At 42.2% G+C, this 72,089-nt stretch overlaps 1 protein-coding gene across 2 annotated transcripts; it reads right to left on the reverse strand.

The window, feature by feature from the left end:
• Nucleotides 1-12,336: 12,336 nt before the first annotated feature.
• Nucleotides 12,337-55,802, reverse strand: LOC139368120 (phosphatidylserine synthase 2). 2 transcript variants are annotated; one of them, XM_071106700.1, is made up of 13 exons: nucleotides 55,736-55,802; nucleotides 53,130-53,475; nucleotides 30,745-30,846; nucleotides 29,391-29,473; nucleotides 23,178-23,245; nucleotides 21,926-22,060; nucleotides 21,384-21,434; nucleotides 21,099-21,212; nucleotides 20,458-20,576; nucleotides 20,128-20,242; nucleotides 19,773-19,918; nucleotides 19,490-19,675; nucleotides 12,337-16,075 (listed from the first exon to the last, which is right to left on the reverse strand). In XM_071106700.1, the coding sequence occupies exons 2-13, from the start codon at nucleotides 53,369-53,371 to the stop codon at nucleotides 15,922-15,924; spliced, it is 1,515 nt and encodes a 504-aa protein (XP_070962801.1). In that variant the 5' UTR covers nucleotides 53,372-53,475; nucleotides 55,736-55,802; the 3' UTR covers nucleotides 12,337-15,921. The 2 variants fall into 2 exon arrangements, with proteins under 2 accessions (XP_070962801.1, XP_070962811.1); XM_071106710.1 differs by lacking the exon at nucleotides 55,736-55,802 and adding an exon at nucleotides 55,288-55,430.
• Between the last annotated feature and the right edge of the window lie 16,287 nt (nucleotides 55,803-72,089).

A 72,089-nucleotide genomic window follows, 5' to 3' on the forward strand; every position in this document is an offset into this window, starting at 1 on the left:
GAGCTTGACATTAACCTGTTCATCCACTTGTCCTTCGGACAAGGAGGTGACTGAAAATGTTTTTGTTTGATACAAGAAACCACAAAATAAAATGCATCGTTATTCCCATACCATTATTAGAGAATCAGACAAATAATGTTACCCTCTGCCTATTGGCTACTTAGCTTATTCAAGCCTGACTCAAAATACAACACTGCCCCTTTAAGACAACAAAAAAAGCTCTTAACCTGACTCACTTTTCAAAAATGTCTAGAAATACACACGTTGTGCTCTTGTAGGAAGCAATCACTCCCCCATTGCTGACTACAAATGATCTATAACTGGGCTAATAACTCACTAACTAGCGAAGGATATGAACAAATGTACACACGTGGCTACATGCAGCTCTCGCTTTGATCTCAAAACAAGCGTATTTACTATCGACCGCTGATGCTGTAAACAGTCCAGTTCAAAGTGAATGACACAGATCCATATATGGCAATGGTTTATTTGCATATAGTCCTACTGAAGCTCTGATTGCGTATGGCGCACCTGTATGCGTAGAGCCCTCAAACTCAACTCAACTCTGGACCTCGAAGCCAGTTCCACTGCATTTTTTCATTGTCACCCTCTAATCGGGGACCAATTTAGACCTGGGACACCAGTCATATGCAATGATCAGGTAGAACAGAAAACCAGCAGGCTCCGGACTTCGTAGGGTAAGAGTTGTGCCTGTCAATGCAATAGAATCCTACTCCGATGCGTTCTGCTTACAACTATTCCCACAGTAAAGGGAAACGTTAACTAACAGGGAAAACACCAGAAAGAGAGTTCAATCTTGTGCTTCTCTGAACATTATGATATTTCTACTGTGCTGCAGGCAGCTTAGAGGGAACATTGGACACCCCGGCAACTTTGATAAAGAAAAACACTATCAGTTGTATGGAGATGGCAGTTTCATGGCATGAGGCTAGTAGCATAGTATCTCTCTATATTGAATGCAGGCGGTTGATGTCAACAACCCTCATTTCATTTTCAAAAAAGGATTGCAATAATGAGATGACTCCACCAATCCAAAGAAAGGATAAGTGGGAACTAGACAGCCCACTGTTCCGCTTTGTGGACAACGAATCACATTATTAGGGAGGAGAGACATGCAGCTTGTCAGTATATCCATAGTCTTTGGGTATAATAAGAACTATGATGGCTAACCTTTGTTTTCAACGTAATCTACTCAGGTTCGCATACGCCATTTCGTGGTTGCTGCCATCTTTCTTACTGGGATTACCGTGCCTGCGCTGGATAGCAGTATCGTGTGAACATACTCTGTCAGAGCCCCTGGCTAGCTGGGGTCTTGACCTCAGAGCATGAATATAAAATGTAAATATCTTTGGCTGAGAGTGATGAAGAAAAAAAACAATTTAATTGCTGTTTTGTGCACTATGGTGATGACTAAAGTGTCTTATTAGGAATTTTCAAATTTGACTTCTCTATGGGGTCATCAATAGGAATTGTCTTTCTCGGAAGTGATTCAGTTAAACTACAGTACCATGATGTGGAATTTGTGTGAGTGCTGTATTTGTTGAATGTCCTTCCCTATAAGCGTGCTGAAAGTCGGTTGTCAATTTGTTTACTGTAAAATATCATTGTATCTGGTCAAACACAATTTTTTCCAAAAGTTTACTAAGGGTTGGTAACAGGCTGATTGATCGGCTATTTGAGCCAATTAAGGGGGCTTTACTATTCTTAGGTAGAGGAATAACGTTTGCTTCCCTCCTTTTGCTTCCCTCCTATCTAGTAGGGTTAAATTGAAGATGTGGCAAATAGGAGTGGCAATATCGTCAGTTATTATCCATCCAAATTGTCAGACACTGTTGGCTTGTCATTGTTGATATACAACAACAAAAATTCAAAAATTCAAAAATTCCTCTTCCACACTCACTTGACATAATTCAAAATTACAATGCTTGTCTTTCATAATTTGGTCAGATATGCCAGCAACAAACGCTGACACTGTCATGCTAAAGTTTGCTAATCTTGCCAATGAAAAAGCATTAAAGCAGCTGTCAATATAAGTGGATTTTGTGATTGAAAATGAGCCATCTGATCGGAGTTTGCCTTTTTGCACAAAATTGTATTTAAGGTACTCCAAAGCTTTTTACTATCATTCTTTGTCATTTATCTTTGTTTCATAGTGTAGTTTCTTCTTTTTATTCAGTTTAATCACATGATTTCTCAATTTACAGTACTTTTGCCAATCGGTTGTATACAGCCAGACCTATTTGCCATCTTTTTTGCCTCATCCCTTTCAACCATTTCAATTCCTCATCGATACACGTCGATTTAACAGTTTTTACAGTAATTTTCCTAATGGGTGCATGCTTATTAGTAAACTGGGATAAGCAATTTCATAAGTGTGTCAAGTGCAGGGCCTGGTTGCTCGTCACTACACACCACAGACCAACAAATATTATTCAGATCAACATAGGAATCACTACAAAACTTATTGAATGACCTCTTATACACTATATTAGGCCCAGCCTTTGGAACTTTGGTTTTCCTAGATATGGCTATTATATTGTGATCACTACATCCGATGGATTTGGATACTGCTTCAAATGTTGATGATTTCATTCCTGCGCTGTTTGTAGGTTGGCTGATAATCTGAACCAGGTTGCAGGCACTGGGTACAGTTTGAAGCTTTCTTGGATGGGCAGGCTGATGAAAGCCAATCAATATTTAAATCAACCAGAAAGTATAACTCTATTGACATCACATACATTATCAAGCATTGCACACTTTATCCAGATACTGACTGTTAGCACGTGGTGGTCTATAGCAGCTTCCTACCAGAATGGGCTTCAGGTGAGGCAGATGAACCTGTATGCATATTACTTCAACAGTATTTAACATGAGATCCTCTCTAAGCTTTACAGGAATGTGGTTCTGAATATAAACATCCACACCTCCACCTTTGGAATGTCTGTCTTTTCGGTAGATGTTATAACCATGTATTGCTACCACTGTATCATCAAAGGTATTATCTAAGTGAGTTTCAGAGATTGTGAAAATATGAATGTCATCTGTTAGCAAATTATTGATTTCATGAACCTTGTTTCTTTTAAGCTACATATGTTAACGTGGTCTATTTTAACACTTTTCTGGGATGCTTGATTATTTTTCTTGCTTTACTGGGAAGCTTAGCAGAGGTAGACATACTCTGGTTATTTTTTATTAGTGCAGGGTGAGCTGCACACAGTGGTCTTCCTACTAGGGCACACCACCTCAATGCAAACAGATTTACTATGGTTCATAGGCATATGATTACTACATACAATAGCTGTAGGATCAGCAGAGGCATTACGGGCAGTAAGAGGGACATAAATTAGGTTATTTACATTGTGTCTTCCAACGCCTCTGGGAAAATGTACATTTGCGGAAGCATTTTGACAACTCAGTGACATAATGGTAGGGATTAAATGAGCTGGAATTGGGCCATTGATAAGTCATTGTTTCAACGCAGCCTTATACTGCTGCGAAAGGATCCAGGAACCCAAGTGATTTGGGTGGATCCCATCCTCCTTATAAACAAGCTTTGTTTCCTGAAGGTGTCAAAATTGTTAATAAATGTTTCACCCACAGAGCTGCAATAGTCTCATCGCCAGTTATGGAGGTGAAACGTTCAATGCCACGATTTAGGGAGGGCAGAGGGCCAGATATTATGGGGCGTTTGTTGGTGTTAAGTAGGGACTTTAAAATCCATCTTCAGCTGTTCTGAGCTGACCTTCATAATGTAATTTGACCCCACATTAACCACGACAGTATCAGCCCCCAGTAACAGACTCACAGCCTTGGGAAGCAACCAGGTCTTTGTCCTAGGTACAGATATATGCCTCACCATCGAACTCCCTATCACAATCGCAGGAATGATCCAGCCTCTGCCGTGTCGAAGCAGAGGACAGAGCCACAGAACTCACCTGAGTTGGAATTGTCCATAAAGCTCCGTGACAGGATTGTGTCGAGGCATCGATTTGGGGAAGAGTACCAAAAAATGTCTTCGGTATTGAAGGTCCCCAAGAACATAGTGGCCTCCATCAGTCTTAAATGGAAGCAAGTTGGAACCACCAAGACTCTTCCTAGAGCTGGCCACCCGGCCAAACTGAGAAGGGCCTTAGTCAGGGAGGTGACCAAGAACCCTCTGAAAGAGCTCCAGAGTTCCTCTGTGGTGATGGGAGAATCTTCCAGAAAGACAACCATCTCTGCAGCACTCCACCTGTAACGCAGACGCTGGGAGTCAGGAAGCAAGTACAGGGTGTGAATTTAACCATAAATAGAACATGGAACCATACAAAACGAGTAGCGTCGGGACATGAGAAACATAACTAATACTGCCCGGGGAAAGAACCAAAGGGAGTGACAGATGTAGAGGAGAGGTAATCACAGACGTGATTGAGTCCAGGTGAGTCTTACGAGGAGCAGGTGCGCGTAACAATGGTGGAAGGTGTGCGTAATAATAAGACAACTGTCAACAACAAGCGCCAGAGAGGGGGAGCAGGGGTAGACGTGACAACACCAATCAGGACTTTATGGTAGAGTGGCCAGACGGAAGCCACTTATCAGTAAAAGGAACATGACAGCCCGCTTGGAGTTTTCCAAAAGGCACTCAAAGCCTCTCAGACCATGAGAAACAAGCATCTCTGGTCTGATGAAACCAGGATTTAACTATTTGGCCTGAATGCCAAGAGTCACGTCTGGAGGAAACCTGGCACCATCCCTATAGTGAAGCATGGTGGTGGCAGCATCATGCTGTGGGGATGTTTTTCAGCAGCAGGGACAGGGAGACTAGTCAGTATTGAGGGAAAGATGAATGGAGCAAAGTACAGAGATGAAAACCTGCTCCAGAGCGCTCCAGACTGGGGTGAAGGTTTACCTTCCAACAGGACAACGATCCTAAGCACATGGCCAAGACAATGCAGGTGTAGCTTTGGGACAATGTCATTGAGTAGTCCAGCCAGAGCCCAGACTTGAAACTGATCGAACATCTCTGGAGATGCCTGAACATAGCTGTGCAGCAACGCTCACCATCCAACCTGACAGCTTGAGATGATCTGCTGAGAAAAATAGGAGAAACTCCACAAATACAGGTGTGCCAAGCTTGTAGCGTCATACCCAAGAAGACAAGTCTGTAATTGCTGCCAAAGGTGCTTCAATAAAGTACTGAGTAAAGGGTTTATGTAAATGTGATATCACATTTAAAAGATTTTAGAATAAGGCTGTAACATAACAACTTTTTGAAAAAGCACTGCATTCCCTAAGTATTCAGACCCAGGTTCTCTCATCTCCACAGAGGAACTCTGGAGCTCTGCCAGAGTGACCATCGGGTTCTTGGTCACCTCCCTGACAAAGACCATTCTCCCCCGATTGCTCAGCTTGGCCGGGCGGTCAGCTCTAGGAAGAGTCTTGGTGGTTCCAAACTTATTCCGTTTGAGAATGATGTAGGCCACTGAGATCTTGGGGACCTTCAATGCTGCAGTCATTTTTTGGTACCTTTCCCAGATCTGTGCCTCGACACAATCCTGTCTCAGAGCTCTAAGGACAATTCCTTTGATCTCATGGCTTGGTTTTTGCACCGTCAACTGTGGGACCTTATATAGACAGGTGTGTGCCTTTCCAAATCATGTCCAATCAATTGAATTTACCACAGGTGGACTCCAATCAAGTTGTAGAAACATCAAGGATGATCAATGGAAACAGGATGCACCTGAGATCAATTTCGAGTCTCATAGCGAAGGGTCTGAATACTTTGTTTTTTATTTTTAATAAAATTGCAGAATTTCTAAACCTATTTTTGCTTTGTCATTATGGGTATTGTGTGTAGATTGAGTTAAACAAATATATCATCCATTTTAGAATAGGCTGTAATGTAACAAAATGTGGAAAAGACAAAGGGCCTGAATACTTTCCGAATGCACTGTATGTCTGACTCTGGCATTATAACTGAGAAGAATGGGATAAGTGATCGTCATTCTCTCTCGGCAGGCTTTTTATTTGAGACAAACAGTGGTGTAGTTGACCTTGGTCAGTTAATCGACTGCTCTTCCCTCTGCCAGCCTCTAGCTGACTTGTCGGTTTAACCCCTTCAATTGCTGGTGAATCTTTGTTTTCATTTCAATCATTTACTATCTGTGATGTGCTAAATCCCTGCCCTGCATTAATGCAAATAAAGATCTACTGGAGCTGATATGCTTAATCCATTTTTACTGCATCTCTCTGCCCGATTGCCGAATTATCAACCCATAGGTTTCACCTGACGATTATATATCTGGCAGTATCCCCAAGGTTTGGAAGGCGGCCTATGTTCTCTCATTCACAAAGGTGGTGACTCTTGTGACCAACCTGACAGAGCTTGAGAGGATCTGAAGAGAATGGGAGAAACTCCCCAAATACAGGTGTGGCAAGCTTGTAGCATCATACCCAAGAAGACTCAAGGCTGTAGCAAAGTACTGAGTAAAGGGTCTGAATAGTTCTGTAAATGTGTATTTTTTTAAAATAAATTTGCAATTTGGAGATATTTTTATTTTTTGTTGCTTTGTCATTATGGGGTATTGTGTGTAGATGGGTGAGGAAAAACAACAATTGAATCCATTTTAGAATAAGGCTGTAAAACATAAATGTGTAAAAAGTCAAAGGGTCTGAACACTTTGAATCATATGTTCTAATATGCATTAGTGTTTTGAATTAATCATCACCTTTGAAAGGCTGTGCATTTCATTGTGTTAGGCTTTGAAACATCCACAACAATGTTTTACACTGTTTCAACCTGCTGCTGAACTTCTTTCTTCAAACTGATGTGAGTTTTAAAAGCACTATACTGTTTTTATGAAATGTGTCTGATGTGATTTTCAAATGCATTTGCATTGATGTCAAAGTGGTTAAAGGGACAATAGAGCCCAGAGTACCAGGCCATTAGGACCTGATGGTAGTTACAGTAGCAAGTTGGGTGCTACCAAAGTATGTCCAGAGTGCATAAAAGGAGATTACTGTGACTCAACGGTCACCTGTAATTTTGATCACGTGGAATTTTACTGTAGTCATGACTCATGACTGCCGGTAATATGGTCACTGCAACAGCCCTACAGCCAACCGGCCTCACAATTGCAGACCACTTGTAACCATGCCAGCCCAGGACCTCCACATCCAGCTCCTTCACTTGCGGGATCATCTGACACCAGCCACCCGGACAACTGATGAAACTGTGGGTTTGCACAACCAAAGAATTTCTTCAAACTGTCAGAAACCGTCTCAGGGAAGCTCATCTGCATATTTGTCGTACTCATCGGTCTGCAGTTCGGAGTCAAAACCGACTTCAGTGGGCAAATGCTCACCTTCGATGGCCACTGAAGAAGTGTGCTCTTTGGGTATGAATCCTGGTTTCAACTGTACCGGGTAGATGGCAGACAGTGTAGCGTGTGGGTGAGCGGTTTGACAACGTCAACATTGTGAAGAGTGCCCCATGGAGGTGGGGTTATGGTATGGGCAGGCATAAGCTACGGACAACGCACACAATGCTATTTGATCGATGGCAATTTGAACGCAGATACTGTAAGGAGATCCTGAGGCCCATTGTCGTGCCATTCACCTGCCGCCTAACCTCATGTTTCAGCATGATAATACACGGCCACATGTCACAGAATCTGTACACAATTCCTGGAAGCTGAAAATGGCCCAGTTCTTCCATGGCCTGCATACTCACCAGAAATGTCACCCATTGAGCAAGTTCGGGATACTCTGGACCGACGTGTACAACAGCGTGTTCCAGTGCCTGCCAATATCTAATATTTGCACAGCCCTTGAAGAGTGGGACATCATTCCACAGGCCATAATCAACAGCCTGATCAACTCTATGTGAAGGAGATGGGTCATGCTGCATGAGGCAAAGTGTGGTCACACCAGATACAGACTGGTTTTCTGATCCACGTCCCTACCGTTAAGGTATCTGTGACCAACAGATGCATATCTGTATTCCCAGTCGTGAAATCCATAGATTAGGGTCTAATTAATAATTTTTTTTTTTTTTTTTTTAATTGAGTGAACTGTAACTCAGTAAAATCTTTGAAATTGTTGTTTATATTTTTGTTCAGTGAAGATGTTCATTTTGGTTTATGAAAATCTACAGCCAGGATCTCACATTTCTTGGGAACAGAAAGATTTGGACCCCATGAAATTTGATTTTACATATGGCCCCTCCTTCCTTTAATCTGTCACATCTAAATACATGAATCACTTCAATGTCTTTCTCAGAGAAGGAACCATTCAACCATGTTTCCTAGAGAACCAGAATGTCAGGCATGAGCCCTAAACCTGTGTCAATTGTGTCTCAACTAAGCATCTCAGACCACCTCCAGGGGGTCCCTGTCAGCCCGTGACAGCACCACGGTAACAGAGTTGGACAGATGCCCTGCCAGATGCCTCCATTTTTTCTATCATACTTGTCACATTTAGTTTCATAAGCGTGAGCCCTCTATGAAGTGTAAAGTCAGAGAGGGTATTAAGATCATTCCCATAAGAGCGAACAGGCATAGGGTCATCTGCAGCTACTTGTCGAGTGAGATGAGACTTCGATAAAGTCCCTGGCCAACCACGTAACAGCAAAGCAGTCTGAACATTTGACAGACCTCCCTCAAGTTGCTGGATGCAGGGGAGAGAACTGGGAGAGCAGTGTTGGTGGAGTTGCTTTGTGAGATGGTGTAAACCGTGGAAGGTGTGAACCCATGTTCACAGTTATTCCATTGTTATATAAATGCCAGCTGAAAAGTACCAGCGACCCCGCTGTCAGAGCAGGTCCGCTGAGGCCACGGCCTTGTGTGTCACTGGAGCCGGGCCGTGTAGGTGGAAACACAAACGTCTGCGCCTTTTTGGTAAAACATCGGTGTAAATTCTCAGTGGAAATTTGCCATGTGAGCTGCACCATGCCTAATTGATGAGTCACAAATAAAGCCAGGACAACAAATGTTCACATTTTTCATTAGATTTTATTGAAAACTATATAAAATAACATGCTACAGCAGCATTTCATTTTTTTGTTTACTATCCTTTACATGTTCACATTTATTCAAACTGTAGAAAATGGCTTTAACAGCCCTCTGACCAACCGCACAGGCAGACTGAGACAGAAGGGATCTGCTGCCCTCTTGTGGCTAAGAGTGGGAGTTCACTTACCCGACACCACGCCATAGGCCTTTTTACATTTTTTACCTTTATTTTTATTTAACTAGGCAAGTCAAACAGATTCGAGTCTCAGAAACCCGACCCTAGGAAGCACAGTGACCAAATTTACATGGGCACAGTATTCCGGATAGTAGCTCATATCCCGCTTAAGGTCTTATTCTGGAATTAATAAACTGAATATTCCTCATTTAAGTTATAGGTTAAATGGAATTGTAACAGAAACAGACTTTACAGTAGGGCCTATAACCTCTCACATGCAGTGTCATATAATACTATCACTAGCAGTAAAATTATACAACAAATGTCTTGGGAACAAGAATGAAGAATATTAATATTATACTTTTTTTATTAATCTCGAGTCCAGTACGGAGAATCAGCTAAATGAATGACTGAATTATTTTGGTCGTACGAACTGTGCAGGTAGCCTACCTTTTGGAAGAGATTTCTTTGACAAATCAAATGAAAATATCACACAACACCCATGATTTGTAAGATTGAGCCTGCGCACTGCACGAAAAACAACAGGAGATTGGTGTGCATGTAAACGTGGTCAATGACTAAGTTCTGGTTTCAATGACAGACTCTTTTGGCATAGGGGAACCACATCACTGCTTATGCCACTACTTTATCCACTTGAATAAAATACAAAATAGATTTTGGCATGTCTGCCTCGTGATTTGTTGGGAGAGTCACCAGATCTCCCCCATATCAACGTAGGCAATGACATAGTTCCTCTATGCCAAAAGAGCGCATCATTGAAAGCAGACTCTAGTCTCTGTTGCTTGGGGGTTGGGTTTTGGAGAATAAGCAGGTTTGGGGATCAATCTCATTTCAGTGCCGTCAGCTTGAAAAGTAAACATAGAAAACAATGAGCAATTATCAAGCCAATACTTTAAATTTCAATCATCATCAGAGTTTCCTGAATTGAAATTGGCCCGAAATCCTGATCCTTCGCAACGGGCACGGTAGACTGAATTCCCAGGCCCACTTCTAAAATAATAATAATTTAAAAAAAAATATTAGTGTCATCTTCAAGACACTCCAACATATAACATAGTACAAGAAAACAGGTACAGACGTAGGGATACTTCAGCTAAACATTTTTTTTGTTGTACTTTGTACAGGCAGCCTGCACATTCAAAGGGGGCAAAATGTTCTGAAACCAATTTAAAAACACACACCCCCCCCCATTTGGAAAGTATTGAGAGCCCTGGACTTTTTCCACATTGTTACATTACAGCCTTCATCAATCTACACACACACACACACACACACACACACACACAATACCCCATAATGACAAAGTGAAAACAGGTTTTTAGAAAATTTTGCAAATGTATTACATATAAAAAAACAAAATACCTTATTTACATAAATATTCAGACCCTTTGCTACGGAGACACAAAATTGAGCTCAGCTGAATCCTGTTTCCATTGATCAAATTCAATTGATTGGACATGATTTGGGAAGGCACACACCTGTTTATATAAGGTCCCACAGTTGACAGCGCATGTCAGAGCAAAAACCAAGCCATGAGGTCGAAGGAATTGTCCGTAGAGCTCCGAGACAGGATTGTGTCGAGGCATAGATCTGGGGAAGGTACCAAAACATTTCTGCAGTATTGAAGGTCCCCAAGAACACAGTGGCATCCATCATTCTTAAATGGAAGAAGTTTGGAACCACCAAGAATCTTACAAGAGCTGGCCACCCGACCAAACTGAGCAATTGGGGGAGAAGGGCCTTGGTCAGGGAGGTGACCAAGAACGCGACAGTCACTCTGACAGAGCTCCAGAGTAGCTCTGGAGATGGAACCTTCCAGAAGGACAACCATCTCTGAAGCACTCCACCAATCAGGCATTTATGATAGAGCAGCCAGACGGAAGCCCCTCAGTAAAAGGCACGACAGCCCACTTGGAGTTTGCCAAAAGGCACCTAAAGATTCTCTGGTCTGATAACCAAAATGGCACTCTTTGGGCTGAATGCCGAGCATCAGGTCTGGAGGAAACCTGGCACCATCATTACGGTGAAGCATGGTGGTGACAGCATCATCCTGTAGGATGTTCTTCTGCGGCAAGAACTGGGAGTCTAATTAGGATCAAGGCAAAGATGAACAGAGCAAAGTACAGAGATCCTTGATGAAACCCTGCTCCAGAGCGCTTAGGGCCTCAGATTGGGGGTGAAGGTTCACCATCTAACAGGACAACGACCCTAAGCACACAGCCAAGACAACGCAGGAGTGGCTTCGGGACAAGTATCGAAATGTCCTTGAGTAGCTCAGCCAGAGCCTGGACTTGAACCTGATCAAACATCTCTGAAGAGACTTAAAAGCAGCTGTGCAGCGACACTTCCCATCCAACCTGACAGAGCTTGAGATGATCTGCAAAGAGGAAGAAACTCCCAAAATACTGGTGTGTCAAGCTTGTTGCGTCATACCAAAAAGACATGAGGCTGTAATTGCTGCCAAAGGTGCTTAAACAAAGTACTGAGTAAAGGGTCAATCTTGGTTCAATCAGACCAGATAATCTTGTTTCTCATGGTCTGACAGCGGGCTGTTATGTGCCTTTTACTAAGGAGTGGCTTCCGTCTGGCCACCCTACCTTAAAAGTCTGATTGGTGGAGTGCTGCAGAGATGGTTGTCCTTCTGGAAGGTTCTCCCATCTCCACAGAGGAACTCTAGAGCTCTAGGAAGAGTCTTTGTGGTTCCAAACATCCTCCATTGAAGAATGATGGAGGCCACTGTGTTCTTGGGGATCTACAATGCTCCAAACATTTTTTGATACTCTTCCACCAGATCTGTGCCTCGACACAATCCCGTCTCAGAGCTCTACGGACAATTCCTTCGACCTAATGGTAGGGTTTTTGATCTGACATGCACGGTCAACTATGGGACCTTATATTTCCAAATCATGTCCAATCAATTAAAAAATTTACCACAGGTGGACTCCAATGAAGTTGTAGAAATATCAAGGATGATCAATGGAAACAGAATGCACCTGAGCTCAATTTCGAGTCTCATAGAAAAGGGTCTGAATATTTAGGTAAACAAAGGCATCAGTTTCTATATTTATACAATTGCAAAAAATAAAATAAACTTTTCGCCTTGACATGAGGTATTGTGTGTAGATTGAATTTTTTATTTTTTTAAATCCATTTTAGAATAGGGCCGTAACATAAAATATGGAAAAGATCAAGGGGTCTGAATACTTTCCAAAGGCACTGTACACACACTACCGGTAAAAAGTTAAAACACACACTCATTCAAGGGTTTTTCTTAATGTACTATTTTCTACATTGTAGAATAATAATGAAGACATCAAAACAATATGGAATCATGTAGTAACCAAAACTGTCAAACAAATAAAATATTTTATATTTGAGATTCTTCAAAATAGCCACCCTTTGCCTTGACAGCTTTGCACACTCTTGGCATTTTCTCAACCAGCTTCATGAGGTAGTCACCAGGAACGCATTTCAATTAACAGGTGTGCCTTGTTAAAAGCTAATTTGTGGAATTTCTTTCCTTTTTAAAGCCTTTGAGCCAATCAGTTGTGTTGTGACAAGGTAGGGGTGGTATACAGAAGATAGCCCTATTTGGAAAAAGACCAAGTGCATATTATGGCAAGAACAGCTCAAATAAGCAAGATAAACAGTCCATCATTATTTTAAGACATGAAGGTCAGTCAATACGGAACATTTCAAGAACTTTAAAAGTTTCTTCAAGTGCAGTTGCAAAAACCATCAAGGTCTATGATGAAACTGGCTATCATGAGGACCACCACAGGAAAAGAAGAGCCAGAGTTACCTCTTCTGCAGAGGATAAGTTCATTAGTTACCAGCCTCAGAAATTGCAGTCCAAATAAATGCTTCAGAGTTCAAGTAACAGACACATCTCTACATCAACTGTTCAGAGGAGACCGTGTGAATCAGGCCTTCAAGGTCAAATTGCTGAAAAGAAACCACTACTAAAGGACACCAATACGAATTAGAGACTTGCTTGGACCAAGATACACAAACAATGGACATTAGACCGGTAGAAATGTGTCCTTTGGTCTGATGAGTCCAAATTTGAGATTTTTGGTTCCAACCGGCGTGTCTTTGTGAGACGCGGTGTGGGTGAATGGATGATCTCCACATGTGTATTTCCCACCGTAAAGCACGGAACTGGTGTTATGGTGCTTTGCTGGTGACACTGTCCGATTTATTTAACATTCAAGGGACACTTAACCAGCATGGCTACCACAGCATTCTGCAGAGATATCCCATCTGGTTTGCACTTAGTGGGAATATCATTTGTTCTTCAACAGGATAAATGACCCAACACACCTCCAGGCTGTGTAAGGACTATTTGACCAAGAAGAAGGGTGATGGAGTGCTGCATCAGATGACTTGGCCTCCACAATCACCCGACCTCAAGCAAATTGAGATGGTTTGGGATGAGTTGGACCGCTGAGTGAAGGAAAAGCAGCCAACAAGTACTCAGCACATGTGGGAACTCCTTCAAAACTGTTGGAAAAGTATTCCAGGTGAAGCTGGTTGAGAGAATGCCAAGAGTGTGCAAAGCCATCAAGGAAAAGGGTGGCTACATTGAAGAATAAAATCTAAAATATATTTTGATTTGTTAAAAAAACAAAAATGGGTTACATGATTCCATATGTGTTATTTCATAACTTGATGTCTTCACTATTCTACAATGTAGAAAATGGTAAAAATAAAGAAAAACCCTTGAGTGGGTGTGTGAACTTTTGACTGGTACTGTGCACAGACAGACAGAGAGACAGACATATATATATGTATGTATGTATGTATGTATGTGTGTGTGTGTGTGTATGTATATATAACGTATGTATGCATGCATGCATGTACACATACATATATACACACACAAATATATATACAGACATATATACATACACGCCATAATTTTCAGAAACATTTCTGGAAGGAGAGAGGAAAAGCATGACAATTAAAAAAAATGAAAATTTTGAGAAATATATATATACACTTCAATGGCAAACTCCTCTGATTCTACGTTGCACTACAGCCCAGTTTATAACCACCACATAACATGTTAAATAATTGGTGTTTAATGAGAAGCCGCCTTATTTTAAGGTTTAGAGCTGCTGGTTTACATTCACAATATATTATAAATGGCATTAAGCATGTTCTAGGTCACATCAGGCAGTTTGGAACTATTTAGCACAAGTCTTCTACTCTCCATCCAGTGACATACACACAAATACCTATTGCGACTCACAACTAGTTATTTTACATTGGATGGTGCTTGTAATTACACATGGAATCAAGGTGCCGAAGTTCATGTCCCAGCACGAGTCACCATTGAGCCCCGAGCAGTGCAAAGGCTGCCCATTTTAGTCTTATCTTTGTGATGTGCTTTTTTTCTCCCTTATTTATTGGGAGGGTGATCACCAACACAAGTGGATTAAGTCTGTAGCCAACATCCACAATGTGGACACCTCTCCACGCAAAAGAAGTCCCTTCATGTCATCTAGGCTTGATAGTCGCCCATGATGAACAGTGCGGTGAGGGCCAAAGGGTTATATAATACTGTAGCTACCACTTCAACTTGAAAGCCCACACTAATTGTTACCCGTCACCTGGCTTTTGGCTATTCTGAGACGTATTTCCCATGAATGACGCCAGTGTGATTAATTAAGACGTTAAAGAGCCTAATTAAATACAGGTGTGTCAGACATGGTTCACATTTCTCCAATGGCTGTGTGTGCCCTGCATTCTTTAAGCATATTTACAATTGTACAGATGTTCATTCTGTATTTAAAGCTCGTTTTGGCCAGCTTTGCATCCCTCCTTTGCATCCAATTTGGTTTGAATACCATCGTCTGTCATGTTACAGCCATCATTACCACATGTTACTAGGATATAACGATTGCAATCCACAGCATTGGGACTTAATTGCCCTAGCGCAGGTTGAGTGGCACAGCCCAAATGGTTTAGACCAGGGTTTCCCCAAACGCGACCCTGGGGCGCCGCCCTGGGTGCACGTTCTGTTTTTTACACAGCTGATTCAAATAACCAACTCCTCATCAAACGGTGATCATTTGAGTCAGCTGTGTAGTGCTAGAGGAAAAAACATGCACCCGGGGGAGTCCCAGGACCGAGTTTGGGAATCCCTGCTCTAGCAGAAAATGGCTTGAACAGGGATTTGTTCAAAGCTTTGGCTGTTATTTAGCTTGTAAGTAAGTATGTTTGCTGGCCCCTTGGGGGGTTCGGTTCCTCTCCCTCCCAACCCTTACTTCATCCTGATTACATTTTAAGTTAACATAATTCTGCCACTGTGAAAACAAAATCCATCTGTCCCAACCCTTTGTGATTTGTTGGACCCAATTAAATTTCAACATATAACAAAATAATAAAATCGCCCCCGTAAAGTTCCCAGCACGATTACACAATGAACGTACATGAGGTAAATCCCTGTAGTATGGGATAGCTAGCTGACACCACAACCCCAAATCCCGGTTCTGTGTTTTGTTCTGTGATTAGTGTTAACAGTGAAAAGCCAGCACAGGAATGACTATGACACTGTTCAGGTAGGCACAAGAACAACATCCCCCTTCCCCCAGACACACCTCTACATTTGTGATCCAGGCGCCCGGCGTGTGTATGGCGCTGCAGCGCTTTGCGGCTCTTTTTTTTGTGTCCCTTTCCCCACCCCCTACCAGCGGCAGGCTCCGCCTCTCAGGACTTCCTGTGTCGGAGAGACTCGGAGATGCCGTTGAGTTTGCTGCGTCCCGACGGGGTTGCGGTGCCACCGTTGCCATGGGGACGGCCGCAGTCCCCTGTGACCTCCTGCTTCCGTCGGCGAGCGTCTTTGTAGCGGAGAGTGATGTCACTGCGGGTAGAGCAGAGGAGGAGAGTCAAGGGGGACACAGTGGCGCACACACACACACGTATAAGGATGTTCACCAGCCTACATAGGCCTAAACGTTAGCACATTTCTTCACACACACACTTACAAATACCCTGATTCTAAAGCACCCCCAATGGTTATGAACACGCTCACCCCATCCTCCCTAAGGGACAGTGTAGAATAGTAAGACTGGGGGGGAGGAGACCACTTGTCAAGTCTCTGTTTAAAGACGGCATGTCCAGACTACATGCGGGGATATATATATATATATATATATATATATATTCCTCTGTACGCTTCAGAACCATGACTGAAGACAGTTGGTGGAAGGTGCAGGGTGAGGAGCTGCTGATCTGATTGGCTATCAGAGGATGGCGGGTGGGGTCAGCATGCTGACTGACAGGCTGAAGCTCCTGTAATACAGCCAGGACGGCCAACCCTCTTGTAGAGAGCTACTGGGTGTGCTCCGGCCCTGCTTTAACACACCGGATTCAGTTAATCAAGCTTACCCGGCTCCTGCGCTGCTGATTTGTAGAATTATGTGTTTTCAAGCAAAAATGTTGACCGCTGAGGGGACTAAAGGACTAGAGTTGGGTGCATGCAGTTTCTCAAGGAGGGTAGCCATCTCTCTCTCCAGAAGGAAGGTAGCCCTCTCTTTCTCTCTCCAGAAGGAGGGTAGCTCTCCAGAAGGGGGGTAGCTCTCCAGAAGGGGGGGTTGGCCACACTGGGTTTGCCAGGGAGAATCGTTAGAAAAGTCCTCAGAGATAACATGACACGTCAGCTTTAGAAAACCAGCCTTGAGTTAAGTCATTTTTCTACTTCTTGCAGGGTGACCTGGCATGTTACAGGAAATAATCATTGACACAGCATCACACTACCAGCTCATGCCATGTCATACTTTATAAACTGTGTTGGTGGCTGAGGAATGAGTCATAGTGCATTTGGAAAGTATTCAGACCCCTTCACTTTTTCCACATTTCATTAAGTTACAGCCTTATTCAAAAATTGTTAAATTGTTTTCCCCCCCTCATCAATCCACACACAATAACCCATAACGACAAAGCAAAAACAGGTTTAGAAATGGTTGCAAATGTATTAAAAATAAAAACTGAAATGACTAATTTACATAAGTATTCAGACCATTTACTCAGTACTTTGTTTAAGCACCTGTGGCAGTGATTACAGCCTCGAGTCTTCTAGGGTATGACACTACAAGCTTGGCACACCTGTATTTGGGGAGTTACTCCCATTCTTCTCTGTAGATCTTCTCAAGCTCTGCCAGGTTGGATGGGGAGCATTGCTGCAGTTATTTTCAGACCTCTCCTGAGATGTTCGATCGGGTTCAAGGCCCGACTCTAGCTGGGCCACTCAAGGACATTCAGAGACCTGTCACGAAGTCACTCCTGCATTGTCTTGGCTGTGTGCTTAGGGTCATTGTCCTGTTGGAAGGTAAACCTTTACCCCAGCCTGAGGTCCTGCGTGCTCTGGAGCAGGTTTTCATCAAGGATCTCTCTGTACTTTGCTCCATTCATCTTTCCCTTGATCCTGACTAGTCTCCCAGTCCCTGCTGCTGAAGAAAATCCCCACAGCATGATGCTGACACCACCATGCTTCACTGTAGGGATGGTGCCAGGTTTCTTCCAGATGTGACACTTGGTATTCAAGCCAAAGAGTTTAATCAGACCAGAGAATCTTGTTTCTCATGGTCTGAGAGTCCTTTGGTGCCTTTTGGCAAACTCCAAGTGGGCTGTCGTGTCTTTTACTGAGGAGTGGCTTCCGTCTGGCCACTCTAAAAATAAAGGCCTGATTGGTGGAGTGCTGCAGAGATGGTTGTCCTTCTGGAAGGTTCTCCCATATCCACAGAGGAACTCTGGAGCTCTGTCAGAGTGACCATCAGGTTCCTGGTCGCCTCCCTGACCAAGGCCCTTCTCCCCAATTGCGCAGTTTGGCGTGGCGGCCAGCTCTAGGAAGAGACTTGGTGGTTCCAATCTTCTTTCATTTAAGACTGATGGAGGCCACTTGTCTTGGGGACCTTAAATGCAGCATAAATGTTTTGGTACCCTTCCCCAGATCTGTGCCTAGACACAATCCTGTCTCGGCACTCTACAGACAATTCCTTTGACCTCATGGCTTGGTTTTTGCTCTGACATGCATTGTCAACTCTGGGACCTTATACAGACAGGTGTGTGCCTTTCCAAATCATGTCCAAATCAATTGAATTTACCACAGGTGGACTCCAATCATGTTGTAGAAAAATCTCAAGGATGATCAATGGAAAAAGGATGCACCGGAGCTCAATTTAGAGTGAATACTTACGTAAATTAGGTATGTTTCTATAGATTTTAATCAAATTTGCCAAAATTACTAAACCTGTTTTTGCTTTGTCATTATGGGCCATTGTGTGCAAATTGATGAGGATTTTCTCTTTAATCAATTTCAGAATAAGGCTGTAAACGTAACAAATTGTGGAAAAAGGGGTCTGAATACTTTCCGAATGCACTGTAGTCATAGCTTTCCAAATGTTCCAGAATGGCACTTTGAAGTGTGCAGTTGACAACTTCCACTTCATTTAGTGTTTTCACTGATCAAACCCTTTTCTTAATTGAGGAACAATCGGAGAGAGAAAAGACAAAAAAGGCCCGAGTGTGAGGTCAGAAAACAAAACAAAACAAACAGGAAGAGGATAGTAGTACGACACGGCAGAACCGAAAACAACACGCATCATGAGATGGATTGATTCTGTGGAGGAAAACATGGATCCATTTTGGATCCCGAGAAGGTGAGGTGGTGGGTGATGATGGCACCAACGGCAGACCACCGCTACGTAGGAGAAGAGGCACAGCCTCGCTCCTACACCTACCTCACTGGACATGAACATTGCCGCTAAGAACGAGAAGGGACAGCAGGAGGGGTGGAGAAAACAGACGAGAAGCTTTAACATGCGGGGCTAATATACCCAGTCACATCCAGCATGAGGGGAGGGGGGCAACATAAAAGAAAAATTGCACACTCAACCACGCAAAAAACATACAACCATTATACCATATGGGGACATGAACAGGAAAAAAAATATACAAAAAATAGATGAACATATTACATTACTAAAATAATAAAATGGGCAGCTAATGAACATAAGCTTCCATGAAGAATCAACATAAATGTATTCATAAACATGAATTTCATGCAAGGCATTTCTTATCAATTCATTAAATGAATTGGAATGTTAAGTGTTACCAAAGCACGTCTGCATGGCACAGGTAACAGAAAAGACCAGAACGACTCCAATTCATGACCCGAACACTGCTGAAGACCTCTTTTACGGTCTATATACATTCTTGTCATTATTGCTATGTTCTACAACAGAGGAGGAGACAGGCAGACTGGTTGGCAGCTTACCGGATGAAGAAGCGCCACAATGTCCAGCTGAGGATGAGGACGATGCCCAGGAACCAGCATTGGGTGACGAAGAAGGGGATGGGCAGCATGATGGTCCTGGGGTCGTATTTGACTACGATGAGGAACTCGGTCACGGTGATGGCTGCCACCAGCCACGCCTGCTGCCCCAGCTTCCTATAGAACTTCCTGAGGGAGGACGTAGGAGACAGAGACGGAGGATTTAATTGCTCGTCAGTTGTGAAGACACACTACACACAACACAAACAGTGTTACTAATACTCACGGGTCGTCCATGAAGTCGTAGATCTCCCTCATGGCCACTCCGCCCACGTTGACAAAGAAGACGAGGCGAAGCAACACCAGGTAGTGCTCCGGAGGCATCCACAGCACAAACTTCAGGTAGAAGGTGTTCAGCTCCGCCAGCAGGAACTAACAGAGAGAACAAGAGAGAAGGGAGAGAGAGATGGAGAGACGGGCAGGGAGATTACAGAGAGATTACAGGTCAGAGGAGGAAGACTTGAGTAGAGAGCGAGAGTGGGTGAGAGTGAAAGTGAGAGCGCAACCTAGACAGAGAGTGACAGTCGACAAAGAGTTAAGTGAGAAGAATGAGAGAGCAACAGTGAGAGAGAGAGTCTCACCATGAAGATGATTCCCAGGACAGCCAGCCACCTGCGTAGATTGGAGGCAGGCTTCCACTCAAACTTGACCCAGCTGTAGGGTGTGAACTGGAAGGCCATGCGCTTGATCTTCCCCCTGATTAACAGACACACACACAAATATCGTACACTATCCATCCCTAATAAGAAATGAGAACATTCTATTTAAAAAAAAAATAGTACTACAAACGCTGATGGGAGAATATTAGTTAAGTAAACAACGGCCATATCTATAACTCTTATGACATTGGGACTTCTTTGTGCACAAGCTTAAGGAAGCGTAACCAAGGTGACAGGAGGTGGGCAGCGTACTTGTATGTGGGGATGTTCCACAGTCCCTGCCACTGGTAGGGCTTCATAGACAGCCAGCCTAAGGTCTTCATCCCAGCGTAGATCCCCAGGCCATTACACACCAGCACATCCATTATCCACTGAAAGACAGACATGACATTTAGGATTCACAGAACAAGACATGGCAATTCCGCATTCTCTAAAGACAAAATCCTAACTCAAGCTTTCTGCAGATAACATTCAGTATCTACTGACTAACACATCATTCAGTATCTACTGACTAACACATCATTCAGTATCTACTTACAGGGAGAACGATCTAATAACGGGGCGGCAGGTAGCCTAGTGGTTAGTGTTGGGCCAGTAACCGAATGGTTGCTAGATTGAAGCCCCGAGCTGACAAGGTAAAAATCTGTCATTCTGCCCCTGAACAAGGCAATTAACCCACTGTTCCTAGGCCGTCATTGTAAATAAGAATTTGTTCTCAACTTGCCTACTTAAATAAAAGGTCAAAAACATTTATTTATTTTTTACATTCAACTGACAGACACTTGAAATTCAGTAAAGTCAGTTGCTTTGAATTGCCGCCTAGTATCAAACATCCATTATCCAAACTCAACAGTGGACAAACATATCCTTGTGTGTTATGAAGAGGTACATACATGGTCCCACCAGCACTCAGAGAAGTTGGGAAGCTGGTGCTCCAGACTGTACTCCAGGAACTCAAACATCACGCTGATGATCATACACATCCACCAGTCTCTGATCACAAGTGTCTGACAGAAGAAGGGAGGGAGATGGGAGACGTGAATGTTGTGGCTTTCTGTAAGCAGTTGCCCACCACTGTGTATGATGTCGTCATATTGCCAACTCTACCTTTAATCCAGTATTAATGCTAATCAAGCATGAAATATAGGCTTAAAATACAGTACACTACTCAGACCCACCTTAATATACCAGCCAAGAAAGTGAGCGGGGACAAAGCCATCCATCTTGTCCTGCAAAAATAGCATTTGTGTAATATTTTTTAACCTTTGTCAACAGTGATCTTTGGGACGGCCCTTTTACAACCATGTTAACAAAGAACTGAGAACCTTGTTTGACGCGGACAACAGTGGATTGAAATATCTGTGGAAATTAGTGATTAATGAGTGGAATTTATGGTTACAAAATTAAAAAGCCCACAGAAAGCCAACATTTGAGTGTACAGTCCACTAGGGCAGTCTGTTGGCTTAAGGGAACCCAGTAGGAGCCCTGAGTGAAGTATTACTCCGTCGAGCAAGACAGCGAGAAAGCGAGCGAGACAGAGAGAGACACACACACACACACACACACACACACACACAGAGAGAGAGCAAGTGAGAGTCACCTAGAAAGCAAGAGAGACATACACACACCGAGAAAGAGAAATGTCTTTAGTGTCACAGTCCCTGCAGGTGCCACCATTGCTGTTGTGCTACAGGTTAATATGTGCGCGCACGTGTCTTACCCAGATGTTATGCCAGGGGTCGGTGGTGTTCCCCGGGTCGTATATGAGGCAGTTGCCGCCATAGTCCCGCTCCGGCAGGGCTACCCCCAGTTTGGGGTCAATGTACTTCATAAACTGTCTCCCATCACGGACCGTCTAATGAATGAGGGTAAATTAAGTATACACAAATAGATAGTATTTAGCACTTGTCTATGTATACTGAACAAAAACAAACGCAACATGTAAAGTGTTGGTCCCATGTTTCATGAGCTGAAATAAAAAAGACCCCAGAAATGTTTCAGACACAAAAGGCTTCCCTCTCAAATGTTGTGCAAACATTTTTTTACATTCCTGTGTGTGAACATTTCTCCTTTGCCAAGATCATTCATCCACCTGACAGGTGTGGCACATCAAGAAGCTGATTAAACAGCATGATCATTACACAGGTGCACCTTGTGCTGGGGACATTAAAAGGCCACTTTAAAATGTGCAGTTGTGTCACACAGCACAATGCCACAGATGCCTCAAGTTGAGGGAGTTATCAATTGGCATGCAGACTGCAGGAATGTCCACCAGAGCTGTAGCCAGAGAATGGAATGTTAATTTCTACCATAAACCATCTCCAATGTCGTTTTAGAGAATTTGGCAGTACGTCCAACCGGCCTCACAACCGCAGACCACGTGTAACCACGCCAGCCCAGGCCCTCCACATCTGGTTTCTTTACCTGCGGGATCATCAGACTAGCCTCCCAGACGGCTGATGAAACTGAGGAGCATTTCTACCTGTAATCAAGCCCTTTTGTGGGGAAAAACTCATTCCGATTGGCTGGGCCTGACTCCCAGGCCCACCCATGGCTGCTCACCTGCTCTGTCGTGTGAAATCCATAGATTATGGCCTAATTTATTTATTTATTGACTGATTTCCTTATATGAACTTTAAACTCAGTAAAATTGTTGAAATTGCTGCAGTTGCGTTTAGATTTTTGTTCAGTATACTTTGAACATAACTTCTCAATGTTAACTAGTTTCTGGAAGATGTGTTCTATTCCTTTTAAGTCCCTTCAGATCCTTTCCGCATCTAATCATGTCATTGATCCTTTTCCCTTTTGATTACTAAAAAAATACCTAGTTGGCAGTGCTCTCAGAGAGAACTTGCCTCTGTATTTCAAAGCTGATTGGAGTGATTATTCATTCAAACAACAATTCTATTGCAACTATAATAGCACAAACAATTCAGTGCTCGGGTGTGTGTGTGTTGGTGCAATCGACCCACCTGGAACAGCACAAAGATAAGGAATAGCTCGTAGACAACGGAGACACATAGCCAGAAGCGCCAGTATGCTGGAGAGAAAGAGAGAGAGATAACAAAATATTATACATTTTAGCATAATCTACACTCCTGGGACATCCACAAGGTGCTTTCATTGTTCATTCTTTAGAGTCTAAGACATTGGAGGAGGAGGCGGGAGTGCTAAGCTGACATGGAATTGTTTTAGGATGGTCTATCGATCATTCAGCAATTTGATTTAGAATTTTAGGACCCCTCAGGTATCCAAACAATATATCGATTTTGGCCTTTACTACTAAATCCCACAGAAACACATTGAATACACATTCATAAATGGCAAAAAGGACAGTCCAAAAATGTATCATAAGAAATCAGGCTGACGCATCTGTCCTAAATCTAGCAGATATAAAAATAACTCACAAATCTACCTTCGTACTTCCATTCCTTTTTTTACCGGTACCGGTGACCTTCAGATGAGTCCCGTGACAGATATCTTCAGTTTAAACTGACATATTTTGATGGGATTTTTTATTTTTTTTTAAACTTAGATTGACTCACCAGTGTGCCAATCGACTCTACGGGGTTAACGGAAAACAGTAAATAACCACAAAACTGAGTCACTAATAAGGACAGCAAGGAAACATATTACTGCACAGCATCCATTTAGTTTGCTTTGTTTATTGACAGTGTAGTAGGGCTGGGATACATACCGTAGCTCCAGTTTCTCCAGTCTAAAACCCTGGAGTAACCTTCACACCATCCAGTCCTATACAAGACTTTAGTCTCCTACAATGGGCCATTTGTTTTGCAAAATAGAAACACCTGGCAACAAGATGACAATGCCTGCAAACCACAAGTAGTGTTGTAGCATGACAAGTGTTGCCGTGTTTGCATTTGACTATCCATCACCTGTAGTAAACAAATGAGTAGGTATGAGTAGGACTACTTAAATAGCTAACAAAATGGTTAAACGGACCATCTATCCATCACCTGTAGTAAACGAGTAGGTATGAGTAGGACTACTTAAATAGCTAACAAAATGGTTAGTGGCCCTAAGTGTTGAGATTGCCTGCAATGACAACAAGCTCAGTCCGATGATGCTGTGACACACCGCCCCAGACCATGACGGCCCCTCATCTCCAAATCGATCCCGCTCCAGAGTACAGGCCTCGGTGTAACACGCATTCCTTCAACTATAAATGTGAATCTGGCCATCACCCCTGGTGAGACAAAACCAAGACTAGTCACTGAAGAGCACTTTTTGCCAGTCCTGTCTGGTCCAGCGAAGGTGGATTTGTGCCCATAGGCGACGTTGTTGCCGGTAATGTAAGGCAGGTCCTCACCAGACAACAGGCCTACAAGCCCTTAGTCGAGCCTCTCTCAGCCTACTGCGGACAGTCTGAGCACTGATGGAGGGATTGTGCATTCCTGGTGTAACTTGGGCAGTTGTTGCCATCCTGTACCTGCCCTGCAGGTGTGATGTTTGGATGTACCAATCCTGTGCAGGTGTTGTTACACGTGGTCTGCCACTGTGAGAATGATCAGATGTCCGTCCTGTCTCTCTGTAGCGCTGTCTTAGACATAGCAATTTATTGCCCTGACCACATCTGCAGTCCTCATGCCTCCTTGCAACATGCCTAAGGCACATTCACACAGCTGAGCAGGCATCTTTCTTTTGGTGTTTTTCAGAGTCAGTAGAACGGCCTCTTTTAGTGTCCTAAGTTTTCATAATTGCCTACTCCCTGTAAGTGGTTAGTGTCTTAACGACCGTTCCACAGGTGCATGTTCATTAATTGTTTATGGTTCATTGAACAAGCATGGGAAAACGTGTTTAAACCCTTTATGATGAAGATCTGTGAAGTTATTTGGATTTTTACTAATCATCTTTGAAAGACCGGGTCCTGAAAAAGGGACGTTTCCTTTTTTGCTGAGTTTACAATGGCTCTTTGGTTTGTAGCCTGTAATGGTTTGTAGCCCTTGCCATGCTTTCCCACTGTCCTTGAAAAGGTTTTCATATTTGTCTTTGTATGCTGCCTTGCACTTGCTACCCGATTCAAAAACATTATTTTTAATTCCAGAGTTACCCACGGTTTATTATTGGGGAAGACGTTGAGACTTTCTTTTTGGGAATAACGAGATCCTCACAGAAACGGATGTACTCACAGTTCAGCTCATCTGACTCTACATACTATGTTATGATCTGATCTCCTAAGATTGGGATGTGCCTTAGAAAAATATGCACCTGTGAAATTACCACAACAGAGGTTCAGACAGGTTTAATTTCAGGTAGGACATGAAACATATTGCTGATATGGGTAAATTTTCAGATTGAATTGTGCAATTCAGAGTTTTACAGCTGAATGGGACAAGTTGTAAAAGACAAATTCCCAGTTTCCACTGTTCCTGACCAATGCACATGCCGCGATTAAATAAACAAAAAGTTGTTCAACTGGTGGTGCTTGAAACGACACACTAGGAAAAGGCCAAATCTGTCTCTGCAGTAAGGCTGCACGATTTGGACAAAACAACAAATTGCAATTTTTGGGGGGGCCAGATATTGCAATTGTGATCATGAATTGCAATTTTCCAACACTTGAGTGAAAAACATGTCGAATGAAATTACCAAGTTAAAACAACTGTCAGGGTAGAGAACATCACTTCTAATATGAGATCATATGAATTAATACATACTGTGCTAACAGAATACAAGACCAAATGAAACAAATCTTTTCCAACATTGTTATAGGCTACATACACCTACATATTAACAAAACACATGTTTTATATGATCATAGAAATATAGTGTGCTATAAGCATAGCACTTATTTATTAATTTATGATTAACATTATGGAGTTCTTATTTTAGCATTCATTTTTAAACAACCTAAATTCATTATTTATTCAGGAAGGTAGAATAGGAAGCTTATGATTGTGTAATTTGGTATAAGTAGGCTCAAATCATTATTATTATTGAAATTGTTAGTCAAAGTTCCAGATATGCATCGTTGGTCACAGATAAATAAATAATGTAGGGGCGTGGATCAGTCAGTATCTGGTGTGACCACCATTTGCCTCATGCAGCACGACATCTCCTTTGCATAGAGTTGATCAGGCTGTTGATTGTGGCCTGCGGAATGTTGTCCAACTCTTCTTCAATGGCTGTGCGAAGTTGCTGGACATTGGCGGGAACTGGAAAACGCTGCTGTACACGTCAATCCAGAGCATCCAAAACGTACTCAATGGGTGACATGTCTGGTGAGCAGGCCATGGAAGAAAGGACATTTTAATCTCCCAGGAATTGCGTACAGATCCTTGCGACATGGGACTGTGCATTATACTGAAACATGAGGTGATGGATGAATGGCACGACAATGGGCCTCAGCATGTCGTCACAGTATCTCTGTGCATTCAAATTGCAATCGATAAAATGCAATTGAATTCGTTGTCCAATTTATGCCTGCCCATATCATAACCCCACTGTCATCATGGGGCACTCTGGTCCCTACGTTGACATCAGCAAACCGCTTGCCAACATTACACACGCAGTCTGCCCGGTACAGTTGAAATCAGGATTCATCCGTAAAGAGTACACTTCTCCAGCGTACCAGTGGCCATTGAAAGTGAGCATTTGCCCACTGAAGTTGGTTACGACGCCAAACAGCAGTAAGGTCAAGACCCTGGTGGGGATGACGAGCATGCAGATTAACTTCCCAGAGACGGTTCCTGACAGTTTGTGCAGAAATTCTTTGGTGTGCAAACCCACAGTTTCATCAGCTGTCTGGGTGGCTAGTCTCAGACCATGCCGCAGGTGAAGAAGCCAGAAGTGGATGTCCTAGGCTGGCTTGGTTACACTTGATCTGCGGTTGAACATATTGCCAAATTCTCGAAAACGACATCAGAGGCCACTTATGGTAGAGAAATGAAAATTCAGTTCTCTGGCAACAGCTCTGATGGACATTCCTGCAGTCAGCATGCCAATTCCCTCAAAACATTAGACATCTGTGGCATTGTCTTGTGTGCACCTGCACATTTTAGAGTATCATTTTATCGTCCCCAGCACTCGGTGCACCTGTGTAATGATCATGCTGTTTAATCAGCTTCTTGATATGCCACCCCTGTCAGGTGGATGGATTATCTTGGCAAAGGAGAAATGCTCACTAACAGGAATAAATTTGTGCACAAAATTTGAGAGAAATACACTTTTGATCAGTATAGACACACTATATACACACACACACACACACAAAAGCATGTGAACACCCCTAAAAAGTGTGGATTTGGCCATTTCAGCCACACGCTGAAGCGTGTAAAAATCGTCTGTCCTCGGTTGCAGCACTCACTGCCGAGTTCCAAACGACCTCTGGAAGCAATGTCAGCACAATAACTGTTCGTTGGGAGCATCATGAAATGGTTTCCCATGACCGAGAAGCCGCACACAAGCCTAAAATCACCATGTGCAACGGCAAGCATTGGTTGGAGTGGAGTAAATCTCGCCTCCATTGGCCTCTGGAGCAGTGGAAATGTGTTCTCTGGAGTGACAAATCACGCTTCACCATCTGGCAGTCCGATGTACGAATCTGGATTTGGCGGATGTATTGTAATCCCTATGTAATCTGATGCAGTGTATGTAATCTGTATGTACTTCACACACAGTCAGGATAGTCTTCATGGCCCACTCCATTGTAATGTAATATGATGCAGTGTATGTAATCTGTATGTACTTCACACACAGTCAGGATAGTCTTCATGGCCCACTCCATTGTAATGTAATCTGATGCAGTGTATGTAATCTGTATGTACTTCACACACAGTCAGGATAGTCTTCATGGCCCACTCCATTGTAATGTAATCTGATGCAGTGTATGTAATCTGTATGTACTTCACACACAGTCAGGATAGTCTTCATGGCCCACTCCATTGTAATGTAATCTGATGCAGTGTATGTAATCTGTATGTACTTCACACACAGTCGGGATAGTCTTCATGGCCCACTCCATTGTAATGTAATCTGATGCAGTGTATGTAATCTGTATGTACTTCACACACAGTCAGGATAGTCTTCATGGCCCACTCCATTGTAATGTAATCTGATGCAGTGTATGTAATCTGTATGTACTTCACACACAGTCAGGATAGTCTTCATGGCCCACTCCATTGTAATGTAATCTGATGCAGTGTATGTAATCTGTATGTACTTCACACACAGTCAGGATAGTCTTCATGGCCCACTCCATTGTAATGTAATATGATGCAGTGTATGTAATCTGTATGTACTTCACACACAGTCAGGATAGTCTTCATGGCCCACTCCATTGTAATGTAATCTGATGCAGTGTATGTAATCTGTATGTACTTCACACACAGTCGGGATAGTCTTCATGGCCCACTCCATTGCTGTGCCTCCAAACATCTATATTGATCTAGAAGCAGACATGCATTCTTTCTCTCCCCACTGAAGACATTTTCAGAGGAAGAACAGACCTGCTCTTCGCACCAGTATCTCTACTTGCACATTCATCATCTGCACATCCATCACTCCACTGTTTAATTGCTAAATTGTAATTACGTCGACCACTACGGCCTATTCATTGCCTTACCTCCCTAAATCTTACTACATTTGCACACACTGTATATAGATTTTTGTACTGTATTATTGAATGTATGTTTGTTAATTCCATGTCTAACTCTGTTGTTTGTGTTGAATTGCTATGCTTTATCTTGGCAAACGTCGCAGTTGTAAATGACAACTTGTTCTCAACTGGCCTAACCTGGTTAAATAAAGGTGAAATATAAAAATAAGACCGGAGAGCAATACTCCATTACAGAGTTTGATTTACACCTGTGCTTGCCACGGCAGTTGACAACTTTTTATGTTTGACATGTCCACAGTGCTGCAGCACCACCACCTTTGAAAGCAGCGATTCACCGCAAGCCATATCTGGGAAGAATATTATAGGTTTTCAGTTTCACAAAAGCATTAAATCCCTTTTTTTTTTCTTTCAAAGTGTAAAAGTGACCATGTTGACTCACTAACGGTGTCTCTTTGGACAGGATGTAGTTTTGCTGAGAGCGTGTCCCATGTCAATGCACTTAGCCTACGTATCAAAAGGCTTGGCAGGCTCGTATTCACTGAAGTACAACAGCACGACGAAGCAGAAATGTGAAGAGTATTTGCACTGCGGCTGGAGGTTGTGTTACCTGGATGTGGTCTGGTGAATGGGCCATCTTTGGCTTGTGTCACTCCAAAGCAGAGGAACACTAGGATGCTGGCCACAATCCCTCTGGTAGAAAACACAAGCAGACTTCAGTAAATAGAGCAACTAATGATAAACTCACATACAGCTCAGTCCTCTTTACAGGATGACTAAAAATATACATTTAGAATATGATATACATGGACTGGAATTCATGGTTTGCATTCAAATTTCATTATTTGACCCATGTTTTGGATAAAGAGCATTAAATCATAATTTTACTTTCAACCCTCCTTAGAGGTTGTTCTGTAGGTCAAGGTGGGTGAAAGAGCAAGTTTTAGAGGTGGAACACCAGGCAAGTTAAGGGCAGGGCCCAGGCAAGCTGAGTACGTGTGGCATGCTAGCTGTACCCATCATGTCAGTGCACATGACTGAAGAGGCGAAAAGGTGAGGAAGCCTAGGTGCGTGAGACAACCACCCCCAGGGGATCAGTGCATTCAGGTGAAGGCATTCAGCCAGGCATGCAGTAGGGTAGTGGCATCGGTTGTGACCCGGGGGGAAGAAGCTGTAGTGGGCTCTAATCTTCCAGGCGAGCTGGGCCTCCCGTTAATGACCATCGGATTGTCAGTACAGATAACAGGAATAGCTGGTTGGGGTTAACGCCTTCCTAAGTAAACATCAACACTAATACTACACACCGAAACAAGCGTGCAAACACACTTCCTCCGTCTGAAGACTTCCCACAATGCTGCCAAATTCCTAGAAAAACTCACTGAAATGGCTTAAGACCATGCAAAGGCTCTTAAAGTTCTTACTTACATCATAGTCACAAAACGTACAAAACAAAAAGTGTGTGTTAATGACTAGTACCAAAGCAGGGGGGTGGGAATAGAAACAGTCATCTGCTCTCCAAAGCATCCATTAGTCAATACCTAGCTTTTTCCTACATTATATCTATGCCTTGCAATCTTCGATGTATTCTCCAACAGCCATTAATATTTAATTTGCTTGAGTGCTGGCCATTTCTTTCATAATAGTGCGATTGTTACTAGGCTTCACAGCATCTTTACGCTACAGAACTTAGTAAGAGTTGAGCACGTATTACCGTGCAATATCTATTTTGACATTTCAAAAAAGTGCTCAAGAACTGAACAGTCAAAGCTAAAAAATAAAGGAGGAACCTAGAAGACTGTGTGCTGACTGTGCTACAAGCCAGCTGGGCTGAAGGTGACTGGCTGTTCGAGGTGGAAGTGATTCCTTTCACACAAGCAGTCGTGACTAAGTGTGTGTCGCCGTGCTGCATGATTATAGAAGATTATAGAAGAGAGACATCGTGTGTGCGTAACCGAATGGCTGACCTTTTCGTGTTGTACGTCGTATCCTGGGGTGTCTCCTCCAACAGAGTGACATAGACCAACACACACGTGAGAATGAAAAGCACAGTGACTGTATGTGCTCTCCTGCAATGAGAGAGAGGGAGGGTGAGGAGAGAGAGCGGCAATCAATGACAGTGGCAAGAAGAATCAGCAACATTCATTGGCTGGACATGCAATGAGCAGTGTGTGTGTGTGTAAGAAAGAGTTGAGCTTCTTGGGCGAATTCAGTTCAATGACAACAGATCGTTCATCTCCGCCGTGCTGATACACCATTCCTCCATACAGCCTCCTAGTTTGAGTACACTTAAGAGAGTTCTCTTTTCTCCACAGTTAAGTGTGCTACATATGAACAGGCCACATTGCATGTTTCAAGTATGTACCTACCACACCCACACATTAACCAAAAAGACTGGTAGGGGCAGGGAAAAGAAAAAACAGAGGGAATGTTAGGGTTAGGTCGGAGGTTGTTCAATAGGGTAAATGGTGTGAAATAGCGATAGAAGGAGGGAGAACAGTGGAAGAATGGGAGAAGACATTGAACGGTACGATGCCTGTCTGCCAGCCTTCTTGAGAGAGACGGGGTGAGCATAGGGCTAAGCGATATCGAATTCATTCAATTCATTTGGACTTGTTTTAGCACGATATTCCAAACGCAATAAAAAATAAAATAAAAAGCGTTTATGCCCGCTTGTTCTCATGTGGTCTTTTTGGTCTCATCTCCTTCTGTGCTGGGTGCACCTTCCTATTTACACCAGAGATTTGTATACACAGTGCCTTCAGAAAGTATTCACACTCCTAGACTTTTTCTACATCTTGCATTACAACCTGAACTTAAAAATCGATTGAATTGAGATTTTGCGTCACTGATCTTATACACAATACCCCAGATTGTCAAAGTGGATTTAAAAAAAAATTTTTTTTTACCGTTTACAAATTAATTACAAATGAGAAGCTGAAATATCTTGAGTCAATAAGTATTCAATCCTTTTGTAATGGCAAGCCTAAATAAGTTCATGAGGTAAAACAAAGTCTAAATAAGTTGCATGGACTCACTCGGTGTGCATTAACAGTGTTAAACATGATTTTTGAATGACTACCTCAGCTCTACAACTCAAAAATACTGATAATTGTAAAGGTTCCTCAGTCAAGCAGCGGATTTCAAGCACAACTTAAGCCACAAAGACCAGGGAGGTTTTCCACAAAGGGCATCTATTGGTAGATGGGTAAAAAATGATAATTTAAAAGCAGGCATTGAATATCCCTTTGAGCATGGTGCAGTTAATTACACTTTGGATGGCGTATCAATACACCCAGTCACTACAAAGACAGGCACCCTTCCTAACTCAGTTGCCGGAGAAGGAGGAAACAGCTCAGGGATTTCCCCATGAGGCCAATGATGATTAAAATGGTTAAAATGTAATGGCTGTGTTAAGAGATAAAGTAGGATGGATTAACAACATTGTAGTTACACTGGAATGTTAATGTATGTTCCTAAATTCCCAAACCATCACGGTCACCTAATAATCCCCAGTTTACAATTGGCTCATTCATCCCCCTCCTCTCCCCTGGAACTATTCCCCACGTCGTTGCTGCAAATGAGAACGTGTTCTCAGTCAACTTACCTGGTAAAATAACGGATAAAAAAATGCTTAGTTTGTCACACATGGCATTGCTGTACCACATACTGCTAGAAGCATTAGCCAAAGACTGTTATACTACCTGTCAAGTCTGTCTTATAAATGTGCAATCATTGTGAGAAATAAGGTAGGCCACTTGATTTCAAATCTGAACAAAGTGGACAGGCTAGAATGCTATTCAAACAGTAGGAGACAGACAGAAGGGTGTGTATGACTATTCAACTGTTCTGCCTTGTTAGCTAGCAAATAGATCTAAGTTGGCTAAACTTGAAATATAAAGATCAGCTAGCTACTGATTAGCACGTGGGCTTATGATTGAGAGATTGTTTTTGAGAACTGTGTCAATTTTCTATAATGCCTGCTGCAAGAAGTGAGTCAATATTAGTGAATGTGGCAAGGTTTGAAAACAAATACAGACTACGAAGGGAAACCTAGCCGGGAGCTGCCCAGTGACACGAACCTACCAGACGAGCTAAATGCGTCAATCAACACTGAAGCATGCATGAATGCACCAGCTGTTCCGGCCGACCTTTAAACAGGTCGAAATTCAAAGCTGTGGGGCCAGACAGATTACCAGGGCGTGTACTCAAAGCATGTGCGGACCAACTGGCAAGTGTCTTCACTGACATTTTCAACCCCTCCCTGACCAAGTCTATAATACCTACATGTTGTTTCAAGCAGACCACCATAGTCCATGTGCCCAAGGAAGCGAAGGTAACCTGCCTAAATGAACACCGCCCGTAGCAGTCACGTCGGTAGCCATGAAGTGTTTTGAAAAGCTGGTCAAACAAGTGAGTTGGCCTTGGCAATATTTATAAAATGTCCTATCAATAGAGTATCCTTGATTTGGAAATGTAAAGTGATGGAGGGGGAGGGAAAGGGATAATGATAAAAACACATGGAGCACGGAGGGGAATAAAGAGTGCTGCCGCATGCCATAAAGGAGGTGTTGTATGCGGATCGCATTGGCCTGATATGACAAGATGGTGATGTTGAGTCATGGAGCGGGCATGTGGTTTTGTTGTTCTCCCGCTGTAATCCCTTTCGCAGGAGAGAGCTTTTTGTATGACTCCTGCCTAACAACAAACCACTGGGGAGAAAAGCTTGCTGGGACATCCTTCCATGCCGGCACCAAACAAAGATCAGCACACTCCAATTGACTAGCTTTAAGGCCTAGACTCTCTCACAGACCACTATTCACGTGGTAGTGTCATGTCTTTGGCTATCATTCATGTGATGATGATAATCGATTTGATAAAACAATGTTTCATTTTTACGATGATTAAATTACTCATGTAACAATTACCACATCAGCAATCTTGGGGCACCACTTAAGTTTCATGAGTTACCTTTTTTCAAATTAACTTAAAAAAGATTTATCGCCTACATTTCAGCCATCAAGGAATTGTTATCTTCTATAAGTCTCATTTTGAATTGTGCAAAATCTTTGGATATCTGCAAGAACCCTAGCATAAATGAATCAGCGATACACAAAATGGTTTAATTATTTATTTACAAGCTAACTAAATAATCACATAGAATTACATACACAGTAGAGTTATTGGTTACTAATCCAATGCAGTGAAAGGTCCCTAGTGAACTAAACCGATATGACAGCTTGTAAGACCAAATGAAGAGAGAGAGGGCCATGTAAGAAAGAGCATGAGAAAAGAAAAAAAGGACTTCACCATCACACATACAGCTGATAACTATGGTCATGGAAATGCTTTGCACATGATCAGTTACTTTCTAAAAAAAGATCTAGAAAATAACTGATGTATTCACCCCCTTCGCTATGAAGTCCCTCAATAAGACATGGTGCAACCAATTACCTTCAGAAGTCACAGAATTAGTTAAATAAAGTCCAACTGCGTGCAATCTAAGTGTCACATTGATCTCATATAGACCGCAGACGGGTACAGTTGAAGTCGGAAGTTTACATACACCTTAGCCAAATACATTTAAACTCAGTTTTGACAATTCCTGACATTTAATCAGAGGACATTTTTTACTATCTTAGGATCACTACTTTATTTTAAGTGAAATGTCAGAACAATAGTAGAGAGAATTATTTATTTCACCACATTCCCAGTGGGTCAGAAGTTCACATACAGTACACTCAATTAGTATTTGGTAGCATTGCCTTTAAATTGTTTAACTTGGGTCAAACGTCGTTTCAGGTAGCCTTCCACAATAAGTTGGGTGAATTTTGGCCCATTCCTCCTGAAAGAGCTGGTGTAACTGAGTCAGGTTTGTAGGCCTCCTTGCTTACACACTTTTTCAATTCTGCTCACAAATGTCCTATTGGATTGAGGTCAGGGCTTTGTGATGGCCACTCCAATACCTCAACTTTGTCCTTAAGCCATTTTGCCACAACTTTGGAAGAATGGTTGGGGTCATTGTCGATTTGGAAGACCCATTTGCGATGTTGCTTCAATATCTACTCATAATTTTACTTCCTCCTGATGCCATCTATTTTGTGAAGTGCACCACTCCTTCCTGCAGCAAAGCACCCCCACAACATGATGCTGCCACCCCCTTGCTTCACGGTTGGTATGGTGTTCTTCGGCTTGCAAGCCTCCCTCTTTTTCCTCCAAACATAACGATGGTCATTTATGGCCAAACAGTTCCATTTTTGTTTAATCCGACCAGAGGACATTTCTCCAAAAAGTAAGATCTTTGTCCATGTGCAGTTGCAAACCGTAGTCTGGCTTTTTAATTCCGGTTATGGAGCAGTGGCTTCTTCCTTGCTGAGCGGCCTTTCAGGTTATGTCGATATACAGTTGAAGTCAGAAGTTTACATACACTTAGGTTGGAGTCATTAAAACTTATTTTTCAACCACTCCACAAATGTTTTGTTAACAAACTATAGTTTTGGCAAGTCGGTTAAGACATCTACTTTGTGCATGACAAGTATTTTTTCTAACAATTGTTTACAGATAGATTATTTCACTGTATCACAATTCCAGTGGTTTACATGCACTAAGTTGACTGTGCCTTTAAACAGCGTGGAAAACTCCAGAAAATGATGGCATGGCTTTAGAAGCTTCTGATAGGCTAATTGACATCATTTGACTCAATTGGAGGTGTACCTGTGGATGTATTTCAAGGCCTACCTTGAAACTCAGTGCCTCTTTGCTTGACATCAAGGGAAAATCAAAAGAAAACAGACAAGACCTCAGGAAAAAATTTGTAGACCTCCACAAGTCTGGTTCATCATTGGGAGCAATTTCCAAACGCCTGAAGTACCATGTTCACCTGTACAAACAATAGTACTCAAGTATAAACACCATTGGACCATGCAGCCGTTATACCACTCAGGAAGGAGACGTGGTCTGTCTCCTAGAGATGAACGTACTTCTGTGCAACAAGTGCAAATAAATCCCAGAACAACAGCCAAGGACCTTGTGAAGAAGCTGGAGGAAACAGGTACAAAAGTATCTATATCCACAGTAACACTAGTCCTATATCGACATAACCTGAAAGGCCGCTCAGCAAAGAAGCAGCCAATGCTCCAAAACCAACATAAAAAAGCTAGACTACGGTTTGCAACTGCACATGGGGACAAAGATCGTACTTTTTGTCCTCTGGTCTGATGAAGCAAAAATAGAACTGTTTGGCCAGAATGACTAGAGGTCGACCGATTATGATTCTTCAACGCCGATACCGATTATTGGAGGCCCAAAAAAAGCAGATACCGATTAATCTGATATATATATATAAAATAATGACATTACAAAAATACTGAATGAACACGTATTTTAACTTAATATAATACATCAATAAAATCTATTTAGTCTCAAATAATGAAACATGTTAAATTTGGTTTAAATAATGCAAAAACAAAGTGTTGGAGAAGAAAGTAAAAGTGCAATATGTAAAAAAAAGCTAACGTTTAAGTTCCTTGCTCAGAACATGAAAGCTGGTGGTTCCTTTAAACATGAGTCTTAAATATTCCCAGAGAATAAGTTTTAGGATGTAGTTATAGGACTAGGTCTCTCTTTACCATTTGTATTTCATATACACCTTTGACTATTGGACGTTCTTAATAGGTACTTTAGTATTGCCAGCCTAATCTGAGGAGTTGATAGGCTTGAAGTCATAAACAGCGCTGTACTTCAAGCATTGCAAAGAGCTGCTGGCAAAAACGCAGGAAAGTGCTGTTTGAATGAATGCTTATGAGCCTGCTGCTGCCTACCACCGCTCAGACAGACTGCTCTATCAAATCATAGATTTAATTATAACACACAGAAATATGAGCCTTAGGTCATTAATATGGTCAAATCCAGAAACTATAATTTCGAAAACTAAACGTTTATTCTTTCAGGGAAATACGGAACCGTTCCGTATTTTATCTAACGGGTGGCATCCCTAAGTCTAAATATTGCTGTTACATTGCACAACTTTCAATGTTAAGTCATAATTATGTAAAATTCTGGCAAATTAGTTCTCTACGAGCCAGGTGGCCCAAACTGTTGCATATACCCTGACTGTGCGTGCAATGAATGCAAGAGAAGTGACAATTTGCCTAGTTAATATTGCCTGCTATCATGAATTTATTTTAAATAAATATGCAGGTTTAAAAAATATATACTTCTGAGTATTGATTTTAACAAAGGCATTCATGTTTATGGTTAGGTACATTCGTGCAACGATTGTGCTTTTTTCATGAATGTGCTTTTGTTAAATCATCCACCGTTTGGTGAAGTTGGCGGTCTTTGTTAGGAAGAAATGGTGTTCACAACAAGCCAGGCGGCACAAATTGCTGCATATACCCTGACTCTGTTGCACAGAACGCAAGAGAAGTGACAGTTTCCCTAGTTAAAATAAATTAATGTTAGCAGGCAATATTAACTAAATATGCAGGTTTAAAAATATATACTTGTGTATTGATTTTAAAAGGCGTTGATGTTTATGGTTAGGTACACATTGGTGCAACGACAGTGCTTTTTTCACGAATGCGCTTGTTAAATCACCCGTTTGGTGAAGTAGGCTGTGATTCAATGATAAATTAACAGGCACCGCATCGATTATATGCAACGCAGGACAAGCTAGTTGTCATGATGTTGCCCTCTGAGTACATCGAGCACCATCCCCCGCTCTCTGCTTCTACAACCAGACTGCTGTGGGCAGAGTGAGGTCGTAAATTCCTAAGGAAGACCCTGCCTCATGGACACAGTTATAGAGAGTCGTTTTCATGGAGACAAAGAAAATCCTTCCAACCTCACAGAACGTGAGGTACGAACAAATTTCATGTTCCAGAGAAAGTGTAAAAGATCGGTGAAGAATCCAGCTACAAACTGGTGCGTTTGTCACAACTTGGGAAGCTCAAGAGAGACGGTGTGGCCACATTACCATAACTCTGTTTATATGAAAGCCTCAGATATGAGGTTTACATCTAAATGTTGTAGAAGATGAATGAGTGAGGATGATACTGTTTGAATAATGGTGTAATATGATTGTGGACTGTTTAATGAAGGAAAATACAACTCCCTTTTGATTTGAACTAAATCAGAGGACCACCCCTGAGCCCAGTTAGGGTAAGACATCCTGGGACAGCCCTCTTCTGCCACTCTGAATAAAACCCCACTTTGAGAAATTATCAGCAGACCATGTTTTTCTCCAGTAGGAGAGGGACTGAAGGTTGTAGACCATTGCTGAATCTTTTAACCATACCACGTGGTTAAAACTCTTAGACTATCGATACCGACAGAATAAGACTTTGGTACTAATTACTAGTCTGCAGCTAGGAATTCGGCATCATTGAACGAGAAGAACGACAACCGCTGAAACATCCATTCTATAACGAATGTGACTGAACAATCCCTTCCAACCACAGAGGGAGAGAAACGGACAATTCTGCAAAAGAAATTAACTTTTCACCAGCGATCAAGATGACACAGAGCGTAAATATATATATTGATTGCAATTGTTCCCGAATGAGTGAGCGTTCATGTGTAAGGGATTAGTATTTTAATTGTTATAATTAACTCTGTAGGGACTTCTTAGTCGACCCACCATTGCCACTCTCTAACAAGCTGCCATGTCGGTTCAGCCCACTAGGGCACATTCTATCATTTCATGTAACCATATTTACGCATTTCTGTGAATTACTTAGTAATAAATGATTTAAGACAATTGATGTATGGATGACTCGTAGTCAAGACTGGGTTCGTGCAGATACTCAACAATTTACGACGTTTGGAATGAGACTAGCGTGAGGTAAAATAAATTCATCAGAAGACTATTGATCAGATATGAAAATATCTGAAAGGTTATATTGGGAAATTATAACTTTGTAATCTGAATACTTTCCTTGGTGCCCCCTACTTTGATCGCGTTATACTAATTACAGGGAATCTTTGATAAAGCTGTGTCTTCAATTTAATGATAGTAAAGACACGACATAGTTCACTTCTCTAGGATAGGGAGCAGCATTTGGAATTTTGGATGAAAAGCATGCCCAAATTAAACTGCCTTCTACTTAGGCCCAGAAGATAGGATATCCATATAATTAGTCGATTTGGATAGAAAACTACAGTTTCCAAAACTGTTAAAATAATGTCGGAGCATAACAGAACTGATTTGGCAGGCAAAAATCTGATTCAGGAAGTAGGATTCTCTTTTTTGTTGTTGTTTTCTATGCAATGCCACAACAGTATCCATTGATTTAGCACTCAAATTGCACTTCCTTGTCTTCCTATAGATGTCAGTCTTTTGTTTCAGGCTTGTATTCTGAAAAATGAGGGAGTAAGAACAGTCTGAATGAGTGGACCCTGCCATGTCAGAGCTTTTTCATGCACGCGACCAAAGCGAGTGCCTTTGTTTACCTTTTATATTGATAACGTTATTGTCCGGTTGAAATATTATTTATTATTTAGGCTAAAAACAACCTGAGGATTGAATAAAACATTCCTTGACATGTTTCTATGAACTTTACAGATATAATGGAGTTTTATAATTTATAATGGATTTTTTGTCTGCCTGTTTTGACTGCGTTTGAGCCTGTGGATTACTGAAGAAAATGCACAAACAAAACTGAGGTTTTCGGATATAAAGAGAGACTTTATCGAACAAAAGGAACATTTGAATAAATGAATGTCTTCTGAGTCCAAACATGTGAAGATCAAAGGCAAGTGATTCATTCTCTATTTCTGACTTGTGTAACTCTTCTACTTGGCTGGTTAAAGTTTGTAATGATTTGTCTGCTGGGGTATGTTCTCAAATAATTGTAAGGTACGCTTTCGCCGTAAAGCATTTTTGAAATCTGACACCGTGGTTGGATTCACAAGAAGTTAATCTTTAAACCAATGTAAAATAGTTGTATCTTTGTATTTGTATTTCTGTATTTGAATTTGGCACTGCAAACATTTGACCCAAGTTAAACAATTTAAAAAGGCAATTCTATCAAATACTGAGTGTATGTAAACTTCTGACCCACTGGGAATGTGATGAAAGAAAGAGCTGAAAGAATTCATTTTCTCAACTATTATTCTGACATTTCACATTCTTAAAATAAAGTGGTGAATCTAAATGACCTAAAACAGGGAATTTTTACTTGGATTAAATGTCAGGAATTTTAAAAAACTGAGTTTAAATGTATTTGGCTAAGGTGTATGTAAACTTCCGACTTCAACACATATAAATACATATATATATATATAAATACATATTTATATATACACACACACACACACACACAAATACATATACACATATATATATATATATACATATATATACACACACATATATATACTCACACATATATATATACACACACAAATACATACACATATACAAATACCTACATACCTATATACACACACAAATACACACATATACATATATATATATGATATCTTTGAATATTTTGAATGGTATACATATACACATATATATACACATATGTATGCATGTGTATATATATATATATATATATGTATGTTTATATATATACATCTATATCTATCTATCTATCTATCTATATACATACATATATATATACACACACACACATACATACATATATATATATACACACACATACACATATATATATACACACATATATATACACACATACAAATACATACACATATACAAATACCTACATACCTATATACACACACAAATACACACATATACATATATATATATGATATCTTTGAATATTTTGAATGGTATACATATACACATATATATACACATATGTATGCATGTGTATATATATATATATATATATATATATATATATATATGTATGTTTATATATATACATCTATATCTATCTATCTATCTATATACATACATATATATATATACACACACACATACATACATATATATATATATATATATACACACACATACACATATATATATACACACATATATATACACACATACAAATACATACACATATACAAATACCTACATACCTATATACACACACAAATACACACATATACATATATATATATGATATCTTTGAATATTTTGAATGGTATACATATACACATATATATACACATATGTATGCATGTGTATATATATATATATATATATATATATATATATATGTATGTTTATATATATACATCTATATCTATCTATCTATCTATATACATACATATATACACACACACACATACATACATATATATATATATATATATACACACACATACACATATATATATACACACATATATATACACACATACAAATACATACATATACACACATACAAATACAAATACATACACACATATATATATATATATATACATACATACATACATACATACATACATACACAGTGCCTTGCGAAAGTATTCGGCCCCCTTGAACTTTGCGACCTTTTGCCACATTTCAGGCTTCAAACATAAAGATATAAAACTGTATTTTTTTTTGAAGAATCAACAACAAGTGGGACACAATCATGAAATGGAACGACATTTATTGGATATTTCAAAAAATTTTACCAAATCAAAAACTGAAAAATTGGGCGTGCAAAATTATTCAGCCCCCTTAAGTTAATACCTTGTAGCGCCACCTTTTGCTGCGATTACAGCTGTAAGTCGCTTGGGGTCGCTTGGGGTATGTCTCTATCAGTTTTGCACATCGAGAGACTGAAATGTTTTCCCATTCCTCCTTGCAAAACAGCTCGAGCTCAGTGAGGTTGGATGGAGAGCATTTGTGAACAGCAGTTTTCAGTTCTTTCCACAGATTCTCGATTGGATTCAGGTCTGGAATTTGACTTGGCCATTCTAACACCTGGATATGTTTATTTTTGAACCATTCCATTGTAGATTTTGCCTTATGTTTTGGATCATTGTCTTGTTGGAAGTCAAATCTCCGTCCCAGTCTCAGGTCTTTTGCAGACTACATCAGGTTCTCTTCCAGAATGGTCCTGTATTTGGCTCCATCCTACTTCCCATCAATTTTAACCATCTTCCCTGTCCCTGCTGAAGAAAAGCAGGCCCAAACCATGATGCTGCCACCACCATGTTTGACAGTGGAGATGGTGTGTTCAGGGTGATGAGCTGTGTTGCTTTTACGCCAAACATAACGTTTTGCATTGTTGCAATTGTTGCATCTGACCAGAGCACCTTCTTCCACATGTTTGGTGTGTCTCCCAGGTGGCTTGTGGCAAACTTTAAACAACACTTTTTATGTATATCTTTAAGAAATGGCTTTCTTCTTGCCACTCTTCCATAAAGGCCAGAGTTGTGCAATATACGACTGATTGTTGTCCTATGGACAGAGTCTCCCACCTCAGCTGTAGATCTCTGCAGTTCATCCAGAGTGATCATGGGCCTCTTGGCTGCATCTCTGATCAGTCTTCTCCTTGTATGAGCTGAAAGTTTAGAGGGACGGCCAGGTCTTGGTAGATTTGTAGTGGTCTGATACTCCTTCCATTTCAATATTATCGCGTGCACAGTGCTCCTTGGGATGTTTAAAGCTTGGGAAATCTTTTTGTATCCAAATCCGGCTTTAAACTTCTTCACAACAGTATCTCGGACCTGCCTGGTGTGTTCCTTGTTCTTCATGATGCTCTCTGCGCTTTTAACGGACCTCTGAGACTATCACAGTGCAGGTGCATTTATACGGAGACTTGATTACACACAGGTGGATTGTATTTATCATCATTAGTCATTTAGGTCAACATTGGATCATTCAGAGATCCTCACTGAACTTCTGGAGAGAGTTTGCTGCACTGAAAGTAAAGGGCTGAATAATTTTGCACGCCCAATTTTTCAGTTTTTGATTTGTTAAAAAAGTTTGAAATATCCAATAAATGTCGTTATATATATATATATATATATATATATATATATATATATATATATATATATATATATACACACACACATATCTCCCTCTCCATTTTAGTATTAAGAGAAATGTGGACTTTACTCCAGTAGATGCTGACATATAGAATAGACCGATCTATTGTAACAGATTGTGGGCTATGCTGCTGTAGGAATAGCCAAGCGCTAGTCTGTAACGTCTTTATGAGGTTAAATACACTGTGGGGTAAGAGAGAGATATATATATTGCTCAAAAAAATTAAGGGAACACTAAAATAGCACATCCTAGATCTGAATGAATGAAATATTCTTATTAAATACGTTTTTCTTTACATAGTTGAATGTGCTGACAACAAAATCACACAGAAATTATCAATGGAAATCAAATTCATCAACCCATGGAGGTCTGGATTTGGAGTGACACTCAAAATTAAAGTGGAAAACCACACTACAGGCTGATCCAACTTTGATGTAATGTCCTTAAAACAAGTCAAAATGAGGCTCAGTAGTGTGTGTGGCCTCCACGTGCCTGTATGACCTCCCTACAACGCCTGGGCATGCTCCTGATGAGGTGGCGGATGGCCTCCTGAGGGATCTCCTCCCAGACCTGGACTAAAGCATCCGCCAACTCCTGGACAGTCTGTGGTGCAACGTGGCGTTGGTGGATGGAGCGAGACATGATGTCCCAGATGTGCTCAATTGGATTCAGGTCTGGGGAACGGGCGGGCCAGTCCATAGCATCAATGCCTTCCTCTTGCAGGAACTGCTGACACACTCCAGCCACGAGGTCACATTGTCTTGCATTAGGAGGAACCCAGGAGGAACCCAGGGCCAACCGCACCAGCATATGATCTCACAAGGGGTCTGAGGATCTCATCTCGGTACCTAATGGCAGTCAGGCTACCTCTGGCGAGCACATGGAGGGCTGTTTGGCCCCCCAAAGAAATGCCACCCCACACCATGACTGACCCACCGCCAAACCGGTCATGCTGGAGGATGTTGCAGGCAGCAGAACGTTCTCCACGGCGTCTCCAGACTGTCACGTGCTCAGTATGAACCTGCTTTCATCTGTGAAGGGCTCCAGTGGCGAATTTGCCAATCTTGGTGTTCTCTGGCAAATGCCAAACGTCCTGCATGGTGTTGGGCTGTAAGCACAACCCCTACCTGTGGACATCGGGCCCTCATACCACCCTCATGGAGTCTGTTTCTGACCGTTTGAGCAGACACATGCACATTTGTGGCCTGCTGAGGTCATTTTGCAGGGCTCTGGCAGTTCTCCTCCTGCTCCTCCTTGCACAAAGGCGGAGGTAGCCTTTGTAGACTCCATCTCATGCTACCACTAGAGTGACAGCACCGCCAGCATTCAAAAATGCCCAAAACATCAGCCAGGAAGCATTGGAACTGAGAAGTAGTCTGTGGTCCCCACCTGCAGAACCACTCCTTGATTGGGAGTGTCTTGCTAATTGCCTATAATTTCCACCTGTTGTCTATTCCATTTGCACAACAGCATGTGAAATTTATTGTCAATCAGTGTTGCTTCCTAAGTGGACAGTTTGATTTCATTGAAGTATGATTGACTTGCGAGTTACATTGTGTTGTTTAAGTGTTCCCTTTATTTTTTTGAGCAGCATAATATATATATATATATATATATATATACATACACACACACACACAATTCTGAAAGGCCCCAGAGTCTGCAACACCATTATTTTTATTTCACCAGGTAGGCTAATTGATAACAAGTTCTCATTTGCAACTGCAACCAGGCTAAGATAAAGCATAGCAATTCGACACATACAACACAGAGTTACACATGGAATAAACAAAACATAGTCAATAATACAGTAGAACAAAAGAAAACAAAAAGTATATACAGTAATTAAACACTGGAATGGTAGATGTGCAGAAGATGAATGTGCAAGTAGAGATACTGGGGTGCAAATGAGCAAGAAATAAATAAATAAATACAGTATGGGGATGAGGTAGGTAGACAGATGGGCTGTTTACAGATGGGCTATGTACAGGTGCAGTGATCTGTGAGCTGTTCTGAAAGCTGGTGATTAAAGCAAGTGAGGGAGATGTGAGTCTCCAGCTTCAGAGACTTTTGCAGTTCGTTCCAGTCATTGGCAGCAGAGAACTGGAAGGAAAGATGACCAAAGGAGGAATTGGCTTTGGGGGTGACCAGTGAGATATACCTGCTGGAGCGCGTGCTACGAGTGGGTGCTGCTATGGTGACCAGTGAGCTGAGATAAGGCGGGGCTTTACCTAGCAGAGACTTGTAGATAACCTGTAGCCAGTGGGTTTGGCGACGAGTATGAAGCGAGGGCCAACCAACAAGAGCATACAGGTCGCAATGGTGACAAAACGGATGGCACTGTGATAGACTGCATCCAGTTTGTTGTTGAGTAGAGCGTTGGAGGCCATTTTATAAATGACATCACCGAAGTCGAGGATCGGTAGGATGGTCAGTTTTACGAAGGTATGTTTGGCAGCATGCTTTGTTGCGATATAGGAAGCCAATTCAAGATTTAATTTGGGATTGGAGATGATTAATGTGAGTCTGTAGGGAGAGTTTACAGTCTAGCCAGACACCTGGATATTTGTAGTTGTCCACGTAGCTGTCCAGAGTAGTGATGCTGGACGGGCGGGCAGGTGCGGGCAGTGATCGGTTGAATACCATGCATTTAGTTTTACTTGCGTTTAAGAGCAATTGGAGACCACGGAAGGAGAGTTGTATGGCATTGAAGCTCGTCTGGAGGTTAGTTAACAATGTCCAAAGAAGGGCCAGAAGTATACAGAATGATGTCGTCTGCGTAGGAGGTGGATCAGAGAATCACCAGATGTATACAGAGAAGAGAGTCGGCCTGAGATTTGAACCCTGTGGCACCCCCATAGAGACTGCCAGAGGTCCAGACAACAGGCCCTCAGATTTGACACACTGAACTCTGTCTGAGAAGTAGTTGGTGAACCAGACGAGGCAGTAATTTGAGAAACCAAAGCTGTTGAGTCTGCCAATAAGAATGTGGTGATTGACAGAGTCGAAAGCCTTGGCCAGGTCGATAAATACGGCTGCACATTAATGTCTCTTATCGATGGCGGTTATGATGTCGTTTAGGACCTTGAGCGTGGCTGAGGTGCATCCATGACCAGCTCTGAAACCAGATTGCATAGCGGAGAAGGTACGGTGGGATTCGAAATGGTCGGTAATCTGTTTGTTAACTTGGCTTTCGAAGACCTTAGAAAGACAGGGTAGGATAGATTTAGGTCTGTAGCAGTTTGGGTCTAGAGTGTCACCCCCTTTGAAGAGGGGGATGACCGCGGCAGATTTCCAAACTTTGTGAATCTCAGACGATATGAAAGAGAGGTTGAACAGGCTAGTAATAGGGGTTGCAACAATTTCGGCAGATAATTTTAGAAAGAGAGGGTCCAGAATGTCTAGCCCGGCTGATTTGTAGGGGTCCAGATTTTGCAGCTCTTTCAGAACATCAGCTATCTGGATTTGGGTAAAGGAGAAATGGTGGGGGCTTTCGCAGTTTGCTGTGGAGGGTGCCGTGCAGTTGACCTGGGAAGGGGTAGCCAGGTGGAAAGCATGGCCAGCCGTAGAGAAATGCTTATTGAAATTCTCAATTATAGTGGATTCATCAGTGGTGACAGTGTTTCCTAGCCTCAGAGCAGTGGGCAGCTGGGAGGAGGTGCTCTTATTCTCCATGGACTTTACAGTGTCCCAGAACTTTTTTGAGTTAGTACTACAGGATGCAAATTTCTATTTGAAAAAGCTAGCCTTAGCTTTCCTAACTGCCTGTGTATATTTGTTCCTAACTTCCCTGAAAAGTTGCATATCACGGGGGCTATTCGATGCGAATGCAGAACGCCGCAGGATGTTCTTCTGCTGGTCAAGGGCAGACAGGTCTGGAGTGAACCAAGTCTACATTTTTTGAATGGGGCATGCTTATTTAAGATGGTGAGGGAGGCACTTTAAAAGAATAGCCAGGCAATCAATTCACATATGGTATTGAGGGCACAGATGGAGGCAAAGGGAGGTCTGTAGCAAGCGGCAACAGTGAGAGACTTGTTTCTGGAAAGGTGAATTTTTAGAAGTAGAAGCTCAAATTGTTTGGGGTACAGACTTGGATAGTAAAATAGAACTCTGCAAGCTAACACCACCCCCTTTGGCAGTTCTATATTGGCGGAAAATGTTATAGTTAGCGATGGATTCAGACACGGCTAAGACATCCGGGTTGGCAGTGTGCTAAAGCAGTGAGTTAAACAAACTTAGGGAGTAGGCTTCTAATGTTAACATGCATGAAACCAAGGCTTTTACGGTTATAGAAGTCAACAAATGAGAGCACCTGGGGAGTGGGAGTGGAGCTAGGCACTGCAGGACCTGGTTTAACCTCTACATCACCAGAGGAATAGAGGAGAAGTAGGATAAGAGTACGGCTAAAGGCTATACGAACTGACCGTCTAGCACGTTCGGAACCGAGATTAAAAGGAGCAGGTTTCTGGGCACGATAGCATAGATGTAAGGCATAGTGTACAGACAAAGGTAAGGTAGGAGGTAAACCTAGGAATTGAGTAATGACGAGAGAGATATAGTCTCTAGTAGAGGTCGACCGATTAATCGGAATGGCCGATTAATTAGGGCCGATTTCAAGTTCTCATAACAATCGGAATCAGTATTTTTGGGCGCCGATAAATTTTACCTTTATTTAATTAACTAGGCAAGTCCGTTAAGAACACATTCTTATTTTCAATGACGGCCTAGGAACGGTGGGTTAACTGCCTTGTTCAGGGGCAGAAAGACAGATTTTCACCTTGTCAGCTCGGGGGATCCAATCTTGCAAACTTACAGTTAACTAGTCCAACGCTCTAACCACCTGATTACATTGCACTCCACGAGGAGCCTGCCTGTTACGCGAATGCAGTAGAAGCCAGCTAGCTAGCATTAAATTATAAAAAAAACAATCATAATCACCAGTTATATCATCAACCATGTGTAGTTATTACTAGTGTCCTGCGTTGCACATAATCAATGCTTTAACAAAAGCGCAATCGTTGGACGACTGTACCTAACCATAAACACCAATGCCTTTCTTTTTTACCCTTTCTCTCCCCAATTTCGTGGTATCCAATTGTTTTAGTAGCTACTATCTTGTCTCATCACTACAATGCCCGTACGGGCTCGGGAGAGACGAAGGTTGAAAGTCATGCGTCCTCCAATACACAACCCAACCAAGCCGCACTGCTTCTTAACACAGCGCGCATCCAACCCGGAAGCCAGCCGCACCAATGTGTCGGAGGAAACACTGTGCATCTGGCAACCTTGGTTAGCGCGCACTGCGCCCTGCCCACCACAGAGGTTGATGGTGCGCGATGAGACAAGGACATCCCTACCGGCCAAGCACTCCCTAACCCGGACGACGCTAGGCCAATTGTGCGTCGCCCCACGGACCTCCCGGTCGCGGCCGGTTACGACAGAGCCTGGGCGCGAACCCAGAGTCTGATGGCACAGCTGGCGCTGCAGTACAGCGCCCTTAACCACTGCATCACCCGGGAGGCCGCCTTTCTTAAAATCAATACACAGAAGTAAATATTTTTAAACCTGCATATTTAGCTAAAAGAAGTCCAGGTTAGCAGACCATATTAACCAGGTGAAATTGTGTCATTTCTCTTGCGTTCATTGCACGCAGAGTCAGGGTATATGCAACAGTTTGGGCAGTCTGGCTCATTGCAAACTAATTTGCCAGAATTGTACGTAATTATGACATAACATTGAAGGTTGTGCAATGTAACAAGAATATTTAGATTCAGGGATTAAGATTAGATAAAATACTGAAACGTATTTCACTGAAAGAATAAACGTTTTGTTTTCGAAATGATAGATTCTGGATTCAACCATATTAATGACCAAAGGGCTCGTATTTCGGTGTGTTATTATGTTAGAATTAAGTCTGATTTGATAGAGCAGTCTGACTGAGCGATGGTAGGCAGCAGCAGGCTCGTAAGCATTCATTCAAACAGCACTTTCATGCGTTTTGCCAGCAGTTCTTCGCAAGCACAGCGCTGTTTATGACTTCAAGCCTATTAGCCTAATGGCTGGTGTAACCGATGTGAATTGGCTAGCTAGTTGGCTGGGTGCGCGCTAATAGAGTTTCAAACGTCACTCGCTCTGAGACTTGGAGTAGTTATTCCCTTTGCTCTGCAAGGGCCGCGGCTTTTGTGGAGCGATGAGTAACGCTGCTTCGAGTGTGGCTGTCGTCGATGTGTTCCTGGTTCGAGCCCAGGTAGGGGCGAGGAGAGGGACGGAAGCTATACTGTTACACTGGCAATACTATAGTGCCTATAAGAACATCCAATAGTCAAAGGTATATGAAATACAAATGGTAGAGAAATAGTCCTATAAATACTATATTAACTACAACCTAAAACCTCTTACCTTGGAATATTGAAGTCTCATGTTAAAAGGAACCACCAACTTTCATATGTTCTCATGTTCTGAGCAAGGAACTCAAACGTTAGCTTTTTTACATGGCACATATTGCACTTTTACTTCTCCAACACTGTTTTTGCATTAATTAAACCAAATTGAACATGTTTCATTATTTATGAGGCTAAATAGATTTTTATTTATGTATTATATTAAGTTAAAATAAGTGTTCATTCAATATTGTTGTAATTGTCATTATTACAAATAAATAAATCAAAATCGGCCGATTAAGCGGTATCGGCTTTTTTTTGGTCCTCCAATAATCGGTATCGGCGTTGAAAAAAGCATAATCGGTCGACCTCTAGTCTCTAGAGACTTTTAAACCAGGTGATTACATCGCATATGTAGGAGGTGGAACAACATGGTTGGTTAAGGCATATTGAGCAGGGCTAGAGGCTCTACACTGAAATAAGAGGGGCACCATGAAATTAAGCAAGGGGCACCATGAAGACCAAGGAGGTCTCCAAACAGGTCAGGGACAAAGTTGTGGAGAAGTACAGATCAAGGTTGGGTTATTAAAAAAAAAAAAAAAACATCAGAAACTTTGAACATCCCACAGAGCACCATTAAATCCATTATTTTAAAAAATTGAAAGAATATGGCACCACAACAAACCTGCCAAGTGAGGGCTGCCCACCAAAACTCACAGACCAGGCAAAGAGAGTATTCATCAGAGGCAACAAAAGAGCCCAAAGATAATCCTGAAGGAGCTGCAAAGCACCACAGCGGAGATTTGTTTATTTCACAATAAATAAATAAAAATTGCATCTTCATATTGGCATGTTGTGTAAATGAATTGATACAAACCCACAAAAAATAAATTTCAATTCCAGGTTGTAAGGCAACAAAATAGGAAAAATGCCAAGGGGGTGAATATTTTCGCAAGCCACTGTATTTAAAATTGTACACCTTTGTTGTCTGTTGAAATTGCCGGTCCATCTGTGGAGTAATTTGACAGAAAGTGTCTGGTTAGGTCTTCCAGATATACCAACGGTGGTTCACAGGCTCGGTTCGTTACAGGAAATTGTTCTTCACGCTCTTCTTTGGTCGAGTTTCCTAGAGTATTGTACATATGCAGCTGCAGACTGACTGTGTAGCCTTGAAGAGATATTCTTCTTCTCTGTTGAAAGTTTTTAGCCATTCCGTACCTTTCAGCTAACGCTGTCGGTCTCGTTGGCCTATAGAGTGGTAGGCCTATATGCTTTCTGGTCTCCTATTTAGATCACCATGCGCAATGCCAAGCGTCGGCTGGAGTGGTGTAAAGCACATCGCCATTGGACTCTGGAGCAGTGGAAACGCGTTCACTAGAGTAAAGAATCATGCTTCATTATCTGGCAGTCTGACGGACTACTCTGGGTTTGGCGCATGCCAGGAGAACGCTACCTGCCACAATGCATAGTGCCAACTGTAAAGTTTGGTGGTAGAGGAATAATGGTCTGGGGCTGTTTCATGGGTCAGGCTAGGCCTCGTAGTTAAGAGTGAAGGGAAATGTTAACGCATACAATAACATTCTAGACGATTCTGTGCTTCCAATTCAATATTGGAATGGCCATCACAAAGCCCTGACCTCAATCCCATAGAACATTTGTGGGCAGAACTGAAAAAGCGTGTGTGAGCAAGGAGGCTTACAAACCTGACTCAGTTAGACCAGCTCTGTCAGGAGGAATGGGCCAAAATTCACCCAACTTATTGTGGGAAGATTGTGGAAGGCTACCTGAAATGTTTGACCCAAGTTAAACAATTTAAAGGCAATGCTACCAAATACTAATTAAGTGTGTTCCCACTGGGAATGTGATGAAATAAATAAAAGCTGAAATAAATCACTACTATTATTCAGACATTTCACATTAAAATAAGTGGTGATCCTAACTGACCTAAAATATGGAATTTTTACTAGGATTAAATGTCAGGAAGTGTGAAAAACTGAGTTTAAACATATTTGGCTAAGGTGTATGTAAAAACAGTTATAAAATGTATTATTCCCATGGATAACAGAGATATACAAAACACACCTGCTTTTTCCATGACAGACTGACTAGGTGAAAGCTATGATCCCTTATTGACGTCAATTGTTAAATCAACTTCAAAATTAGTGTATAAGAAAGGGAGACAGATTAAATAATTATTTTTAAGCCTCGAGACAATTGAGACATGGATTGTGTAAGTGTACCATTGAGGGTGAATGGGCAAGACAAAATATTGAAGTGCCTGTGAACGGGGTATAGTAGTAGGTGCCAGGCGTAGGGCGGTGACTGTATTACCGTCACACCGCCGGTCACAAGTCATGAAGGCAGTCAAATTCCATGTGACCGTTTAATCACGGTAATCAGACTTCTCAAAGCTCGGATGCTGCCGATGGTCATTAGTAGCCTACCAAACTTGTTACCTGCCTGGTACTCAGCACTCTATTGTCCTTCTAATCACTCTGACATCAATATAAACGTAATCAAAAAGGCCATGCAATTCCATGAGAAAACAGTGATGGCCTCTTAAAAAGAGGGTCCCATCAAAATTCTATAGGCTAGGCCTACTATGTTGATTTCTCAACTTTCCTAATATTGAGCAAATATTAAATCACATTGCTTATCTTTACAACATGAGTATAGCCTACCTAGTTGTCATGAAAATTAACCACGAGAAAAGCATCCTCTATTCGCATAGATGACATGTATTGTTTCCCCTGCCCCCATTTCAAGACATGTGCATGATAATAGTCTATTCTAAATCAAAACTAATTTCACACAGAGCTGAAGGAATTTTGAAATGAATAAAAATGGGCAAATGTTGCACAATTCAGGTGTAGACAGCTCTTAGAGACTTGTCCAGAAAGACTCACAGCTGTGATCACTGCCAATGGTGCTTCTACAAAGTATTGACTCACGGGTTTGAATACTTACATAAATTAGATATTTATGTATTTATGTTGTTAGACATTTTAGCAAATGTATTGAAAATTATTTTCACTTTGTCATCATGGGGTATTGTGTGCAGATGGGGGTGAAATTTTTTTTGAATTCAGGCTGTAACAACAAAATGTGGAATAAGTCAAGGGGTACAAATACTTTGAATACACACTTATCATATGCTGCTGCAACGCCGTTCTTCATTTGACTCTTATCTATCCTGATGCCTCGTCACTTTACACTGCCTTCATGTACAAATCTACCTCAAATACCTCATACCCCTGCACATTGATCTGGTACTGGTACTCCCTGTATATAGCTCCAGCGTGTGCATTTTATTCCTTGTGTTACTATTTTATTTTATTATAATTTATTTTACTCTCCGTCGTTGGGAAGGGCTCATAAGTAAGCATTTCACAGTTAAGTCTACATCCGTTTTATTTGGCTCATGTGAAAAATATCATTTTATTTTAGATTTGATCCAAATCACATCTGTGAAAGAGCTGTTAATTTGTCTCTCTGATTTGCATACTGCTACTAATACTTTGAGCTCCAGACAACAATTATCTGGAGATATCTTATAAAAAACCCTATCTGAAGATGGTAATTCCGGGCTGCAGGAACAATAGTTAGAGAGGAGAGCCTCATTCTGGTCCATACTCACTTTTGCAAAGTGTTAAAAAAAGCTCTACTTTTTTTTTTTTATTGAACTCACATTTCACAATCGGAGATAATGGTAGGTAACTTTTTAGGTATGTCGCTTTCAGTTTAACAGAGACAAAAGATCTGTCTCACCAAAAATACTCAATGTCCATCACAAATACATGGGGGCATGAAAAACCTGTCTGAGCTTGTATTCCAGTGGCATGTGACAAATTTACAATTAACCTTGAATTCATAGCCCACATAAAAGGCAGAGCTGTCACCTTCTAAAGAGCCCCAGGCACTGTCACGTCAATAGCCAACAATGACAGCATTCAGTTTGGGAGAATAAAATGTCCCATTGATCAGCAGCACTCACCAGAAAAAGGTGTTGGTTCCATCGTCGAATACTTCAGACTCCGTGTTTCGTCTAGAAAGGTTGTCTCGGGAGACTTGTTTAGCAGATTTGTGTTTGGTTGGAGTCGCCGGGGTCAATGCGTGGTGGGGAGAACCGGACACTGAAGGGTCAGATGAGCCATTATTGACCTGCTCCTCTGCAGCATTGGCAGGTTTGCCAGTGACAAGAGCCACGCTGCTCCTCTTCGAGTCGGGCTTGGTCATTGTGTTCTGGATCCCTAGGTTGAGTAGATAGCTATATCCTGAGAATATCTTCTGTTATTTCACTGCGTGTCATCCAAAACAGCCCCACCGAAGTCTGTCAGCATCTGAAAGCAGGTTGAGATAGCAAAACACACCGTTAATTGAAAAGCACATGTGAAGTTCATGGGAGCATGTTAAAGCTGGTGAGAAATGAAAGTTAGGAGTCTATATTTGAGGAATTACAGCATATATAAAACTATTTCAAAGATTTTCCATCCTAAAAGTTAGGAATAAGCAAAGATTTTGATTTTTGGACCGAGTTTGGGAAACCCTACAATAGATTTCAATTAATGTCTATTGTATTTGCTAGTATGATAGCAGATACCATAGACTTTGAGTCATTGCGCAAACGCTAGTTAGGATTGGCTCGCAAAACTACCACTAAGTTCCTTCATGCTGTACGTAGAGACATTAAAAATGGTATCCACGCCTCCCGGGTGGCACAGTGGTTAAGGGCGCTGTACTGCAGCGCCAGCTGTGCCATCAGAGTCCCTGGGTTCGCGCCCAGGCTCTGTCGTAACCGGCCGCGACCGGGAGGTCCATGGGGCGACGCACAATTGGCCTAGCGTCGCCCAGGTTAGGGAGGGCTTGGTCGGCAGGGGTGTCCTTGTCTCATCGCGCACCAGCGACTCCTGTGGCGGGCTGGGCGCAGTGTGCGCTAGCCAAGGTGGCCAGGTGCACGGTGTTTCCTCCGGCGCATTGGTGCGGCTGACTTCCGGGTTGGATGTGCGCTGTGTTAAGAAGCAGTGCGGCTTGGTTGGGTTGTGTATCGGAGGACGCACGACTTTCAACCTTCGTCTCTCCCGAGCCCGTACGGGAGTTGTAGAGATGAGACAAGATAGTAGGTACTACAGCAATTGGATACCACGAAATTGGGGAGAAAAAGGGGTAAAATAAAAAATTTTAAAAATGGTATCCACGAGTTAGATAAAGGGGCCTCGTTGCCTAAATATCCCATTAAATAGGTACTAGAAATACATCAAAACATAATGCTACCCCACTAATAACAATTCTATATTTAGTTATTGAGAAATAATTTGCCTTGTGTAGTTTAAGAAATATTGCCCTGGACCTTAAAGAAATACTTTGGGGTTTTGGCAATGAGGCTCTTTATCTACTTCCCCAGAGTCAGAACTCATGGATACCATGTTATTGATCCGCGTGCAGTTTGAAGGAAGATCCTAACTAGCACAATTGCTGACTAGCGATAGCGCAATGACTGAAAGTCTATATACCCATAGACTCCCATTCATTGCGCTAACGGTAGTTAGCATTGGATCATGAAACTACCTTCATACTGGACACAGAAAAATGGTATCCACGAGTTCATCGGACTCGTGAGGAGTAGATGACTGGCCTCATTGCCAAAATCCCGAAGTATCCCTTTAATTCTGTTACCAAAAACCCACATAGTTTTAAGATATTTTCTAATTTCTCTCCCTCATGCAGGGGTGATAATCTACCTTTACTTGTGTGAACTAAAACCTTCCAACTAGTTCGCGTTTTTACTGATAGCTATGTGGTTTATTAAGTGATAAAAACGTAAGATTCCGTTACCAAATGTAATTACTGCAATTGAATTGGCTACAAAGGGAAATCATTGTCACAAATACAAATTGAACCCGTTACGAAATTAACCTTGGGTTTTCCCATCCGAGCTTTTTTCTCTAATTGACCTTGTAAATGCCCGGGCCAGGCAGTTCATGCCAACACGACTAGCAAACTTGACACAATGTTTACATTTATATCAACGCGATGACTTGCTACAAATGTTCCCGTGTCTCAACGATTATGCTATAACGTTGTTGTAGAGATACATTGCTGAAAGAAAAATTTAAAAAAACGTCTCGCTAGCTAGCTAGCCATTTTCCACCCACCGCAAATCTAAGAAATGTATCACTTATTCCAACTGTTCATACCCCGCAAATGTTATGTCAATGCGTATAAAATAGCTAAATACACCAGTTCACCGTCAGACTGTGCTCAACTGGATAGTTACATAAATGATAGCCATTACGCAATTTGCAAACCACTGATGATAGCCTATAAAAGCCAGACCCAGTGTCCACAGCTCTCCAGGCTAGCTACTGTAGCTAACGTTAGCTACTTCAACCTGGACACATGGGCATTCCGTCTAGAGTGATGAATCGCGAACAACAACAAAAAAAATCAAATGTGAGCGTCGTCAAAGTCGCATATAATTGGCTATAAAAACGACGGGTTGATCACATAAAGCGACTCTCCTCTTAGGTTGTACTACATAAATACTTGTCTCTCCGCGCAACGTCCAGTTTGTGGAAAAGCTACTGTTGCCACCTAACTTACCTGTATAACGTTGCCTCGAAAATAATTTCAGGGGATGCGAACGAACATTTTGTGGTGGCCGCTTTTGTCGTCACTTCCTTCTGGATCAGCATACACATAATCCCATTGCGTCACCAAATGTGTCGTTTTCGTCATTTATTTTACTCAAAGATAACTGTGCCACTCACTGCACTGTGTCAAAGATTTTCTTTAGAATATTTATAGTGAATAAGAATATCTATATTACTGACATAGATCTATATAGATATTAATTTTCTAATCCGTATAAGTAAAGACTATAAAATATTTATTATATAACTCATAGCTTCACTAATACTCTTCTTATGTGATTCATAATGTAACGACCCTTTCAGGTTCAAACATCTCCCCCATGGTTTCTCTTTTGAACATTTGAAGAGTGTTCAGATGTATTCTGGAGACAGGTTACAATTAATGCAGAATAGGTCTGTCTTTATTTCTTGTGAATACAATTAAGAACAGGCAACAATACAACTGAATAGCCAAGAATGATTTGAATTTAACCCAAATGTTCTTGATTCCCCTTTAGCCTATAGGCTAATACAGATTAAGCTGCTCAAAATCAGTCTGTCTTCTTTTATACTTAGTCACTCCACTACTGTCAGAGCATGTCTTGGGCTAAAGTGTTAAAAACTTTTCTCATTGTGATTTGATTTGGTTGATCTTTGACTGAATGTGTAGATAGCACAAGGTTATCATAGCGAACATCTGTTCACTAGACCGAATATGGAATATCCTACAGAAATCCTGGCGAAAATCTTCAAAAAGTGTCACACCATCTATATCTTCCTTTTGTGTGGGTTCAAACAAGCACTGATGAGCTGGAGATTTTAAATGACACAAAGGTCATTTACCCACTGCACAGTCCAACTGGCTGACCCAACCACTAACACTATTGGCTCTTCTCTTGGTTTTATTTGATAATAGCCTGATAGATGGTCAATCTATAATGTAGATCTTTAGATCCATACTGTTATGCAATATCACATGAATTCAAAAGTGTTTGTTTTTTTGCCTTGCCTTGCGGTCCCAGACGAAATTAATGAGGCACTAATATGAGGTCTCCAAAGTCTACGTAAAACAAACCAAATAGAAATAGAAGAAAATAGAAATAGAAGAACTGAGCAAATATGACCTTGCCAAAGGTCATATTTGCTCAGTTCTTCTATTTCTATTTGGGGCCATTGAGGGCCATTGTGAGGGGATTTCTTCAGTGCAACACAGAAAGCAAACTTTCCCAACACAATTACGTCCACACTGTTTCTTGAAGTTAATATATAACTGGAGTTAATCTCCAGCTCTTCTCGTGTAGCCATACCTCCTAGTGGTGCATGTGTAATGGATGTGAAACGGCTAGCTAGTCGGCGGTGGTGCACGCTAAATAGCGTTTCAATCGGTGACATCACTTGCTCTGAGACCTTGAAGTAGTGGTTCCCCTTGCTCTGCAAGGGCCGTGGATTTTGTGGAGCGATGGGTAACGATGCTTCGTGGGTGACTGTTGCTGATGTGTGCAGAGGGTCCCTGGTTTGTGCCCGGGTATGGGCGATGGGACGGTCTAAAGTTATACTGTTACATTGATGCTGTTGACCCGGATCACTGGTTGCTGCGGAAAAGGAGGAGGTCAAAAGGGGGGTGAGTGTAACGGATGTGAAACGGCTAGCTAGTCAGTGGTGGTGCGCGCTAAATAGCGTTTCAATCGGTGACTTCACTTGCTCTGAGACCTTGAAGTAGTGGTTCCCCTTGATCTGCACCTCCAGTAAAAAAAAAAACGTTCCGCTGTTTCTGACTGTAGCCTATAGCATTTTTTCTATATTAGCGGGTCGTGTGTGAGCCTCAGATTTTCACTTGATCACATATAGTCCGGTGGTTGTGGATGGGTTATTAGCAATTGTGGGCAGCTGCAGGTGAACAAACAGCTGACCCATGTGTAACAGTATAACTTTAGACCGTCCCTCGCCCATACCCGGGCACGAACCAGGGACCCTCTGCACACATCAACAAATGAACCCTTTCTCACCAGAATAATGTCATAAATACTGTAGATAGAATGAATGCTTTAATCCAGTTGACAGCAGTAAAGTTTATATATCATCTCTGCTTCTTTCAGGGCGCAAAGACGTTTAGGGATGGGGGACAAAATGCAATAACTCAGGAAAGTTTTCTGTGTAAAATGTCAAATGACATCAGCTTGACCGGTTGTAAGGAAATAGAAAGCTTTGAAAATGTTTCTTAAACGATTTCAGTTTGGCTTGGGTGCATATTTTGTGGTTGAAATACTATCAGCTTTTATAATGCTAATACAGATATCACCTATACAGATGGTAGGCCTGTCTAACTGAGCATTTGCATTCTCTCAAGATGCTGAAGGAAATCTGATTTCTTCACTGTAGCCTAAATTTGGCGTATCATATTAATTAATTATGCAGGAGTTAATGTTAAGGCTATGTGAGAAGTTATAGACCTTCATTCAATGTCCAGATTTCAGTTCCCATTTAACCCATCTGAACAGTTGGCTACAGTTCCCTTGAAGTGCCATAGGCCTTATTTGAAGTCCCATCTTGTGACTGTAGAATTTGTAGGCTACAGCACCTCACAATCATCACACATAACATATGCACTGCAGTCATCCTCATTAACCACTTTACCAAATCTTTCTCAAACAGTAAGTTACTTTTCTGACCCTCCCTTCTCTTTATTTTCAACTCTCCATTTCACAGCTTTTTCAGTTATTGTCTCTGTGGATCAACCTGTTTAACCAAAAGCATTTGGCGATTGGCATGTAGGCTATTTGGCATGCCTACAGTTAGGCCCTAAAGATTATGTTTACGCACTAATGTCAGAAAGCCTAAAATAATGAAAGAAAAACCTCAATGTAGCCTTTATATAAAAATTGCACAATAACTTTAGAAACACTTAAAATAAGGGATGTGTTTCACATAGGCTTACCCTGGTGTGACGTTTTGATAACAATGGGTATTATGACTCATACTGTGGTACTCTATTACAGTTTAGGTGTTTTAATAATGCTGAAGATTCACAGTAATTGGCACAGAACAGCACAGGGCAGTGTATGTAGTACAAGGGCTAGGGCACTTTAGTGCGGCAGGTAGCCTAGCAGTTAGAGCGTTGGGCCAGCAATTGAAAGGTTGCTGGTTTAAATATCTGAGCCGAGAAGGTGAAACCTCAGTCAATGTGCCCTTGAGCAAGGCACTTACCATAATTTGCTCCAGGGGCGCTGTACATGGATGACCCTGTAAAACAACACATTTCATTGCACCTATCTGGTGTTGCCTACATTATGTGACAATGAAAACATCTTATTTACTTTAAAGGGTCTATCAGAATACTGTATGGGTACACACAGCAGTGTTCTAGAATATTGTACTGTTGACATTCATACTTTTCAAATTCTCAGTGCAGCTCCAGCAAATTCTCCAACTGTCAACAAATTTAAATGTATAGAGGCCGCGTACTGGAGACTTGTTGGTTAGGAATTGTGGGGAGGTGCGTGTTTGGGCCATTCCCCATGAATGTTGGTCTCAGAGCTGCGTAGCTATGTCACAATCAGTGGTGTGTTCTCATGGGTGCCAAGGGAAGCAAGGCTTCCACCAAGGATTGACCAAAAATATTTAATAAAATAACAGCCAATCACCGATGAGCTAAACTGAGTGATCTCAACTGTAAATAGTCCTGGCACACCAAAAAAAAGTGTAATTGAATAAAACTTTATTGTCCATCCAGGATGGCCATTTTTCTTTGGCATCACCTTCATTAAAACAATCACATACACATACATTCTCACATCATACACATTTAAACCAGTAGAATAGTAGATGGTTCTTCGGCGACATCGTAACAGAATAACCTGTTGAGAACACATCGGGCGATCATGTCGGCAGTCCAGTCATGATGGATCGGCGGGGCTCAGTGTCGACAAAGGGTCCAGGCCAATTGGCAAAGGTGGTATTGTAGCCCTAGAATTAGTTGGTATATGGGCCTAGCTCGTCGCTAGCTCAAGGATAGCTGGTGCTTGCTTCGGGACAGAGGTGTTAGCTAACAGTAGCCACTTGTTTGCAGCTAGCTAGCTACGATGATCCGGTGTAATGATCCAGAGTGGCAGGAATCCGGTGATATGGTAGAGAGAAGCAGTCCGATGTGCTCTGGGTTGATATCGCGCTGTGCAGACTGGCAGGTGTTGTCCGATCTAAGGCTGGCTGGTGATCGAGAAAAAGGTGAAGACCGCTAGCCGTGGCTAACAAAGACTAGTAACAAGTTAGCTGACTAGCTCCTGATGGATGTTCCAGTTGTAATGAAATAATGGAATAAAAGTAGCAGATCCGTACCACATTGGGTGAGCTGGGTTGCAGGAAAGTACACTGCTCAAAAAAATAAAGGGAACACTTAAACAACACAATGTAACTCCAAGTCAATCACACTTCTGTGAAATCAAACTGTCCACTTAGGAAGCAACACTGATTGACAATACATTTCACATGCTGTTGTGCAAATGGAATAGACAACAGGTGGAAATTATAGGCAATTAGCAAGATACCCCCAATAAAGGAGTGGTTCTGCAGGTGGTAACCACAGACCACTTCTCAGTTCCTATGCTTCCTGGCTGATGTTTTGGTCACTTTTGAATGCTGGCGGTGCTTTCACTCTAGTGGTAGCATGAGACGGAGTCTACAACCCACACAAGTGGCTCAGGTAGTGCAGCTCATCCAGGATGGCACATCAATGCGAGCTGTGGCAAGAAGGTTTGCTGTGTCTGTCAGCGTAGTGTCCAGAGCATGGAGGCGCTACCAGGAGACAGGCCAGTACATCAGGAGACGTGGAGAAGGGCAACAACCCAGCAGCAGAACCTCAACCTCCGCCTTTGTGCAAGGAGGAGCAGGAGGAGCACTGCCAGAGCCCTGCAAAATGACCTCAGCAGGCCACAAATGTGCATGTGTCTGCTCAAACGGTCAGAAACAGACTCCATGAGGGTGGTATGAGGGCCCGACGTCCACAGGTGGGGGTTGTGCTTACAGCCCAACACCGTGCCGGACGTTTGGCATTTGCCAGAGAACACCAAGATTGGCAAATTCGCCACTGGTGCCCTGTGCTCTTCACGGATGAAAGCAGGTTCACACTGAGCAAGTGACAGAGTCTGGAGACGCCGTGGAGAACGTTCTGCTGCCTGCAACATCCTCCAGCATGACCGGTTTGGCGGTGGGTCAGTCATGGTGTGGGGTGGCATTTCTTTGGGGGGCCGCACAGCCCTCCATGTGCTCGCCAGAGGTAGCCTGACTGCCATAAGGTACCGAGATGAGATCCTCAGACCCCTTCTAAGACCATATTATGGTGCGGTTGGCCCTAGGTTCCTCCTGGGTTCCTCCTAATGCAAGACAATGCTAGACCTCATGTGGTTGGAGTGTGTCAGCAGTTCCTGCAAGAGGAAGGCATTGATGCTATGGACTGGCCCGCCCGTTCCCCAGACCTGAATCCAATTGAGCACACCTGGGACATGTCTCGCTCCATCCACCAACGCCACGTTGCACCACAGACTGTCCAGGAGTTGGCGGATGCTTTAGTCCAGGTCTGGGAGGAGATCCCTCAGGAGACCATCCGCCACCTCATCAGGAGCATGCCCAGGCGTTGTAGGGAGGTCATACAGGCACGTGGAGGCCACACACACTACTGAGCCTCATTTTGACTTGTTTTAAGGACATTACATCAAAGTTGGATGAGCCTGTAGTGTGGTTTTCCACTTTAATTTTGAGTGTGACTCCAAATCCAGACCTCCATGGGTTGATAAATTTGATATCCATTGATCATTTTTGTGATTTTGTTGTCAGCACATTCAACTATGTAAAGAAAAAAGTATTTAATACGAATATTTCATTCATTCAGATCTAGGATGTGTTATTTTAGTGTTCCCTTAATTTTTTGGAGCAGTGTATATTTAGTTCGTAGATAGAAAGTGAGATTATGATATATACGAAATAGACCGTCTATTTACACGGGATAAGACAAATACACAAGTCCTACTGCTACACCATCTTGGATCCAAATGACCCCATGTCATTGATCCACAATTCATAGGTAAGGCTGTACAGTGAGATAACTATGCCCCCAATGCAATTCTACACAACCAACAGCGTCAGGGGGTAAAGCCACATTCCTTAGCTGTGCCACATTATGTAGCACAGCACACTCCCTCACAATGTCCCAGACCTTTTCAGGCTTGTATAAAAAGGTTTCCACCTGAGGAATCGAGGCAGCACCATCTGCCCTTCAGAAGCCCGCTCCACAACAGCGCGTACGTGGCAATGGCGCACGTTGTAGTTCCTCTCCTCTGAGCTCTGTGGGTTGGCGAAAAGGGTGAGCAGCCACCACTTGAGGGGATATCCACTGTCGCCTGCAAGGTTAGTGAATGGGTTAGGCACTGCAGTAGAGAAAAATTGCAATTGATTTAGAATTTCTACATTAATCATCTGTACCTAGAAGCCAGCCAACACGCACAGCTACGGCCTCAAGTCTGCGCCCAACACTGCTGTTGCTCCATATGAATGAGTCATGGGTTGACCCAGGCCACCGAGCCACTATATTAGTCAGTACCATGTCCAGATCACATATGATTTGGACATTAGTGGAATGGTAATGTTTTCGATTATTGAAAGCAAATTCATTCTCACTCGGTGCCCGTATAGCAACATGAGTGCAGTCAATAGCACCAATTACATTTGGGAAACCAGACATTGCTGCAAATTGCACTTTTTTATTTGCCTGTTCACCCACCATGTAAGGAAACTTTATGTAGAGGTGCATCAATTAAATTATACCTCCTAACACGTCTGGCATAAAGGTTGTCTGAAAGATTCCTGACCTGTCAGCCAATTCCCTTTGAAAAGTGCCTGTTACGTTCCCCAGTTTCTGTGTTGTGGGTTTGTGTAAATGTATGTGTGTATTTCAGGAAATGGCTTCCTGAATCCCCCAAGCAGCTGATTGGTTGGCCCCATTGAAGTTTGAAGCTCTGATCCCGCCCTCTCGTTAGGGGATACAGCTGTCGGCAATTACAAACTCCTTCTGCAGCTGGATAAAAGCCAGTGTTCCTTTGTTAGGAGAGAGAGCTTCTTTGATGTCCTGTGTTGGTTGTTGCGCAGAGACAGTTTGTAAAGTATTTTGTAGCCGGTCATGCTGAGGTATGTGTATGCCAGAAGGACTGTGTTTGTGATTATAGAACTTTTTCACCTTAAGTTTGTATTATTCTGTTTCATTTGTAACCAGGGAGGAAGGGGAAGGCACCTTGGGAGTGCTTAGGCAAGAGGCCTGTGGGCACACGTATACCCATAGTATGTACTCTGTCTATGCACATTAGGTAAGACCTGGGCGGACCCTCCCGTATTTTTGTTAGCATGCCAGGTGGTAATGTAGTGGGTAGGCAGGTAAGAGAGGGAACTCTTAACTTTGGTTCCATCCAGCCCCTTTTCCCCAAATGACCATGTGTATGAAATAAATTCCCTGTAAATGGTAATATTCTCTGCCTCTGTCATCTTTACCCACACCTACTGTACAGTCGCATACCTCTTTCACTCCACAGGGAGTTTAGTGTAGCAGGATGTTGCATTCCCTCCAAGAGGTAACAGTACCTGTTGACAGAGATCGGAGGGTTGTCGGGATTTGAAGTGGGACAGGCACGGCTTGATTTGAGGTTGTTTCTCTGTAAAGCTGGTCCCACTACAGCACAGAGATCCAAGAGAACAGCTCTTGGTAATTGGAACCGGCTCATAAGCAGCACATCAACTGCCAGTAAATCTTGCTTGTCTCTGAAAATTCGCTCTCTCCGAATTCTTCCATTCGCCAAAGCAGCCATTGTGCGTCATTACGCATTTTTGTAATTGCATGCCTTTTTATACCCACCCATTTGCGTAACACCTTCAGGTGTGGTAATTAACCTGATTGTAACTGACCATGACAGGGTCATTATCACACTGACATTCTGCGCAAAGAACATGTGATAACAATATATGAAACTGCACTCGTATCTGCCAGACTGAAGCATTGAAAACTTTAAATGTCATTTGTCCTACTGTTCACATTAAATTTCATAACATGCAAGTATTGTTTAATTACAGAACCAAATAAATATGATTCCTAATTAAACTGTACAACATATTTGAGGGGTTCTTTTGCAAGAACAGATTTGTATTTATTATCCTAAATGATTTTTTTGTGTGCACTCCAGGGAACTCTTCATATATATGTGAGAGGTAATATTTCAATGTATTTTACACAATGGTATCAATTTAAAATAGTTTCTCGAGTTTCATCCTTCTGCCATCAGAGTTGCAGTTTCTCATTTGTCCAGTTTACCGTGCATATGTATGGGTGACAGTGTCCGTGGAGGACCGCACATTCTCCCATCGAGTTTGTTTTTTTATAAATCCCAAATTTGTTTAGAAAGTGGCGTACGCTGCCTTTTGTGCCTACGCAACATTTATACATGAGGTCCCAGAGCTTGGGGATATCTTAACACTTCTAATTTTCATTTTTCACTTGCTTTTTTAAATGTCATTTTTTTGTACATGTGTTTTTTTTCCGCCTGTCTAGTGTGTGTTTATGGAAAGACAAAAGGTTCAAATCATCTTACCTGGAACACTTAATACTTCAAATTATAATTTTTCACTTGCTTTATTCAAATCAAATGTTATTTGTCACATGCGCCAAATACAACAGGTAACCAACTAATAACCAACTAAATAACCAACAATGCTTTAAGAAGTTTTAAGAAGTTTTAAGAAAAAAAAGTGTTAAGTAAAAAAATTGAAAATAAAAGTAACAAATAATTCAACAGTAAAAGTGTCATATCATTTTTGTACACGTGATAAGAATGATTATGGTCATTTCTACATGTATCCATTACACCTTTTCAGTGTGCATTTGCAGGGGATTAGAACACTTGTTGTGGTCATTTCGACACATGTTCAAACCCCTTTCCAGTGTGCATTTACAGGTGATGTTAACACTCTAACCCAGAGACTGTCTAGAGCACATATGTCAGAGTCAAGGCCCGCGGGCCACATCCGGCCCGCAAGAAGGTTTTTTACGGCCCCTGGGATGATCTTGATTTATTATTAGAACCGGCCCGCAGCAAGCCGGCAGCCCGCAGATCTTTTACACGCACCAATACTACATTTCCCACAATGCAAAGGTGACGCACCGAGCAGTAGGCTGCTTCATTTCAATATTTATTGGCACAGCAGTCGTCAGCATCACAGTAAAATTAACTTTCAGATACCCATCAAAAATGGCAAAACGGAAGGTGGATACTGAGAACCGGGGGTTTCAAACAAGGTGGGAGTCGGAGTATATGTTCACGAAGGTAGCTGGAAAACCTGTGTGTCTTCTGTGTGGAGAAAGTGTGGCGGTACTGAAAGAGTATAATCTGAGACGACATTATGAAACGAAACACGCGGACAAAAACAAGAATATGGACATGGAACAAAGGCTACAAAAGGCAGAGGAATTAAAACGAGGCCTCAAATCTCGACAGGCTCTGTTCAAAAAAGCCAAATCACAAGGCCAGGCTGCTGTCAAGGCCAGTTTTATTTTGGCAGAAGAGATCGCTAAATCAGCCCGGCCATTTACGGAGGGGGATTTCATCAAAAACTGCATGATTAAAGTTTGTGACGAAGTTTGCCCAGAAAAAAGGCAACTCTTTTTAAATGTGAGTCTGAGCAGAAACACCATTGCCGAGAGAGTAGACCAGTTGTCCATCAATCTAAAAGAGCAGCTTGTGAAAAAGGGAAAAGATTTTATTGCATATTCCTTGGCTGTGGATGAGAGCACCGACATTTCTGACATTGCCCAGTTGTCAATTTTCATCCGCGGAGTGGACTCCAGCCTAAGCGTGACAGAGGAGTTTTTGGCTTTACGTCCTATGCATGGCACAACTACGGGGCATGATTTGTATGAAGAGGTGTCAAGATGTGTAAATGAGATGGAGCTGCCTTGGGAAAAACTCGTGGGTTTGACAACCGACGGAGCACCTGCGATGTGTGGACACAGGAGCGGACTGGTGGCGAAGATACGGGAAAAGATGCAAGAGGAAAACGCGACAGGTGAGCTGACAGCTTATCATTGTATCATACACCAGGAAGCGTTGTGCGGTAAAGCCTTGAAAATGGAGCATGTAATGAGCATCATCACGCGCACAGTTAACTTTATCAGAGCCAAAGGTTTGAATCACCGCCAGTTCAAGGCATTTCTGACGGAGTTAGAAACGGAGCATGGTGATTTGCCTTATCACACAGAGGTGCGATGGCTAAGCCAGGGAAAGGTGCTTCAAAGATGTTTCGAGCTTCGTGAGGAGATTTGTCTATTCTTGGACAGCAAAGGGAAAGACACAACACAACTCCGAGACGAAATGTTTCTGTGTGAAATGGCTTTTCTGTGTGACATTACGAGTCATCTGAATGCAATAAACTTGCAGCTGCAGGGTCGGGATCGTGTCATCTCTGATATGTACAGTACAGTGAAGGCATTTAAAACCAAACTGACTCTGTGGGAGACGCAGATGCGGAAAGAAAATTTGAGCCACTTTCCCAGCTGCCAGACCATGAAAGAGAAGCTCTCTACCAGTGCGTTCCCGAGCACACAGTTGGCTGATAAAATAGGTATGCTTACCACTGACTTTCGACGCCGATTTGCTGACTTTGAAGCACAAAAAAGCAGGTTGGAACTGCTCGGTAACCCATTTGCTGTTGACGTGGAAAGCTCACCACCAAACCTCCAAATGGAGTTGATTGACCTCCAATGCAATGATGCACTGAGGGAAAAATATGCGGCAGTGGGTGCTGCGGAGTTCGCCCGTTTCCTCCCCGGCACAATGCCCCAGCTGCGCATCCAGGCTGCTCAAACGTTGTCTATGTTTGGCAGCACATACCTGTGTGAACAACTGTTTTCTTTGATGAACCTGAACAAAACATCACACAGAAGTCGACTTACTGCTGAACACCTCCACTCAATTCTGAGGATTTCTTCAGCTCAGAGCCTTACCCCGAACATTGATGAACTTGTGGAAAAGATGGGACACCACCAAGTATCACCCTCAACCTCAAACAAGTGAACATTACTGTGCAATCACATATTTAGAGTTTTTACTCAGTTCAAGTTTAAAAGTTAAAATTTAATATTTGTTTTCACTGCATGTTACTTCTCCTTAAACAAAGTGTTGTTTTTGATTAATAGATTTTTGCACTTTATTTTTTTGTATTTCAATCCAATTATATTTTAAAAATATTTCAGTTGAGTGGATGATAGAAAATTGCTATTATTGTTTTTTCTTTGAAGTAAATTTAGCCCACTTTTGCTAAAATAGAAAATATAGTCTACTGATGGTGCCTTGAATACCGGTTTCTTTCATTTAATGTTCATGTTATGGGGATATTTATATAAAGGAAATTTGTCTTTTGTGTCTGTTGAAAATTAAAGATTACTGACAGAGCCATAAGAAAATATTGCTTTATTTATCTGATCATATTGTAATATATTTGTTAGGTTTTCAGTAGGTTCAATTAGGTTCACTAGACTATATGCGTCATTTAAAAATTTTTCAATGAACATTCGAACAGTCCGGCCCTCGTCTTGTAGCTGATTTTTTTATTTGGCCCTCCGTCCATTTGACTTTGACACCCCTGGTCTAGAGTATGGCTCTAGGTGGGCCGACCCCCGGGAACGGGTGTTTACTAGACCAAATAAAGAATAAAAACACCCTAATTACATAACACAGAATAAGACACTTCCTTGACCAATTAGATCATGAACCTACAGGTACTGTATATGGCATAACTTAGCCTTTTGATGAATAATCCTTGGTTTTTGTGATTTCTGATGTCCATAGTTGGGAAGTGACCTACTGAGATGATTTCTACTGTCTCTGTTGCCTATGCATCCAGCCAAACAGTCTACAGTAGTTGCTTTGAATCTTCCAATATCTGGAAATGTTATTTGCTTGTATCTACAAATGTTTTCACACACTGGAAGGTATACACTGGGACAAATACACTTCTTACAAGGAAATAGTTAGAGCCTGAGGCACCTGTGGTTGATTATGGGAAATGGTATTAAAACTCACTTTCTTCTGGGAATGCATGTGTCTATAGACTATTTCAAAAGTTGTTTGGGATTTGATTATCATAACTGTTTCTGATTAAATATTGAAGGAAACGAGTAACTTGTTAGTTGTTGTACAAATTGCTTTAATTTATTTTTTATTCAATTATTTATTGAAATAGATATAAGACTATGGAGTATTTCATACTTGTTTATCTATTTCATAATTTTTTATCTATTTCCTTCCTAACTCAGTTGCCGGAGAGGAAGAAAACCGCTCAGCAATTTTGCCAATCTATCCAATGGTGACTTTAAAACAGTTATAAAGTTTCATGGCTGTGATAGGACAAAACTGAGGATGGATCAACAACATTGTAGTTACTCCACAATACTAACCTAATTGACAGAGTGAAAAGAAGGAAGCCTGCACAGAATAAAAATATTACAAAACATGCATCCTGTTTGCAACAAGACACTAAAGTAATGCTACATATATGTTTTGCTCAGTCTGGCAGTAACACAGCACTATCAGAGGCAGAGGATCTCTCTGTCGGCTGCTGCTCATAACAACTATATGTACTGTAAGTTCTTCTACATCATACTAATTACATGTCTGCATAGAATTATGTCTTAATTTTGGCAGATTAACTCATGCTAATTTCTGAAGATTAACTTCAGTTTTCTCTAGGACCAGTGTACTAGCCGTAGTTAGCCCAGCAGCTGAGGAGTTGGACATGTGGCCGAAAAGCGGCCTGAATCCCGGGTCGGGCGCTGGAAAAAACTGCCATAATTGATCTGACAACTGGAGTGCCTCTGTGGTTTCATCCTCAAAACATTCACCTATCTTTGGGCCCTTGACCATGGCCCTGAACTCCACAACATTCTCTCCATCCAGGGGTGCTGCTCTGCAGCTTAAACCTGTGCTCATCTCAACTGTACGTTTTTTGCAAGTATCTCAAGTTCCAGTCAAGTTCCAGTCATTGGTAATCCCAAGTTCCAGTCATTGGCAGCAGAGAACTGGAAGGAAAGGCAGCCAAAAGAGGGATTGGCTTGGGGGTGACCAGTGAAATATACCTTCTGGAGCGAGGGCCAGCCAACAAGAGCATACAGGTCGCAGTGGTGGGTAGTATGTGGGCTTTGGTGATAAAACAGATGCCACTGTGATAAACTGCATCCAACTTTCTGAGGTTAGTGTTGGAAGCTATTTTGTAAATGACATCGCCGAAGTCAAGGATCGGTAGGATATTCAGTTTTACGAGGGTATGTTTGGCAGCATGAGTGAAGGATGCTTTGTTGCGAAATAGGTAGCCGATTCTAGATTTAATTTTGGATTGGAGATGATTAATGTGAGTCTGGAAGGAGAGTTTACAGTCTAACCAGACACCTAGGTATTTGTAGTTGTCCACATATTCTAAGTCAGAACCGTCCAGAGTAATGATGCTGGGCGGGCGGGCAGATGCGGGCAGCGATCGGTTGAAGAGCATGCATGTGTTTTACTTGCATTTAAGAGCAGTTGGAGGCCACAGAAGGTGAGTTGTATGGCATGGAAGCTCTTCTGGAGGTTAGTTAACACAGTGTCCAAAGAAACACCAGAAGTATACAGAATGGTGTCGTCTGCGTAGAGGTGGATCAGAGAATCACCAGCAGCAAGAGTGACATCATTGATGTATACAGAGAAAAGAGTCGGCCCGAGAATTGAACCCTGTGACACCCCCATAGAGACTGCCAGGTCCGGACAACAGGCCCTCCGATTTGACACACTGAACTCTGTCTGAGAAGTAGTTGGTGAACCAGGCGAGGCAGTCATTAGAGAAACCAAGGCTGTTGAGTCTGCCGATAAGAATGTGGGGATTGACAGAGTCGAAAGCCTTGGCCAGGTCGATGAATATAGCTGCACAGTTTTGTCTCTTATCGATGGCGGTTATGATATCATTTAGGACCTTGAGCGTGGCTGAGGTGCACCCATGGCCAGCTCGGAAACCAGATTGCATAGCGGAGAAGGTACAGTGGGATTCGAAATGGTCTGTGATCTGTTTGTTAACTTGGCTTTCGAAGACCTTAGAAAGGCACGGTAGGATAGATATAGGTCTATAGCAGTTTGGGTCTAGAGTGTCTCTCCCGTTGAAGAGGAGGATGACCGCGGCAGCTTTCCAATCTTTGGGGATCTCAGACGATACGAAAGAGAGGTTGAACAGGCTAGTAATAGGGGTTGTAACAACTTCAGCTGAGAATTTTTTGAAAGAAAGGGTCCAGATTGTCTAGCCCTGCTGATTTGTAGGGGTCCAGATTTAGCAGCTATTTCAGAACATCAGCTATCTGGATTTCGGTAAAGGAGAAATAGGGAGGCTTGGGCAAGTTGCTGTGGGGGGTGCAGGGCTGTTGACCAGGGTAGGGGTGGCCAGGTCGAAAGCATGGCCAGTCGTTGAAAAATGCTTTTTGAAATTCTCGATTATCGTAGATTTATTGGTGGTGACAGTGTTTGCTAGCCTCAGTGCAGTGGGCAGCTGGGAGGAGGTGCTCTTATCCTCCGAGGACCTTACAGTGTCCCAGAACTTTTGGGAGTTTGTGCTGCAGGATGCAAATGTCTTTTTGAAAAAGCTAGCCTTTGCTTTCCTAACTGCCTGTGTATATTGGTTCCTAACTTCCCTGAAAAGTTGCATATCGCGGGGGCTATTTGATGCTAATGCCGTACGCCACAGGATGTTTTTGTGCTGGTCAAGGGCAGTCAGGTCTGGAGTGAGCCACGGGCTATATCTTTTCCTGGTCAAAAAAACATTGAATGTGGCATGCTTATTTAAGATTGTGAGGAAGGCACTTTTAAAGAATAACCTGGCATCTTCTATTGATAGAATGAGGTCAATATCCAGGATAACCGGGCCAGGTCGATTAGAAAGGCCTGCTCACTGAAGTGTTTTAGGAAGTGAAGTGTTTTAGGGACAGTGATGAGGGGTGGTTATTTGACCGCAGACCCATTACGGACGCAAGCAATGAGGCAGTAAATGCTGAGATCCTGGTTGAAGACAGCAGAGGTGTATTTGGAGGGCAGGTTGTTTAGGATGATATCTATGAGGGTGTCTGTGTTTACGGAGTTGGGGTTGTACCTGGTAGGTTCATTGGTAATTTGTGTGAAATTGAGGGCATCAAGCTTAGATTGTAGGATATTAAGCATGTCCCAGTTTAGGTCACCTAACAGCACAAGCTCTTAAGATAGATGGGGGGCAATATATTCACATATGGTGTCCAGGGCAACTGGTGGCAGAAGGTGGTCTATAGCAAGCGGCAACGGTGAGAGACTTGTTTCTGGAAAGGTGGATTTTGGAAGCTCAAATTGTTTGAGTACAGACCTGGATAATAAGACAGAACTCTGCAGGCTACCTCTGCAGTAGATTGCAACTCCGCCCCCTTTGGCAGTTCTATCTTGTCGGAAAATTTAATAGTTAGGGATGGAAATTTCTGGGTTTTTGGTGGCCTCCCTAAGCCAGGTTTCAGACACAGCTAGGACGTCCGGGTTGGCAGAGTGTGCTAAAGCAGTGAATAAAAAAAACTTAGGGAGGAGGCTTCTAATGTTAACATGCATGAAACCAAGACTTTTACGGTTACAGAAGTCAACAAATAAGAGGGCCTGGGGAATGGGAGTGGAGCAAGGCACTGCAGGGCCTGGATTAACCTCTTCATCACCAGAGGAGCAGAGGAGGAGTAGGATAAGGGTACGGCTAAGTGCTATAAGAACTGGTCGTCTAGTACTTTCGGAACAGAGAGTAAAAGGAGCAGGTTTCTGGGCGTGGTAGAATGGATTCAATGCACAATGTACAGACAATGTTATGGTAGGATGTGAATAAAGTTGAGGTAAACCTAGGTATTGAGTGATGATGAGAGAGGTATTGTCTCTAGAGACACCAATTAAACCAGGTGAGGTCACCGCATGTGTGGGAGGTGGGACAAGATGGTTAGCTGAGGCATATTGAGCAGGGCTGGAGGCTCTTCTGGGAAATAAGACAATAATCACTAACCAAAACAGCAATGGACAAAACACATTGATATTAGGAAGAAGCATGCGTCGCCGAGTGATCATAGGGTCCAATGTGTAGCTGGACGGGCTGGAGACATGGCGATTCAGACAGCTAGCTGGTCGGGACTAGCAGGATAGCAGAAGGGCCTTAGAGGGACGTCGCGACGGAAGAAGTCTGTTGTTGTAGCCCCCTCGTGCGGTTACGTAGGCAGATAAGTCGTGAAGGATCAG

This window comes from Oncorhynchus clarkii, chromosome 2, assembly GCF_045791955.1.
Source record: "Oncorhynchus clarkii lewisi isolate Uvic-CL-2024 chromosome 2, UVic_Ocla_1.0, whole genome shotgun sequence".
Lineage (NCBI taxonomy): Eukaryota > Metazoa > Chordata > Actinopteri > Salmoniformes > Salmonidae > Oncorhynchus > Oncorhynchus clarkii.

Excerpts from the sequence above, each read along its gene's own strand:
- LOC139368120 (XM_071106700.1), bottom strand. The coding sequence starts at position 53,371 with ATGACCAAGCCCGACTCGAAGAGGAGCAGCGTGGCTCTTGTCACTGGC. Across the intron at positions 21,435-21,925 it reads ACCCCTGGCATAACATCTGG|GACAAGATGGATGGCTTTGT; the intron begins GTAAGACACGTG and ends CTATTTTTGCAG. Across the intron at positions 20,577-21,098 it reads CTGAGTGCTGGTGGGACCAT|TGGATAATGGATGTGCTGGT; the intron begins GTATGTACCTCT and ends TCTGTCTTTCAG.